Source organism: Haemorhous mexicanus, chromosome 27 (genome assembly GCF_027477595.1).
Source record: "Haemorhous mexicanus isolate bHaeMex1 chromosome 27, bHaeMex1.pri, whole genome shotgun sequence".
In the NCBI taxonomy this organism is placed as follows: Eukaryota; Metazoa; Chordata; class Aves; order Passeriformes; family Fringillidae; genus Haemorhous; species Haemorhous mexicanus.
In genome coordinates, this window is record NC_082367.1 from 1894528 (window position 1) to 1964139 (window position 69612).

The following is a 69612-nucleotide window of genomic DNA, read 5'->3' on the forward strand; positions in this document are numbered from 1 at the left end:
GAAATTATAAAGTACATATGAACATATGGTAACATATATTCCAGGCTGCCTATGTGGCCAATTCTCTGTATGTTACCATATGGTGCCAAGTATTTAGCAAAAATATAACTTGACTGTTTCTCTTTCCATATGGGGATTCTTTTGCCTTAATTAATAACATTGAGCAAAAACTCTTTCTAAGGTTTCCAAGATTTCTGCAAGGGACTATCTTATGACAGACACGTGCTCCTGAAGGCTTTCCTCCTGATTTGTCTGCACCCTTCTGTCTCTGTCCCCTCCTCCTGCTCCAGGGGCAGCTGTGGGGACATCTGCCCGTGGGGTTGGGAGGGGGGTGCTGCACCCTGCCTTGGCTCCCAGCCCAGGAGCTCCTGCCCCTGATGCCTCAGGTTTAGCTTTTCTATTTTTCAGATTTGCTTTAGTGAGTGGGTCTGGGTTCACATTATGGGATGGTGAGCTCTGTGCACAGAGCAGGGAGACAGAACAATTCCTGCTCCAGCTGGGACCAAGGACAAATGATCCAAATCTCAGCCCAGGAGCACAAACCCCGTGGGCTGGAGAGAGAAAAACAAGCAGGGTGGGAGTGCCTGGGCTAAAGCTGGGCTGGGACAATGAACTGCAAGGTGCAAATGGAGCAGAGCTGATCCCAGGGAGAGACCCCGTGCCCGGCCGTGCATTTTGGGGCCATTTTGGTTCATCCTGGGTGCAGCCCTGGCTGGGCTCTGGTGCTGCCCAAGGTGCATCCATGGAGGAGATCCTTGGAATAAATCCCTGCTTTATTCTTTAGCTCTGTCTGGTCTCTGTTTTAGGGCAGCCTTTACAAGGCATCATCCCCTCAGGGCCTGGCTGCAGCTGGGGGATAACTCAGTGCCTGTGGGCAGCATCCCTCAGGCTCATCCCAGAGCTAATGGAACAAAGGGGACGTGCAGAGGGAGCTGGTGCAGCACAGAGAGCATTGGTGGCCACACAGGGGCTGCTGTCTCCAAAGGGGCAGAAAGCTGCACACTCTGCAGTTAAACCTCTCCAGTGTTATCTCCCAGAACAGTGAAATATGTCAGGCAGCAACTGGCAGAACCAGAGGACGCAGCCTCAAGCTTCACCAAGGGAAATACAGGTTGGATATTAGGGAAAACTGTGATAAAGTTCTGGAATGGCTGCCCGGGGAGGTGGTGGAGTCCCCATCCCTGGGGGTGTTTAACAAAGCCTGGATGTGGCACTGGGTGCCAGGGCTGAGTTGGGGTGTTGGGGCTGGGTTGGACTGGATGAGCTTGAAGGTCTCTTCCAACCCAGGGATTCTGTGATTCTGGGAATTCTGGGAATTCTGTGATTCTGTGTGATGCTCTCACAACAAGCCCACAGCCCTTGGGATGAGCCAGCTGTGTCCCAGTGGGATGGGGTGTGAAGGGTCAGTGGCACGGCCTCAGCTGCCAGAGATCCTCCTGTCAATGGAGACAAATCTCTGTGGCTCCAGATGTGTCCCTTGTCCCTCAGGGATGTTCCTGCAGCGCAGGCAGAGCAGAGCTGGCACAGGGCAGGAGAGCAGGGACAGCAGGGACAGCTGGATCTCCTCCTCTCCCCATTCCCTGGCTCCTGTTGGAGATGCTGAGCTCCCTGTCTTCCTCCTGGGGTGGGACAGGACACAGGCAATGACACAAGTTCCAAGCCCTGGCTTCAGAGATCTCTGGTCTCCGTCCATCCCCACCATCCTACCCCCATCTTTCCTGCACTGGAGCCCAGGTCTCTGCCCAGCTCTGCCACTTCCAGCTGGTGTCCATCCCCTGAGCAGCTCCCAGCACATCCTGGCAGCGTGGGACACCAGCAGAGCTGGCAGAGTGGCAGCCACCAGCACCTCTGTGGCCATGGGGCACTGCCAGCACCTTGTGTGCAGCTGTTCCTGGCTCAGGACCTCACAGCTGCTCCCCCATTTCCTGCCAAAGCCCAGAGCAGGGCTCAGGGGGGGACATGTGCAGAGCAGGACTCAGGGTGGGACATGTGCAGAGCAGCCATCCCTGCAGGCACATGAAACCAGCCCTGCTGGGACTGTGCCTGCCTGCTGGCCTGGCTGCTTGCAGGGCGGCTGCTCATGCCTGGGAGGGCATTCCCAAAGGGAAGGGCAGCAGGGCTTCCCCAGCAGCCAGGAGCCCTAAATTGGGCATTCCCAAAGGAAAGGACAGCAGGGCATCCCCAGCATCCAGGAGCCCTAAACTGGGCATTCCCAAAGGGAAGGACAGCAGGGCTTCCCCAGCATCCAGGAGCCCTAAACTGGGCATTCCCAAAGGGCAGGGCAGCAGGGCTTCCCCAGCAGCCAGGAGCCCTAAATTGGGCATTCCCAAAGGAAAGGACAGCAGGGCTTCCCCAGCAGCCAGGAGCCCTAAACTGGGCATTCCCAAAGGGAAGGACAGCAGGGCTTCCCCAGCAGCCAGGAGCCCTAAATTGGGCATTCCCAAAGGGAAGGACAGCAGGGCTTCCCCAGCAGCCAGGAGCCCTCAATTTGCATGACAGGCTGGCTGTATCCTGGGTATCTGTATGCCATGGCTGACTGTGGGATGCAAATCATAGCATCACAGAATGGTTTGGGTTGGAAGGGCCCTGAAGACACCAGGCAGGGACACTTCCACTGTGGAGACCCTGGGGGGGCATTCCCTGGTTTTGGGAGACACAAGAAGCTTCCCTCAAAAGGCTGTTAAACCCCATTTGCTCCTTCCCCTGTTCCTATGTCTGTTCCTATGTTCCTGAGCCACTCCTTCCCTATTCCTGATTAGCTCTGACCTTTGTACTGCCCCAGACCAGGGTCAGCCCCCAGGCCCCTGCAGAGAAAAAGCCAGAGCCTCTGCATGTGGGTGCTGGGACCTGAACATCTCACTGCATGGCTGAATAAAACATCTGTGGATATTATGCAAAGATCCCTTTTTGCTTCCTTACCCTGAACTATACTAGCAGTTATTCAGACTGCAGCATTCCACTGAACCAGATTGCTCCAAGCCCCACTGCAGCCCCTCTTTGGACGGGTGTCCCTGATCCAGGCTGCATTCCCAGCACAGCTCAGCCCAGCCCAGCCTCTGACCTCTCCTGCCCAACCTCTGGCACAAATCAGATCCCACCCTGGCAGCAGGCTGCCAGCCGGGCTTGCACGAGGGCTGTGGGCTGCTGGTGAGGTGGTGGCATTCAGAGATGGCTCTGGGAGAAGGTCAGAGCGTGCAGAGCAGGCACAGGCTGTCAGCACTCGGCTCTGCTGAGCCTCCGCACGGGGACAGCCACGGATGCAGAAATGGGGCTGTGCCCAGGAGCTGCCTGGGGGTGCCTGGCACAGGGGGGCTGCAGTGCAGGGAGGAGAACCAGGAGAACCAGGAGAGCCAGGAGACCAACCTGGAGTGCTGTGTCCAGTTCTGGGCCATCGGTTTGGGAAGGACCTTGGGACATTTGAGGGCATCCAGAGGGGTCAATGAGGCTGGAGAGGGGCTGGGAACACAAACCCTGTGAGGAACCCCTGAGGGAGCTGGGGGTGCTCAGCCTGGAGAAAAGGAGACTCAGGGCTGCCCCCATCACTCTCACAGCTCCTGAAAGGTGCCTGTGCTCAGCTGGGGCTGGGCTCTGTCTCCAGGAACTGACAGAACCAGAGCACACAGCCTCGAGCTGCCCCAAGGGAAACACAGGCTGGATAGCAGGAAAAGTTTTTACAGAAAGGGTGATAAAGTTCTGGAATGTTCTACCCAGAATTCCCAGAATCACTGGGTTGGAAGAGACCTTCAAGATCATCGAGTCCAACCCAGCCCCAACACCCCAACTCATCCCTGGCACCCAGTGCCACATCCAGGCTTTGTTAAACACCCCCCGGGATGGGGACTCCACCACCTCCCTGGGCAGAACATTCCAGAACTTTATCACCCTTTCTGTAAAAACTTTTCCTGCTATCCAGCCTGTATTTCCCTTGGGGCAGCTCGAGGCTGTGTGCTCTGGTTCTGTCAGTGCCTGCAGACAGAGCCCAGCCCCAGCTGAGCACAGGCACCTTTCAGGAGCTGTGCAGTGTGATGAGGGCACCCCTGAGTCTCCTTTTCTCTGCTGATTCTATGGTTCTCTGACCTCCACAGCCCAACCACCCCCATGCTCTGGGTACAAGCTCAGTTTCACCAAAATCCCATCTCCCCCTTGGTCATTCCCCCATGTTCCCCAGCATCCTTGGGGGCACCATCCCCCCTTTCTCAGCTTCCCTGGGGGCACCATCCCCCCTCTCAGCCAGACACACAAGCACTGAGAGCAGCAGCAGCCCCACCTTGTAATATTTAAAACAATTTTATTCATGAAAATATGCTGTACAATGCACTATACACAGTTCTTTACATTGCCACATACACAAACTCTAATAGCACAACCAAGAAAGTTACCATTGCCTACAATAAATGTGTGTGAGAGATGAGACCCTCCCCCCCAGTCTGTACAGTTATAAATACGAGGGAAACGGACCCAAAACCGCCAGGGGAAGCAAACTGGGGGTCCTGGGTGTCCCCCCAGAGCGGCCCCAGGCAGGGCAGGGCGGGAGCAGGGAGGGAGCTCCTGGTCCCAGAGGGGGAACGGGCGGATGGAGAGGGGAGGATGGAGCTCAGTGAGGTGGGACCTGAGGTGGCCTCGCAGGTTCCACAGAGGGAACCCAGAGCCTCAGGCAGTGACACAAAGCCCTGGTGTCCCCTTCCCCACACTGACAGTCACGGGGTGGGGGGCACAGCCACGCCAGCCACTCCCAGGACATGCCAGCCCCAACACGCCCAGTCCCTCACCACCACCCACCTGGACACCACGGCCCCACCTGCCCTGGCCCTTTGGTCCCCTGGCAGGGCCAGCTGTGCCACCCAGCCCTGCAGCCACCCTGTCCCCGGGCTCCCAGCCACCCTGGGGGTGCCCGTGCCCGCCCCCGCCGCCCCCCGCCCCGCAGGACGACTGAACACACGACGTTACCAACACGACTGCACCGCACACACGACAACCCCACGGTCACGAACCACGACACAGCTTGGCCAGGGGCCGTGCCCACGCAGCGGGGCAGGGGCACGGGGCGGCACGGCGGGCACGGGGGCACTTCCCTCCTGTGCTGGGGACAGGGGACACTTCTCTCCTGTGCTGAGGACACTTCCCTCCTGTGCTGGGCACACAAGGGACACTTCCCTCCTGCTCCTGGGCAGCTCCCCCATCACATTGATGGCCAGCCAGTGTCTGTGACACCAGAGGGGGCTCGGGGTCCCCAGCGTGGGAGAATCCCTCTCCAACTGCCCAAGTGCTGCCCGGCATGCTGGTGTGCTGCTGGATCTGTGCCTGGAGGAGCCAGGACTCCTTCCCTTTCTCCCATTCCTGGGGGCAGAGGCCCCTGTTTGCTCCAGGGCAGCCAGAGCTGCCCTCTCTCCTGCCTCTGGGTCCCTCACACCACGTGCTGGACTGGGGGGTCGGGGGTTAAAGAGCCATTTGCAATCGGTTTCCAAGGATTTGAAAGATGCCTGCGAGGAGAGGTGGTGTATAAAAGGAATGCAGTAATGATCCTGACCAAAGAATAATCCTTTTTAAAAAAGCATTCAAGAAAGATTATATATAATAGAATATATTAAATTCTGTACATGATCAAATAATGTAAACATAATTAATTAACTTGTAAGGATGTCTTTAGAGACTGTGCCTGCCTTGTGCCCCGGGTGAAGGTGGGCAGTGGCACACAGGGCTCCTCTGTCACAGCCATGTGGGTCAGGAGAGGACCAGGAGGTGCCACCCATGGGTCCCCCTGCCCTGACTCAGGGCAGCCACGCTGTCCCTGTGGCTGGCTGGGATCCAGCTCCGTGGCAGAGGAGCTGGAGCTGGGGCAGGAAGGGAAGAGCTGAGCTGGGAAAATGTGCTGGCTCTGTGCACTGACCCCACTGTAAGCCAGAGGCTGGGGGTCACAGAGAGCCTGTGGTGCCCAGGAGGAAGAATGGCTGAGCAGAGACCCCACAGGACACAGCATCAGCTCCCAGCACCTCCTCCCAGCCCCTGCATCATCTCCAGACCAGTTGCTCCTGCTGGCCACCAGCCTGAACCCCTCCAAACCCTGCTACTCCTGGCAGCTGTGTGGAATGGCTGGGACATCCCTGGCCCTCTTCTGTCCCATTGAGTGGGTTCAGTCTGGGGTCCTGACAAACAGCAGGACCACGTGTGAATCATGGTCCCCACCCCCATGGAGCCCCAGCCCCTGGCTGGGGTGCACTCCTCTTGCTGACAGCTCCTGGATCAGCTCTCCTGGCACCCCAGGGGTGGGCAGTGAGACACTGGGACAGGCATGGTGGCACTGACCCCCCAGGAGCCCCACAGCCCTGGCTGGGGCCCCTGTGGCACCTCCCTGAGCAATGTGGGTCACCCAAGCTTGGAGCATGATGGACCCCACGCTGCATCCAGAGGCCTGGCCACCAGATCCCTCCCCTCGTCACACACACAGCCCCTCCTGGAGGATGGCCCACATCACAGCCCCCAAACTTTCACCCCAACATCCAACAACCCCCATGGCCAAGCCAAGATGAGCCATGTGATGGGACATATTGCCCATGGCCTCTCTCTCCTCTCCCTAAGCTCGACCCTTTCTTCCTTCCAATGCAAAAACTCAATGGCAAAAGAGTGCATGAAATCAAATAAATACGCCCCCCTCCCCTCCCCTGCGAGCTGCCCCTGAGCCTCCAGCCCAGGGGTCCCTCACTGCCAGCAGGACCCCCCTGGAGCGTGCCCAGCCTGCTCCGGGCAGGGCCTGCAGCTTCCCCTGCACCCCCAGGCCCCAGGGGCTGCTGAGATGCTGCTCCCAGGGCTGCTGGCTGCACACCATCACCACCCCCTGCTCACTGCTCGGTAAGGAAACCTGCCTGGAGCCACCAGGACACCCAGCGGAGCTGGCCTGGGGGTGTGGGCTCAGCAGAGCTCCCATCTCCACCAGGACTGAGGGGCCATGAGCCCCACCTTGCCCTGGGGCAGCGTCCCCACTCCTGACACTTCTGCCCAGAGGACTCACTTCCCAAGGTGGCTCAGAGAAGTGTTCTTCCCCAGGGGGGATGCCCGTGCTGGGGGTGTCCCACACCACCAGCTGTCACCACTCCGTCCTCCAGCCCAAGGGCAAATCAAACTGGCACCATTACCACAGGGCACTGGGACCATCTGGAAAGGCTTTCCCTTCCCACTACCCCCCTGGATCTGCCTGGCTCCAGCTGCCTCTCCCACCCACCTGCCCTGCGTCCTCCAGAGGATGCTGGCAGGACCTGCAGACCGGGCACACCTGGGGCTGGGTGTCCTCCCCCATCTCAACATTTGACCCTCCGGATTGTGTTTCATGTTCGACCTTAAGCTCAGACTGATGGCTCTCGCCTATCTTAACAAACAAAGGCAGAAGAGAAAGGAAAAAAAAAAAGTTAGTCTCAATGTTCCCCTCGTGGCTTCCCGGTGGCGAGCCCGTGCCGGGGCAGGGCTCACCCGGGCACCCAGCTCTGGTTCGTGGGCTGTGGCCCCCCGGGCAGCGCGGGCACGTTGAGCCCGTTCTGCGGCGGGAGCGCCGAGTCGAAGTTGAAGTCCATCTCGTCACTGTCCATAAAGTCATTGAGGATGATCGACTCCACGTCGCACTCCAGGCTCCCGTTGAACATGTCCAGGTCCAGGTCTGCTGGGAACCTGTCTTGGCCCAACACGGGGGTGTGGACGGCCCCCGGGTAGGGGCCCTGCAGCGAATCCAGCAAGCTCATGTGTGCCCCTTGGTTATTAGCGTAGGGATGCAGGTGCCCGTGGTGCGGCACGGCCGTCATGCTGCACGAGTCACTGGGCAGGCTCATAAGGCTGACAGGATTGGCTAAGGCACTGGTGTTGACCGCAGGGTGGTGGCCGGCTGGTGACGGGTGGTACAACGCGTTGCTCTTCATGAGAGAGCCCGGGTGGGGCGGGTAGGAGGACAAGGCCTGCTCCCCGCCCCCGCACAGCAGCGGGTTGTGTCTGTGGCCACGGGCCGGCACCATGGGGCTGGCCTGCGGCAGGGGCAGCTCCCCCGGGACCATGCTCTCCTTGTGCGCGTAGGAGATGGAGGAGAGCAGGTCCTGCAGCGAGGCGTTCCTGTAGGAGCTGACGGGCGAGAAGGTGGCCTGCTTGTTCTCCTGGATGGTCTGCATGGGCAGGCGGCGCATGAGGCTCATGGCCGGCTGGCTGTAGATGGTCCCACAGTAGGTGTTGGAGGCGGCCCCCATGCTGGAGCACTTGGAGTTGAAGGTGAAACTGGAGCTCCGCTGGCGCAGGGCGGCCGGGGGGAGCTGCTGGGAGGGGCTCATGCTGTAGCCGTCCTGCAGGTCCTCCAGCATGCTCTCCCCCAGGCTCTCGTTCAGGCTGATGGTGCCGGTCAGGTCGGTCAGCCGGGGCAGCTCCACGGAGCAGCGGGCGCTGAGGGAAGGAGACATGGTGCTGGAAGGGCTGGGGTACATCAGCGGGGACGAGGGGGTTCCATCGTCCTCCTCCAGCTCGTCCGGCTCATGGTTGGCCATGATGGGTGAGAGGCGCCCGCTCAGTGTGCTGGCCGTGGAGCTGGCCCGCGTCCGGAAGTCCGCCCAGGCGTCGTACTCGTCGCTGGCGTGGGACGCGGGGCTCTCCGACCACTTGGCTTGCTGGGAGGACGGGCTGTCCTCGCCACGCTCCTGCGTCACCTGCAGCTGCTTCTTCTTGCTGGCCTTGCCCTTGATGCGCAGGAACTTGCTGTTGTTGTCCATGGACACGGCGCGCCGCCGCGGCGTCTTGCCCGTCTTGCCGCCCTCGGGGTTCAGCATCCACCAGGAGCTCTTGCCGGTGCCCTCGTTCTGCACGCGGATGAAGCGCGTGTGCAGGGACAGGTTGTGCCGGATGGAGTTCTGCGGGGACAGCAAGGACAGGGGCAGGGTCAGCAGCAGGGACAGCACCCCTGCAGGAAAGGGAGGCCCACGGGGCTGGGGGGTACGTGGGGCACCGTGGGACACCGGGGCTCCATCCCCCAGAGTGGAAGGTTTGGGGCTGGGAGAGCTCGGCTGGCGGGTCCCTCCCACATCCCGCAGGTCACAGCCCTTTGCTGCACCTCCCAGCTCTGTCTGGGGCACGATTCCTGTCATGGCAGGTCCAAGGGACCCACAGCAGCCAGGGCAGCTCCCAGGGGACCTCCTTCCCTGTCAGGAACCTGCAGAGGGACAAGGTGAAGAGGGAACAAATGCAGTGACGGGGTCAGGACCATGCACAGGCCCAGGGCTTCTCTGTCCACCCCTCCCAGCCCAAGGCCACCACGTAGCCAGCACATCCCACAGGATGCTCCCAGCACAGCCAGCACCTCTGTGGAGATCCCAGCCCACTCCCCACCAGCTCCACAGGCAGAGGGGATCCCTCTGGAGGGGACTCCAAGCCCCTTCCCCCAGCTGGCACCACTCAGGATGTGCTCCCCTCCACCCTCAGCACCAACACATGCCTTGTGCAAGGCACATCAGCACCACCATATCCCTAAACAACCTGTTGGCACCATGAGAGACTTGTCCCCAAATGCCTGTCAGGCCAGCAGGGCAAGGGGGGGGATTCCTCCCCTTGACTCTTGTGAGACCGCATCTGCAGAGCTGCCTCCAGCCCTGCAATCCCCAGCACTGCAAGGACATGGACCTGTTAAAGCTGGTCCACAGGAGCCCACGGAGCTGCTCTGAGGCTGGAGCCTCTCTGGAGCCAGGCTGGGAGAGCTGGGGGTGCTGCCCTGGAGAGGAGAAGGCTCCAGGGAGAGCTCAGAGCCCCTGCAGGGCCTGAAGGGGCTCCAGGAGAGCTGCAGAGGGACTGGGGACAAGGATGGAGGGACAGGAGCCAGGGAATGGCTCCCAGTGCCAGAGGGCAGGGCTGGATGGGATCTTGGGAATTGGGAATTGTTCCCTGGCAGGGTGGGGAGGGGCTGGGCTGGAATTGCCAGAGCAGCAGGGGCTGCCCCTGGATCCCTGGCAGTGCCCAAGGCCCCAGGACATTGGGGCTGGGAGCACCTGGCACAGTGGGAGGTGTCCCTGCCATGGCAGGGGTGGGGTGGGATGGGATGAGCTTTGAGGTCCCTCCCAACCCAAACCATCCTGGGATTCTCTGACACCTGCCTCTCCCTACTGACACGCAGCTCAAGGGATGCCACCCCAGCTCCCTGTGCCTCAGTTTCCCCAGAGGACAAAGGCAAGATGCAGAGCCCAGGAAGAGTGTGCAGCACAGAGACCCTTCCACAGCTCTGCCCAAAGGCTCGGGGCTGGCCAGGGGCTGCCTTAGAAGGGAGGCACCTCCCCAGCCCCTTCCCAGCTGCAGGAGGGGCAGAAGGACGAGGAGGGGGAGGAACCCACGGCAGAGGGGAGAAAGTTTGGTGCTGTTGTGGTGTACAGTGGAATACTAATGAAGAGGCAAGTGAGCTCCAGCCTCATCTATCATATTATGTAATGGCTTACTTCTCTGCACTTCATTTATTTGGAGATTGCTCCCAGGCTGGCTCCTCGCCAGCAGCCACCAAATCCAAGTCTACAGAAATCAATCTCGCACTGACTGATTAAGCCGTGTTTAGAACTAATTGCTCCTTCGTGTGTGGGGAGAATAAATTACGGGCTTTAATTTCACATCTTTAAAATGCAACTGCAGGTATGGGCCAGCCATTAACCCCTTCCTGCATGGCTGGGGAGGGGGCCCAGGGGGTGGTTGGGACACAGCTGCCCAACCAATGCTCACCACCTTCAAGCTGAGCAAGTCGAGCCCTGGCCAGCCTTCCTGGCAGGGAGAGTCCCCCTGACCCTTCCAGCACCTCTCCTTAAGCCACAGGATGATCCAAACTCCCATCCAGGACCCAGCCACCATTCAGCATGTGGTTGTCACTGCCTGGCAGTGCCAGGGCCACCAGCCAGCTCAGCCCCACGGCACTGCCCTGCACCCACACACAGTGGGGAGCTGGGGATGCCAAAGCTGGGCCTGCAGGAGTGATGCCCAGTCACTGCTGGGCCCCTGGCAGGAGTGGGGACCCTGCCATGACCACGGTCCCTCCCTGCCAGCACTGCCAGGCCTGCCAGCACAGGAGGCAGGAGATGCTGCAGCCTGTGCAGCAGGGCCGGAGCTGCCATGCAGAGCACAGGGACAGGGGATGGGCTTTGGGCATGTCACAGCTGCATGGGGGTGACATTCAGCATCCTCTGCTACGGCCCCCTCCCATCCCAGAGGGAGCACAGGGCGCCCCGCACCCCCGAGGCAGGGCACAGGGCTGGCAGGGTCAGGCTGCCCGAGGGAGAGGAGGCGAGGAGAGGCAGTGCTTCTCCCGCAGCCGAGCTTCATTAAGAGCCAGAAGCCAGCAGCAATTAAGTGCAAGGTGCAGCACACCCGGCTCTCTCCTCATTAGCACCCCGACACGCTCGGCTGCCCGCGGCTCGGGGCGCACGGAGCGGGGCTGGGGCAGCCGGGAGCTGATTAGCAGCAGGACCTGCCTCACCCGCGGCCACCCGGCAGCCCCCGGGCACCCAGCGTCCCGCAGCCCCTGGCAGTGTCCCCCTGGTACACAGGGGACAGCAGCTGCCTTGGCAGGGGGTGCCCTGGGGTCAGGAGTGGCTGGTGCCAGCTCCAGGGCCCCCACGGCGCCTTTGGCTCCACTCCCTGCCCTGCACCTCTTCTTGCAGCACCACTGCAGTGCTGCCGGTGCCCTGTGCCCGCGCTGTGCCCCCCTGCCCGTCCCCCCTGTCCCTCTGTCACCCGTGCCGGTCCCCCCTGTCCCCCCTGCCTGTCCCGATGGCTCAGCCCCTCACCGCTAACCCGGCCCTACAGCCCCCGATGCCCAAACCCCAAACAGCACAGGGCAAGGGCATCGGTCCGGGCTCACAGCCAGCCCTGCCGGGGGTGACAGCCAGCTGGTGCTGGGGGTGACACCCAGCCCGTGACAAGGGTGACACCCGCACCACAGGCCCAGCCCGCCCCCGCAGCTCTGCCGAGGGGACCGGCATGCTGTGGGGAACAAGGGCGGGCTGGAGGTGGCACTAGGGCTGCAGGTGCACCGGACCCCCTGCCCAGCCTGGCTGGCACCAGGGCAGGACGAGGCTGAGCCCGTGCCAGCCCATGCCAGCTGTCGGAGGCTTTGCCAAGCTGGAAGACCCCGGTGCCGTGGCGGTGCCCGTCTGCCAGGGCTGGCCCTGCTGCGGGGCCGGAGGGGGGGCTGTGGGCACCCACAGAGCCCCTCACCCCCCCAGGAGCCCTCCTCCGGCGAGCCTCATTGTCAGGGGAGCCGGCAGTGTGAAATCGGTCTGATTAGCAATTAGTGCCATTGTAACGGGATTAGCCGGACCCATTGTTCGGGAGAGTGCCTTGACTGTCAATGGGCAGCTGGCAGCGATGGGAGGATGACAACGATGGTGCGGGGGAGCCGGAAGCCATCCCCGGACTCCCGAAATGAGCATCGACCCCCGAGATGAACCCCGGGCCCCGAAATGAGCCACCCACACGGGTACCGAGCCCAGTTCGGGCAGCGCTGCCCATCCCCACCCCAGCCTGGGGTGCCCACGAGTGTCGGGGTGCAGGGCGTGGGGCTGAGCTCCCTCTGCGTGCCCCGAGGAGAGCAGGGTGGGGGGAAACGAGTGCCAAGAGCAAGAGCAGGCCCTGGCCAGCGAGGGGAGAGCAAACCAGGTGCTCTGGGGCCCTCCCCATCCCTGGCACATCCCCTGCACCCCTCTGCTGTGCCCACCGCTGCCCCTGAGCTGTCCCCCCTCCCCTCTGCCCAGCACCACACGGTTTCCAAGCAAACCCAACCCCAGCTGCGCCCCACACACCCACACCTGCTCTCAGAGGTCAGTCTGTCTGTCTGTCCAGGCTGCTGGGCCACCCAGCCCAGGAGCCTGTTGGTTGTTACCTGGTGCAGGTTCAGCACCGTTGGCAGGAGGAAGCAGGGACAGGGACAGGGATGGAGATGGGGACAGGGACAGGGACAGGGATAGGGATAGGGACAAGGACTGGGATAGGGACAGGGATGCTAACAAGAGCTCTGCCAGCAGCACAAGGGCGGCTCCAAGGGTTAATTGATCCTTATTCACTCCTTGCACAACAAAATTGCCACTGCTGAAGGAAATATTGCAGGCTGCCCACAGCTGCCAACAGCCTCAACAGGGCTTCATCCCTGGGGGGTGATGTACAGGGAGGGTGGTGGCATGGGACACTCAATGGTGGCACTGCCAAAGGCATCACATCCACTCAAAAAATGGCTCAGCCACCTCCTGGCACCACCCCTTGGGCATGGGCAGCCCTGCTCCCTGCATTGGTGTCACCATTAGCTGAGCTCAGCCCCCAGCCCTGGCACGGCCACCCCGAGCAGTGCCCAGGCCTGTCTGGCGAGCAGAGGGCAGCTGGCACACGTGGCAGTGCTGCCCACAGCTGGGCCTGGCAGGCACCCCTGTGACAGGGACAGATGGCCCACGAGGACAGGAGGGGACCCCCGTGCTGTGCCACAGGCAGGCCGCTGCAGGACACCCCACCAGCTCCTGTGCCTGCCGGGGCATCAGGGCACCCCACATCAGGGCACCCCATACCAGAGCACCCCACATCAGGGTACCCCATATCAGGGCACCCCACATCAGGGCACCCCACATCAGGGCACCCCATATCAGGGCACCCCACATCAGGGCACCCCATACCAGAGCACCCCACATCAGGGCACCCCACATCAGGGCACCCCATACCAGAGCACCCCACATCAGGGTACCCCATATCAGGGCACCCCACATCAGGGCACCCCATACCAGAGCACCCCACATCAGGGCACCCCATATCAGGGCACCCCACATCAGCCCACCCCATATCAGGGCACCCCACATCAGCCCACCCCATATCAGCCCACCCCATATCAGCCCAATCCACAGCATCCTGACCCACATGAGCCCCACACCAGCCCCACACTGTTCCCATCCACACCAGCCCCACACCATCCTGGCCCACACCAGCTCTCCCTGGGTGGGTGAACCCAGCAAGGGGAAGCCCGCGGAGCCAGGTAGGGGGTGGCAGGGGCAGGGACAGGTCAGGGATGGGGACAGGGACAGGGACAGCGACAGGAGAAGGGGCAGGGCAGGGGGAGGCAGGGGCAGGGGGAAGCAGGAGGAGGCAGGGGGAGGCAGGGATAGGGGACAGGGACAGGGGACAGGGGCAGGAGCAGAGCCAGGAGCAGGAGCAGGGGGAGGCAGAGCAGGGGGAGGGGGAGGGCAAGAGGAGGGGCAGGGAGAAGCAGGGGCAGGGGGAGCAGCCGCCCCCCGCCGCGGGGGTCTCGCCAGCGGCGGCGCGTTCGGGTCAGCGCTCCGGCTGAGCAGAGCGGGGCTGACGCGCTGCTAATTGAACCAAATGCCCATTAGAGCTGCGAGGGGCAGGTGGCTGACACGCGAGGAGCCCGGGGCGGCACGGCCGGAGCATCCCCGCCTCCCCCCGCCGTGCTCCCAGCGCCGCCGACAGCTCATTAGGGACCGCTAATCACCCCCGAGGTGTGCGCTCAGCCCAGGACAGCTGGGCATGGCGTGCTGCAGCCTGAACAACCCCCGGCCCCTCTGTGTGCCACCCCCGTGCCACCCCTGTGCCCCCCCCGTCAGGGAGCGGGCAGGGGTCCAGCCTTGCCCCCTGGGGCACACACAGCCCCCCACGGTGCCGTGTGGCTCCAGACAAGCTCCACACTCGGGAATGGGGGAGCAGGGCTGGGGTCCCCCATCGTGGGGCAAGGCTGTGCCACCCCCTGCCCACGTCCTTCTTAAAATTATTCTTAATTTTCATCTTAATTCAGAGTAAACTTAATTATATGGGTATGCTCAAGAACACAAACTCAAACTAATGGAAAACTGAGAATTTGAAGGGGATTAGCCAAGTCGCAGAAAAAGTAACCTGTGCGTGAGAACGGCCTCTTTGGAATGGTACTCACTTTAGCATGGTTTAGTTCCATTCCCAACCAGCACTGAGTTACAATTTTTATTTCTAATAAATCTTAATAAAATTAAGAATCTTAATTTTTCTATTAAGAATCTTAATAAAATTAAGAAAATTACTCTGGAGATGGCGTGTCCCACAGCAGCCTCCCCTGAAGGGACGGTCCAGGGAGGAAAGCAGCACCGTGCCCCTGTGCCAGGGCTCACCAGCCCCATGCCCAGCCCCAAACCCAGGCAGTGCCCAGCTGTGGCTGCTTTCAGAACCAGGGTGGGTGCTGTGCAGCTGGATGGGTCCCTGGGGTGGTGTCCATCCCCTGCCTGGCCCCGTGCTGGTCCTGACCCATCTCCCCCACACATCCAGGTGGTTCTCAGTGGGTCTGACCCCACTGAAGCCCCCAGTGCACCCCCCAGTGCAGCCCCCCTGGCACGGAGCTGCCCCTCACCCCTCTGTGCACCTGAGGTTGTTCCGGAGCTGCCCCAGTGCCTCCCTTCCCCTGCTGACCACAGGCAGCTCCCAAACCCACCAGAGACACAACTGACACCCATCAACCAACCACCCCCAGCTCCCCACACCCCCCAGCAGCCCCCCGTGCCCAGCACCTGCCCCACAGCCCTTGCCAGGACCACCAGGGCACCCCAGGGCACTGCAGCCCCTGGCACAGAGCGGGGATCAGCACCCACGGGTGAGACCCCTGCACCCCCCGCCAGGAGGGCACACATGGGGACACTGCTCATGGCCAGGCTGGCAGCAGAGTGCCAGTGTGTGTGGCAGAGGTGGCACACACGGCCCAGCACGCCTCTCCCAGCCCTGGGACTGTTGCTGTTGCCGTGGCAGCTGCTCTATTTTCCCAGCTGCCATCACTCCGTGTCCCCTTCAGAGCCAGAGGTGTCCCCCCTGCCCTGGGGAGAGCCCAGGGAGCCCCAGAGCCCAGGAATGGCTTTTCCTGAGCCCAGGGGGACAGACACAGCACCAGCTGACCACCACTGACCGCTGTGGGCAGTGGGGTCACAGCAGCTTGGCCAGCAGGCCCCAGAGAGGTGGGTCAGGGGATGGCTCAGAGAGCCACAGAATCCCCCAAGCTGGGAGGGACCACCAAGATCAACAGGGCAGCTCCTGGCCCTGCACAGACACCCCAACAACGCCAAGAACACCAAGAACCACAACCTGTGCATCCCTCAGAGCCTCATCCAAACACTCCCAGAGCTCTGGGCACCTCAGCCTGGGGGGAAGAGGATGGATGGAGGGATGGATGGATGGATGGAGGGATGGATGGAGTCAGAACTAGGACTGGTACTGAGTGATTTCTGTGATGGGGAACACCTGCCTGGTCAACCCAGCTACCACAGCCTGCACAAACACCCCCTTTGCCCTGGGCCTCTCCTGAAGGAGCCAGAGCAGCCCCAAAGCCTCCATGGCAGTGCTGGGGCTCTGAGGGACACCCTCTCCTCCAGCCACAGCAGCTCCCAGGCTGGGTCAGCACAGGAGGGGCCACAAGAGCTGGTCCAGCACAGCTGGGACAGGTCCCATCACCCCACAGTGCCTGCCAAGCCCTGTCCTGCCCCACCACCCCGAGAGTCTGTGCTGCCCACCCTCAAAGGGGTGACCTGAGGGGCAGAAGAGGAGCCCAGGGGTGATGATGAGGAAGGCAGCGATCCCTGTGAAACCTGTGTGCAGAACCACACCCCTGCCAATCCCTCAGCACCCCCTCGTGCCCCACAGGCTCCCCAGAGGGCTCATTAGATCAGAGCAGGGCTGAAGATAACGAGCAGGCACACGGTCCCCTCTGGGGCCACGGGCAGGGCTGGGGAGCTGGGGACCCCCCTATGGGGCTGGGGGATGTTGGGGAGCTAGGGACCCCCCTATGGGACTAGGGGATGTTGGGGAGCTAGGGACCCCCCTATGGGGCTGGGGGATGTTGGGGAGCTGGGGACCCCCCTATGGGGCTGGGGGATGTTGGGGAGCTGGGGACCCCCCTATGGGACTAGGGGATGTTGGGGAGCTGGGGACTTCACTATGGGGCTGGGGGATGTTTGGGGAGCTGGGGACCTCACTATGGGGCTGGGGGAGGTTTGGGGAGCTAGGGACCCCCCAATGGGGCTGGGGGAGGTTTGGGGAGCTGGGGACCTCACTATGGGGCTGGGGGATGTTTGGGGAGCTGGGGACCTCACTATGGGGCTGGGGGATGTTTGGGGAGCTGGGGACCCCCCCTATGGGACTGGGGGATGTGTGGGGAGAGCCCAGCCTTCCCCCAGTTCCTGCAGGAGCCCCACAGAGCTGTAGGCACCCAGCACCCAGCTGCAGCTGCCCTGGCACCAGGTACCTGCCAGGGGCACAGCCCCACAGTGCTGGCTGGCCCCACACCCTCCCTGGCCATGGGGTCACTGCAGGTGCCACTGCAGGGCTGGCAGGGGACAGCCAGGACCCCTGCCCACCTCCTGCCTGTCCTGTATCCCTGCCTGGAGCGTGACAGAGGGATTGGGGCTGGGGCCAGCTGAGCTGGTGTGCTGCCCATCTCAGCTCTGTGACCCTGCCATGGGCCCCTGCTCACCCTTAGGGCTGGAAGCAGCTGAGCCACTTGCCCGGGCAGCTGGCCAGGGGACCTGGCAGTGCCACAGGGCACAGCACTGCCCTGGGGACCTGTGCCAGCTCCCACTGCCCACCCAGCTGTCAGGCAGCCCCAGGGGATGCAGTGGGGCAGGGGGTGCTGAGCGAGGGGGGAGCACAGGGCTGGACTGCCCAGGGCTGGGCTCCAGCCCCAGTAGCCCAGCTCGCCTGAGGTGCCAGCACAGCTCTGCAGGGCGCCCACATCCAGCTAAGGGACATCAGCCCCCCTGCCTTTGGGGACAAAACCCACCCAGAGCACTCCCTGCCTGCCCAGACCCCCCTGCAGCAGGTGAGGCCAGCTCAGACCCTTGGGGGACTCTCTGTTACCCCGTAATGCTCTAATGACACCCCAGAGCTGGCCACCAAAATAGCTGCAGTAAATCACCCCGAGCTGCCGTGTAATTTTTGCATGAAATTACAGGATTTTTTCCCCTGGGTTCAATTTCCTCCTCACCAAGTTCTCACCGCAGCCAAATCATTAAAGCAGCAGCACTCCCTTTTCCTCGGGTACCGCTTGATGTCCCTGCTGGCGCCGGGGCTGGCAGGGGACAGCGGTGCCCCAGTGCCCCCAGGCACTCCTGTCTGTGCTCAGAGAGCCCCGAGCTGCTCCCAGCCCGAGGCGAGGCACATCAGATCCTGCCGAGACCCCGGGGACAGCCAGCACCCAGCAGGGATGCCGGAGGTGCCCCGAGCAGGATGCTGAGCCCCCGCGGGGGGGTCCAGCCCCAGCAGGAAGAGGAGCTGGCTGTTCCCAGGAGGAAACCGCCCACTCCTCCTCCTCCTCCTCACCGCCTGCGGGAGGAAGGGGGGAGCAGCAGCGCTCAGCCCGCACCACCCCGAGACCCACAGCGATGCTCAGACACCCGTGGGAGGGTGTGGTGCCATGAAACATCGCCTCTGGGTCACCTGGCAGGGACACAGCCACATGTCACCCCCGTGTCACCGTCCTGCCCAGCTCTCTGAGCACCGCAGCCCCCCGAGCTGGGCAGCAGCAGGAGCCCCAGAGCCGGGGCGGGGAGTCCAGCCCCATCCTCATCCTCATCCTCATCCTCATCCTCATCCTCATCCTCATCCTCATCCTCATCCTCATCCTCATCCTCATCCTGCCCTGCCTGTGCCACCAGGGCTGGCAGGATTTCAAGCCTGGAGCTGCCTCTGAGCTGGGCTGTTCCCAGCGAGCCGGGGAGGGCTGGGCAGAGGCAAGTGTCCCCACCGTGTCCCCCATGTCCCCCTTGTCCCCCGTATCCCCCCCATGTTCCCCCATGTACCCCCTCGTGTTCCCCCGTGTCCCCCCTGTTCTCTCCACATCCCCCCCATATTCCCCCCATGTCCCCCCATGTCTCCCCGTGTCCCCCCGTGTTCCCTCACTGTTCCCCCCTGTTCCCCCCCCCGTTCTCCCATGTTCTCCCCGTGTTCCCCCATATCCCTCCTGTGTCCCTTCGTGTTCCCCCGTGTCCCCCTGTGTCCCCCCTGTTCTCCCGTGTCCCCCCCACTCTGTTCCCCCACTCTCCTCCGGGGGTTCCCCACCCGCCCCCATCCCCTCCCCAGGGGAGCAGCCCCCCAGGGGTGCCCCGAGCCCCTCTGTGCTGTGCCCTGCAGCCACGGGGCTTTCAAGGGGCCACGGAGCAAAGCCAGGCCCTCTCCAACACCTGTGTCCCACCAGGACCCCCACGGGGCTGCTGGAGCAGGGACAGGCTCCCCCAGCAGGGACAGCTCCCCCAGCAGGGACAGCTCCCCCGGCAGGGACAGCTCCCCAAGCAGGGACAGCTCCCCCGGCAGGGACAGCTCCCCCGGCAGGGACAGCTCCCCCGGCAGGGACAGCTCCCTCGGCAGGGACAGGCTCCCCCAGCAGGGACAGGCTCCCCGAGCAGGGACAGCTCCCCCAGCAGGGACAGGCTCCCCGAGCAGGGACAGCTCCCCCGGCAGGGACAGGCTCCCCGAGCAGGGACAGCTCCCCCGGCAGGGACAGGCTCCCCGAGCACCCGAGCAGGGACAGGCTCCCCCAGTAAGGACAGGCTCCCCCAGTAAGGACAGGCTCCCCCAGTAAGGACAGGCTCCCCGGGCAGGGACAGCTCCCCGAGCAGGGACAGCTCCCCTCCATGGACAGGCTCCCCAAGCCCCAGGGCAGCTCCTGGAGATGAGGAGCTGCTCTGGCCATGCATGGTAAGGGCCTTTGCTTCTCAAATAGAGTCAGACAATCCCAGAATGGTTTGGAAGGGACCTCAAAGCCCATCCCTTTCCCCCCCTGCCATGGCAGGGACACCTCCCGCTGTCCCAGGTCTGTCCCAGCCTGGCCTTGGGCACTGCCAGGGATCCAGGGCCAGCCGCAGCTGCTCTCTGCCAGGGCCTCCCCACCCTGCCAGGGAGGAATTTCCTCCTGCAAGAGATTTCACCCCACCACCAGCAAGGACAGATACCAAAGGCTTGGGAGAATTCAGGGCTCTCAGCCCTGAGGGGATGGGGACAAGAGGGGTGGCCAGGACAGCAGGGACATCCCCGCCACCAACTGCCCTTGGCTGGGAGATTCTTCATGGAACAGTTTTATTCCAAAAAAATTTTTAAATCCCAGCTGCTCCAGCAAACAAATGTTTGTACCCGTTTGCAGGTTTGTACCAGTTTGCAGAGGGTGGAGCAGGGGAGGGCTCAGTGGTGCCTCTAAGGGAGAAAATCCTCACCACGGGGACTCGCTGTGGCAAGAAGCACTATTTAAAAAACATCTCTGAAAATAAGGAGCAGTTTCCAGCCAATGGTGGGGTTGAGTCCATCTGGTTGAGCCCATGGCACTCTAGCAGGCTCTGGGCTGTCCCTGCTGTCCCCAAGCTGCTGTCCAGTGCCCTGCTGTCCCCAGGCAGCCCTCGAGCCAGAGCCCCCCTGCCAGCACGCACCAAAAGCCTCCAAAATCCTCCAGACCATCCCTGGCAGTGCCTAAGGCCAGGCTGGACAGGGCTGGGAGCACCTGGGACAGTGGAAGGTGTCCCTGCCATGGCTGGGGTGGCACTGGGAGGGCTTTGAGGTCCCTTCCAACCCAAACCATGATTCTGTGAACACCTCACATAACCCTGGGGTGCCCCGGGGGTCTCCCCAAGGGGGATGCTCTTAGGGGTGAGGGGTTCACAGCTGGGGTGGCTCCTGTGTAGGGTCCAGGGGGTGAAGAGGGATGGAGCTGTGCCCTGAGGAGCCCCCATGGCAGTAGCCCGGGGTGGGGGGGGAGTTCTCAGCCCCTGTTGGGTGCTGGGCAGGAGTCAAAGGCAAAGATGTGGTTGGGGACATGTAAAAACCATCCCAGGGGGCTGAAAGAACAGCCCCCAGCCCTGCAGCAGCCCGGGTGGGTCACAGCCCTGCCCGAGATGTCCCCAGGCTGCCGAGGGGTGTCACACGCTGCTCCAGTCACACCCCCATGGCACAATGAGCACCACCCTGCACAGGGGCACCTACACTCACAGCCCCTCCCGTGTCCCCCATCCCCAGCCCCCCTCCTGTGTCCCCTGCCACCCCTGCTGGCTCAGCTGACCCCTTTTTGTCCATTCCTCTGCACCTGCTAATGACAGCCCGGGTGGGTCTCAGCAGCCTGTGCTCAGTCCCAGCACAGAGAGCCAGGAGGAGAGGAGGGCAGGAGGAGGAGGAGGAGGAGGAGGAGGAGGTGAGCCTTCCCCCATGCTCAGCAGCTGCCCAAGCATGGGCTCAAAGCCCCCCTGTGCCCCAGAATGTCCTTGTGCCAGGGACAAAGCCCTCCCACACACCCCAGTGCCCCCCAGGCAGTGCCAGGACCCAGCAGCCTCCGGGCACCCACTGGGCACAGCTCTGCCCACGACGCCTGTGGCTGAGCCCTGGTGTCACCTCATGGATCTCTGGTGTCACCCCACAGATCCCTGCTGTCACCTGGGCTCCTGGTATCACCCACAGAGCCCTGATATCACCAACAAACTCACTCCTGCTCGCGGGCACAGCCCCACTGACGGGTGGGAAAAGGGGGACCCCCAGGACACCCCCATGCCCCGGGAGCTCAGTGGGATAGGGGGGCTGGATCCCCTGGGCGCTGCTCCCAAGGGTGTCTGTGCAGGAGAGGGGCTGGCTGCCAGCAGGGCTCCCCAAAACCAGCCCAAAGCATTTCCCAGCCCACGGGGCACAGCAGAGGATCCACGGGAAGCGCTGGCCAGCGGCGCTGCAGGCTCGGGTTTCATCCAAACACATTCCCTGGGCAGGGCTGAGCACACGGGAATTTCCTGGCTCTGCAGCCGCGGCTGGAGACAGCACTTGGAACTGCCCCTCCTGGGAGGCTCCCAGCCTGCCCTGCCCGGGGGTCTGAACCCCGATGCCGTGGGGTTTAGGGGGTGTCTGCTCCCCCCGAGATGTGCACTGGGAGCAGGGGTGGGACAGGGCAAAGCCGCTCAGGGGCATGGGAAGCTGCCCACCGGGCTGGGATGGGCTCGAGGCATGAAGGGCACCCTCAGCTGCAGGCAAACACCCCAGCTCCAGCCTGTCCTGGGGTGCTTTACCCACCTCCCCAGCGCCCTCCTGCCCAAACCAGTCACCCCGAGGTGACCAGCAGAGTCCAGAACACCCAGCTGCCCTGGAGCCTTGCCAGCATCCTTTGGCTGCTCTTCCCTTGGGAACACCGAGTGCCCACAAGCCCAGGCACAGTGCCCAGCCCTGTGTGCAGGCACAGGGCCCCCAAGCCTTGCTTTTCCTCCATCCCTGAGCTGCCCATGGCTCCCCACACCCAGCAGACCCACGAGGCACCTGCAGTGAGCAGAGTAGGGGCTGAGCTCTGTCACAGGCAGGGCTCCCAAGCCCTGAGGGAGGACGGCCAGGACAGCTGACCATGGCCAAAGGGACATCCCATCCTGTAGGAAGATGTACCCAATATTTAAACAGGGGGATTGAGGCACCAATTTCAGGGCAGGAGCTGGAGGGAGACCTTGTGTTTATTGTTTTAATTGGAGTTTATTTCTTTATCTCTCTCCCCCCTCTCTCATTCCATTATTTCATTTATTAAACTGTTCTTATCTCGACTATGGGTTTTTTACCTGCTCACAGCTCTCTCCCCATCCTACCGGGAGAGGGGTGAGCTGGTGACTGTGGGGTATTTGGTGCCATAGGGGTTAAGCCATGACAAATGGGGACACTTCCTGCCAGGCTGGTGCCTCATCCTTCCACCCCTGCTTGGAAAGAGCAGCTCTGAGACTTGCCAGCCTGTGCCCAGCACCCAAGGCCACCCCAGCAGCACGGCCCTTCCAGCAGGGCTGTCTGCTGAGAGGCTGGGCACAGCAGGAGGCAGCTGGGGACCCCCAGTACCTGCCTGGAGCTCCCGGCTGCTGGGTTACCCGGGAAACAGCGATGACATCGCAGGGGAGGCAGGGAAACTCTGCCCGAGGTGTGCGGGATGCCATCGTCGCCGTTGCCAGGGAAACAGCAGGCGACATCCTGCAGGTGAGGGGGGTTCTGGGCTGGGGGCCTGGCACTGCAGTCCAGAGGGGCTGGTGCCCTGTGCCACACTCCCTGGGGGCACTGAGGTTGGCTGTCCCATTGCCAGCCCCCTGGGGCACTGGTGAGGTGACAAAGAGGGGATATTCCCCTTGGGGACAGTGCCACCCCACCTGGGCTGCCCTGCTGGGCTGCTGGAGCAGAGACAGAGAAGCCACCGTGCCCCAGCTCTGGCTGGGCACTCTCTCCCTGCCCCCCACTCCTGGCTCCCCAAAAAACAACACCCAGGACACTTTCCCCTGCTCCCAGCCCGAGGCAAGGCACATCAAATCTTCCCAGGGACTCCGGGGACACCCAGCACCCAGCAGGGATGCAGGAGGTGCCCCAAGCTGGATGCTGCAGCTCCCCCCTGCAGCGCAGGGCAGGGGCTGGCAGCGAGCCCACAGCACGGAGGGGGAGCTCTGCACCCCTGTGCCACCTCCAGCTCCATCACAGCCTCTGCTGCTCCCTCCAGCGAGCTCTGCACCCCTGTGCCACCTCCAGCTCCATCACAGCCTCTGCTGCTCCCTCCCAGGGCTGGAAGCACCAGGGACGCCTCAAGATTTTTCCCAGCGTCCCAAACTCTGCCACCAGGGATGCTCCATTCCCCCAGGCAGGGTGTCCCCCCGCTCTGAGCGCTGTTTGGTCACATGGGGCGGCAGGAAAGGGACAGCCACGGCCACTGCAGGGGTCCCTGGCAGGATACAGGGATGCTCCCCCGGGGCAGGCAGCGGGATGAGGGAATGCTGCCAGAGCAGGCACAAACCAGCAGCACCGGGGGTTACAACGAGCCAGGGGGCTCTGGGGCAAGTCATGGTGCAGCCTCTGCCCCCCAAGCACGGCTCTGAGAAAGACTCAGCCAGCACAGGCAGCCCGAGGAGGAGGAGGAGGAGGAGGAGGAGGAGGAGGAAGGGGGAAGCAGGCAGCCACCCTGGGGAGGCAGCGGGATCCCTGTAGGCTGCTGCAAAGCAACAGGAACACAACAACCCCCTCCCTCCTGCCTTGGGGGAGTTTGCCACCCGAGGCGGAGCAGTTTTATCGGTAATGGCAAAAATTACATCAGCCAGAGCTGCCGAGGCAGCCGGTCCCGGTGCCGCCCGAGGAGGATCGGGATCCACCCCGCACTGCCACGGCCCCTCGAGCCCTGGGGCCACCGGCCCTCCTGCAGCCAGGAGGAAGAGGAGATGCTCTGGGCCAGGCCCTGCAGCACCCTCAGGAGTGTTCCTTATTGCTGATGGGTCTCTCTGGAGCAAGAGCCCGCAGTAACCCATCCCCTATAAACTGACAGGAGTGCCTCGGGCTGTGGGATCAGCCCAGGACCTCCCCCAGGTCCACACTGCCTGTGGGGTTTGTGTGGCAGTCAGAGGAATCAGACACTTGGAAATAAACCGACCAAAAAAAGGTGTCTGGGCGGGAGGGTGTCACAAAATGCCCAAAAACGGGCAGAAGGAGCCAGTGCTCAGAGCACCAGAACAAAGCAGCTCTGGACTGCACTGACAGCACCCTGAAACCGGACCAGGGGCTTGAACCCATCCACAGCCCCCTGGCTGTTAATTTTAGGGTGTTCCTGGGAGGTGGGGGTTGCAGCAGGGCTGGGGTGGATGCCAGGATGAGAAGGCACGGGGAGGAGGTGTGGAAGGAACGGGAAGTCACACCTCCCTGCAGGAAAGCAGCTCCTCACGACTCTTTCCCTCTGGAAGCCCCCCCCGAGGGGTCTGAGCACCCAGGGTCACACCTCAGCACCCCAGGCTGTGGGCATCTGCCTGTGGTGCCAGTCTGGGTACAACACCCGGCCTGAGGGTCTCCCGGCAGAGCTGGGGGTGACAGCACACCCCATCCCGATGTCCGGGGCACCTGGCAGCCCTTCAGAGGCCACCCCTGCCCGCGGGGCCCCCAGCCGCAGGCCCCGGCTTCGTGACACGGAGCTGTAATTGAATTAGCCTGAATTAGCCGCTGCTGCCCGGGCAGCGCCGCCTGCAAACCATCCTCGAATTCCTGGGCACGGCGCCCGCTCCGCGTCTGCATCCCCGCCCCGCGCCTCCTCCAACGCCGGCCCCGGGCCGCCAGGGTCCGACCGCCGGTACCGGGCTCGGTACCGTGGTACCCCGAGACGGCAGGGTCCGAGTGTCGGTACCGGGCTCGGTACCGGGCTGCTCCCAGTGCCGGTACCGGGCTCGGTACCGTGGTACCCCGAGACGGCAGGGTCCGAGTGTCGGTATCGGGCTCGGTACCGTGGTGCTCCCAGTGCCGGTATCGGGCTCGGTACCGTGGTGCTCCCAGTGCCGGTATCGGGCTCGGTACCGTGGTGCTCCCAGTGCCGGTATCGGGCTCGGTACCGCGGTACCCCGAGACGGCAGGGTCCGAGTGCCGGTACCGGGCTCGGTACGGCGGTGCCCAGAGCCGGCAGGGTCTCAGGTTCGGTACCGGGCTCGGGACCGCGGTGCCCAGAGCTGGCAGGGTCCCAGGCTCGGTACCGGGCTCGGTACGGCGGTGCCCAGAGCCGGCAGGGTCCCAGGTTCGGTACCGGGCTCGGTACCGCGGTATCCAGAATCGGCGGGGACCCAGTGCCGGTACCGGGCTCGGGACCGCGGTGCCCAGAGCTGGCAGGATCCCAGTGCCGGTACCGGGCTCGGTACCGCGGTGCCCAGAGCCGGCAGGGTCCCAGGTTCGGTACCGGGCTCGGTACCGCGGTACCCAGAGCCGGCAGGGTCCCGGGTTCGGTACCGGGCTCGGTACCGGGGTACCGCCGGGCCGGGGCAGCGCTGCCGGGAGCCCCCCGCGCTGTCCCCGGGGTCAGCCCGAGCCAGCCGGTGCCTGCGCCAGCTTCCTCCGCTACAGAATGTCCCGAGCGCGGCGGCCGCGGCCAGGGACACGATGTGCTCCCCGCTCCAGGGCTGTTTTTCCTGGCCGGGCTCCTGCTCCGCTGGCGGCCGAGCTCTGTCACTCAATGCAGCTTTTGTTCGCTCCCCGCTCGCCTCCCTTCACACCTCCATCCCAGCCCTGCAGCCCTCCCGGAGCCCTCTGCACCCCGCCGTGACCGTGCCCAGCCCCGACTGTCCCCGGCCCTGACTGTCCCCGGCCCTGACTGTCCCCAGCCCCGACTGTCCCCGGCCCTGATCGTCCCCAGCCCCGGCTGTCCCCGCCTGTGACCGTCCCCTGGCCTCTCCTGCGGCTCCACCGGCGCCTCGATGGGATTTTCCCCTCCCACGAGCTCGGTCACGGCTGCTGGCAGCGCCCCCCGAACCCCTCCTGAGCACAGATCCCAGTGCCAACCCCAGGAGGGAGGAGGTCACTGTCCCACTCATTACGCCCAATTGGTCACTGTCGCCTCATGCTGCCCCCAGGGTCACAGTGTCCCCCTCACCCTGCCCACATTGTAACTGTCCTCCTCACCTTGCCCAATTGGTCACTGTCCCCCCATGCTGCCCCCAGCCCCACCCTGCTCTGGGCACACACTGTGGTGATGCTCCATCCCTAACTCACCCACGGGTGTTATGGGGGTGCAGGGGGTGTCCCCCCCACCCCGGTGCCAGGCTCAGCACCGTGCCAGCACTGCTGCCCTGCCAGGACCTGCAGGGTGACACAGGCACAGGGTGACACCCATCCACAGCAGGGTCTCCACATGGGGGGGAGGGTGGGAGATGGAGCTGCCCACGTGGGAGAGCTGAGCACAACCTACAACCCTGACACCCACTGGAAAATGGGAATTTCCCACTAAACTGCCAGAGGCAGGGTTAGATGGGATATTGGGAAGGCATTCCTCCCTGTCAGGGTGGGCAGGCCCTGGCACAGGTGCCCAGAGCAGCTGTGGCTGCCCCTGGATCCCTGGCAGTGCCCAAGGCCAGGTTGGACAGGGCTTGGAGCAGCCTGGGACAGTGGAAGGTGTCCCTGCCATGGAAAGGGATGGGACAGGATGAGCCTTAAGGTCCCTTCCAACCCAAACCAGTTTGGGATTCTGTGATTTGAGGTCCAGTACAGAAGCTGATTTCAGCTTCCCAATCTTTAAACATTTCCTGTGGTAAAAGCAAAAGAGTCCCTATGACCCCAGACTGCCAGTATCCCATTTAACCCACTGGATTTGCCTCCTGCCTGCTTTTCTCCTGCTTCCCCTTTCAGCCACTTTACCCCCCGAGTCCCACAGCCCAGCAGGTCTGGCTGCTGAGCAGGACCTGCCCACTGAGCACTGGGGCAGGCAGCCCTGGGGCTGGAAGCCCCCAGATCAGCACTTCTGGGGAGACACCAACGATGCAAACCCTGCCCACCACACCACCACCATCCCCCCGAGCCCTGGCATCCTGGGAATCACCTGGCAATGCTCCCTCCATCCCTGCCCACAGCCTGAGAACAGCCAAACCTCCTCCATCCCTGAATCCCTTCACTCTCCAACCCCACATCCCCCTATCCCCATCCCTCCCCACAGCACAGGAACAGCCAAACCTCCTCCATCCCTGAATCCCTTCACTCTCCAACCCCACATCCCCCTATCCCCATCCCTCCCCACAGCACAGGAACAGCCAAACCTCCTCCATCCCTGAATCCCTTCACTCTCCAAGCCCCCATCCCTCAATCCTCCATCCCTCCCCACAGTCTGAGAACAGTCAAACCTCCTCCATCCCTCCATCCCTCCATCCCTCCATCCCCTCAGTCTCCATACCCCCATCCTTCCATCGCTCCCCACAGCCCAGGAACAGCTAAACCCTCTCCCACTCCCTGCACCCCACAGATTAAGCCTGGTACCATTGCTCCTGTATCCCCAAACCCCTCTATTTTTGCCCCCCCCTCATTTTTTTAGCGGCTGCTCTCTTCCCTGGCAGCGGGAGGGAGGGGGGTCTCCCCTGCATCCGTCTGGCAGCCCAGCCCCTGTCGCCACGGGGGCATTAGCACCAGAGCTGCAGGGAGCTCCCCGGGGAGAAGTAAGTGGATCAAAGGGTTTTAGCAGCAGACGGCTCCCAGACAAATCTGGATCGTCTTCAAGGCAGCCACTTGCGGCTACAAATGCACTTTCTGCCTGCAGCTCCCCAGCCAAAAGTTTCACACCGGCTTTAGTGCGTTTAACCCCTCGCTGCTCCCCACGCCGCGGCTCCCGGCAGGGGAGCAAATGCAGCCCTGCAGAAAGGGCTGCACTTGTGCAGAGACTCCCTGAAAAACGGGGTGTCCTGAGCCAGGCAGCAAAATCAGCTCAGTCCCCCATCCCTGGCACAGTGACAAGGGGGACACTGAGGCACAGGGTGGGGGTACCTGCCCGTGCCACCCCCGCCCCTGGCAGCAGATTGCAGGTGACAAACCCCCCTCTGTGCCACCCATAGCACCCCCAAAGCCGTGCTGGGAGGAGCTGGGGGCAGCAGGGCGGGCAGAGGCTCTGCTGGACTCTGCTGCCATGAATTATTCAGGGCACCAGAATTGCTGCAGCCCTCGGGTCACTGTCCCCACGCAGGAGCAGGATTTGGGCCATGGGGAGGGCTGGGGACAGGGAGGGGGTCCCAGGGACCACTGCTGGCCCTGTCCCCCCGGGGTTGTGTCACCATGGGGGTGCCTCAGTGAGGCGGGAGGGGACCCCAGGCATCTGTCCCCTTCGAGGAGCCACCTCAGCACCTTGGCTGGGGGGGGTCCTGCCCCAGACCCCTGCAGCTGGGGACCTTACTGGGACCTTGTTGGTTAAACTGGGAGCTTCAGGGAGCCAGACTTGGGGTCCCTGCAAGCAGCCCCTTCCCAGCCCTGCACCCCACACTGCACAGTCCACACCCCAAATGTGCCAGCCCTACACCCCAGCCTTCCCACAGCCCTGCACCCCACATCTCCCCAGCTCACTGCCCAATCCCCAGCCCTGGGCTCGTCCCCTGGGTCCCACACGGGCACAGAGAGGTGTCCCTGACCTCGGGGACGGGCACACAGGTGCCTACCCAGGGCCCATCCTGGTGGTAACCCCATGTCCCCCCACGATGGGTGCCCAGCTCAAAGCCCCCCCAGTCAGGGACAGCCCCCTCCTGCTCCTTGGCTGCTGCACTCAGGCGCGGGATGGAGGGAAAACAGGAGAGGCTCAGCCAAAAAATCTGCACGGGGGTGAGCGGATCCTGCCGGGATCCCAGAACTGCCTGGCCTGGAATGGGCAGCGGGAAAGCTCAGCCAGGAAGTGCTGGCACGTGGGAGGACACCTGAGAACACCCTGCTGGGAATCTGGGAATGCGGGAATGCGGGAATCGTCACCCCAGGGCAGCAAGGAACAGCACCGCACCCCCGGAGCCGTCTGGGATCCATCCCAGCTACCGCTGCTGGGGTGCCACGGGGCCGGGGGCTCAGGGCTTCCCCCTGTGACACCCCATAACCCAGAGAGCACGAGGGGCCAGGGGCAGAGCCAAGCACATCAGGACTTGTGGGCACAGAGTCCCAGCAAGAGTGTCCCAGTGTCCCAGTGCACTGGGCTGACTGGGAAACCCCGCTAGGGGCAGGTGGCAGTGCTCCCCCAGGGATAGGTGGCAGAGCCCCCCTAGGGGCAGGTGGCAGTGCCCCCCCAGGGATAGGTAGCAGTGTCCCCCAGGGATAGGTGGCAGTGCTCCCCAGGGATAGGTGGCAGTGTCCCCCAAGGGGCAGGTGGCAGTGCTCCCCCAGGGGCAGGTGGCAGTGCCCCCCAGGGGCAGGTGGCAGTGCCCCCCCAGGGGCAGGTGGCAGTGCCCCCCCAGGGATAGGTGGCAGTGTCCCCCAGGGATAGGTGGCAGTGCTCCCCAGGGATAGGTGGCAGTGTCCCCCAAGGGGCAGGTGGCAGAGCCCCCCCAAGGGGCAGGTGGCAGTGTCCCCCAGGGATAGGTGGCAGTGCCCCCCCAGGGATAGGTGGCAGTGTCCCCCAGGGATAGGTGGCAGTGCTCCCCAGGGATAGGTGGCAGTGTCCCCCAAGGGGCAGGTGGCAGAGCCCCCCCAGGGGCAGGTGGCAGTGTCCCCCAGGGATAGGTGGCAGTGTTCCCCAGGGATAGGTGGCAGTGCTCCCCCAGGGGCAGGTGGCAGTGTCCCCCAGGGATAGGTGGCAGTGTCCCCCAGGGGCAGGTGGCAGTGCCCCCCAGGGGCAGGTGGCAGTGTCCCCCAGGGATAGGTGGCAGTGCCCCCCCAGGGATGGGTGGCAGTGCCCCCCAGGGGCAGGTGGCAGTGTCCCCCAGGGATAGGTGGCAGTGCCCCCCAGGGGCAGGTGGCAGTGTCCCCCAGGGATAGGTGGCAGTGCCCCAGCCTCCACTCCAAGGTGTGGAGCTCTCCCAGGAGCAGATGTGTGGGGCAGAGGCAGTGGGTGAGGCTGTGGGGTTTGCAGCAAGCACAGGGTTCAGGGTATGGGGTGCAGGATGGCAGGAAGCGCACGTGGGAGGGAGTCCAGGCAGGTGGGGTGCAGGCTGCAGGGTTTGGGGGGCAGCAGGCAGGTTTGGGGGGCAGGGAGCAGAGATCGGGGAGCACAGTGCATGCTGAAGGGAGGAGAGTGCAGTTCTGGGTGCACAAGTGAAGGTTTGGGGAGCAAAGAGTGGGGTGCAAAGACTGGGGAGCAGGTGCAGGACTGGTTGCAGACTTTGGGGAGCACAAAGAGGGGTGCAGGATGCACGTTCTGAGGTGCAGAGTGTGCAGAGCAAGGCACAGTGCAGGATGCAGGATTAGGGGCACAGGTTTGGGGAGCACAAGGAGGGGTGCAGGATGCATGTTCTGGGGTGCAGAGTGAGGAGAGCAAGGCACAGAGTGCAGGATGCAGGATTAGGGCTGCAGGTTTGGGGAGCACAGTGAAGGGGTGCATGGCACGGGGAGCAGGTGCAGGATAGTGGGTGCAGATTTTGGGGAGCAGAGTGAGGGGTGCCAGGTGCAGTTTTTGGGGTGCAGGGTGGTGGCCTGGCACGGCACAGCCCCGCAGGGAAGCTCATGCCAACCATGCAGCCCCTGCATGCCCGGGGCAGAGATTCCTGCCGCTCCCAGCTATGCCCCCCACACCCCACACCCCACCCTCCTGCTCCCCCACTGCTGCAGGGCCGGGGGTGCCCAGGCCTGCCCTGCCATGCCCGGGCAGGCTGTGGTGCCCTGCCAGCCCTGCTGCTGCGTGCCAAGCCTGGCACAGCTCCCCGCTGCTGCACCCACCCAGGCACATCTCCAGCTGTGGTGCCCTGTCCCCAGCCCCTGCCCCATCCCACCTGCCTGGCACCGTGTCCCCAGCCCCTGCCCCATCCCACCTGCCTGGCACCGTGTCCCCAGCCCCTGCCACCTGCCTGGCACCGTGTCCCCTGCCCCTGCCACCTGCCTGGCACCGTGTCCCCTGCCCCTGCCCCATCCCACCTGCCTGGCACCGTGTCCCCAGCCCCTGCCCCATCCCACCTGCCTGGCACCGTGTCCCCAGCCCCTGCCCCATCCCACCTGCCTGACATGATGTCCCCAGCCCCTGCCCCACGCCACCTGCCTGGTCCTGCTCCCCAGGGCTGCCCGTGGGGCTCTGCCCAGCGCTGCTGCAGGAACCTGAGGCACAACAGGCACAACCACAAGGACACGGTGGGTCCCAGGGTTTGGGTGGGCACTGGGTGGTCCCCCCACACGGGCAGAGGGTTTGGCATCCCCAGGGAAAGGGCAGCCCAGGGAGGAGCTCAGCATGCTCTGCCTGGTGCCCGCAGTGCTGGGGACGCGCTGCCACACGTCAGCCGGGAGCTGCCGTCCTGCTTCTCCTATTTTCCTTAAAAACATGAGATCCAGAGGGAAGAGGAGCTACCCCCAGCCCCACAGTCAGCTTCTGCCTTTTACCTGTGAACTCCAGTGCCCCACACACCTTCACCACCCTGCACCAGCCCAACAGAACCCAAAATCAATCCCTGAGATGGAACAGAGCTGATTTAACAACCATCACTGCCACCACTGCCTTACACCTCAGCAAGGGTGTGAGCAGAAACCCTGGAAAAGAGACTCCTCGTCTTGGCTTTTTTGTTTTCCCTCTAGCTCACAGGTAATAGCCAGAAATGGGCAAACCCTCTTTTAATGGACTCTTAATAATGCTGTAATTTCCCTTTGCACGGAAAGTTTTCCAAACAGTCAAAGATTCAAAACAAAGCAATGATTGTTCCTATTAGCATTAAATTCTACTCTGGGAGAGAGAATAAATCAAGCAAGGGGATTCAATTCAAAACAGAACTATAAAAAATCCAATAATGATTTTTTAATATTAATAAGAAAAATATATTGTTATGCACCCTTAGCATTTAAACTTCTAATCCAATCAGCGCAAAGTGCAGAGATAAATCACAGCCACGGAGGAGAGGGGAACAACCATCAAGCAGGCAGCAATAAAATGCTGTCTTACATCCCTGGGACAGGCATAGGTTTGACAGTCTGGAAAAAAAAGTCAAAATTTATAAGTCTGTCTCACCACAGAGCTTGTGAATCCCTGCCCTGCATCCTGCACACCCATTGCACCTGGGGCAGGGAGGCAAGGAGGATGCAGGGAGGAGATGATGGCTGCCCAAACCTGGTGAACGGGCATTGCCCATCTTCATCCTGCTGGCACCCACTCCCAGCAGCCAGCAGAGCTCCACGTGGCTGTGCCGTGGGACGGGAGGGCTCCCAGGGCCCTGCAGCCACCGCAGGAAGGAGGAACCACTGCCAAAGGAGGGCACGGCAGGGGCCTGGGCAGGGTCCTAGGCAGGGTCCTAGGCAGGGTCCTAAGGTCCCAGGCAGGGTCCTAGGCAGGGTCCTAAGCAGGGTCCTAAGCAGGGTCCTAAGGTCCCAGGCAGGGTCCTAGGCAGGGTCCCAGGCAGGGTCCTAGGCAGGGTCCTAAGGTCCCAGGCAGGGTCCTAAGCAGGGTCCTAGGCAGGGTCCCAGGCAGGGTCCCAGGCAGGGTCCTAGGCAGGGTCCCAGGCAGGGTCCTAAGCATGGTCCTAGGCAGGGTCCCAGGCAGGGTCCTAAGCAGGGTCCTAAGCAGGGTTCTAGGCAGGGTCCTAGGCAGGGTCCCAGGCAGGCTCGCAGTCCCGGTGTCCCTGGCTCTCCCACCTCCCTGGACGTTTCCAGCCCTGCACTGTCGAACACATCCAGCAGCCCGGGCAGGCTCCAGGGATGCTCCAAACCTCACGGTGCCATGGAGTGGTGCCCGCTCCCCCGGCATCCACAGGTGCCAGTCTGGAGGCAGGGGTGTCCCCACGCCCGCACTGCCCATCCCTGTGCGGGGCAGCCCTTCCCATCCCCCGGCACTGCCCAAACCCGCGGCCGTGTGCGCTCCCACATCCCCGCAGGGCCGGGAGATGCCCGGGGCTTTGACAGGCTCACAGTCCGGGAATGCCCCGGCCAGGATCCCGCCGTGCCAGGCTGTGCCATCCCCACAGAGCCCTTCAGGGATAATGGCAGCACCATCCACCCCGCACAGCCGGGCTCCGGCCCTGATTTATCGGCTCGGCGGGGCCAGCAGCGAGCGGGGGTGGGCGGCGAAATGCCATGGAACACTGAGAGCCTCAGCTGCCCCTGGATTCCCCCAAAGCTGTCCCTGGCTCCCCCAGAGCTGCCCCTGGCTCCCCCAGAGCTGCCCATGGATCGCCCAGAGCTGCCCATGAATCCCCCAGAGCTGCCCCTGGATCCCCTAAAGCTGCCCTGGCTCCCCCAGAGCTGCCCCTGGCTCCCCCAGAATTTCCCCTGGCTCCCCTAAAGCTGCCCCTGGCTCCCCCAAAGCTGCCCCTGGCTCCCCCAGAGCTGCCCCTGGATCCCCCAGAGTTTCCCCTGGCTCCCCTAAAGCTGCCCCTGGCTCCCCCAAAGCTGCCCCTGGCTCCCCCAGAGCTGCCCCTGGATCCCCCAGAATTTCCCCTGGCTCCCCTAAAGCTGCCCCTGGCTCCCCCAAAGCTGCCCCTGGATCCCCCAGAGCTGCCCCTGGATCCCCTAAAGCTGCCCCTGGCTCCCCCAGAGCTGCCCCTGGATCCCCCAGAGTTTCCCCTGGCTCCCCCAGAGCTGCCCCTGGATCCCCCAAAGCTGCCCCTGGCTCCCCCAGAGCTGCCCCTGGCTCCCCCAGAGTTTCCCCTGGCTCCCCCAGATTTTCCCTTGGATCCCCCAAAGCTGGCCCTGGATCCCCCAGAGTTTCCCCTGGATCCCCCAGAGCTGCCCCTGGATCCCCCAACCCCAAATCTCGGTGCTCCTGCGCCGTGCGAGGGGAGGGCAATGCCGAGCCGGCAGCACCTGCAGCTGGCGGCCCCAGCCATGCGACAGCCGAGGACAAAAGCCATCTCAGGCACGCAGGGAGTTCCCGGCCGTCTGGCAAAGCGCTGACGCCACCAGGCAGGGCGAGAGGGCGTTTGGGGACAGGGGCCGGACACGCCGGGAGCACCCCGGAGCCGCGTCCCCGCCGGCTGCCGAGCGGCTGGGAGAGGCTGGGCAGGGGGAAAGGATTAATCACAGCCAGTACAAGTCCAAACCTGACACATTTTTGGGGCGTTTCTGCTCTGCTTTCCCTTCAGATGGTTTGGGCAGAGGGTTGGGGAGCAGGTGCCAGGCTCATCTGCAGGCTCCCCAGCCTGGCACTGCGTGGCACCCTGTCCTGGGGTGGGAAAGCTGCCCCAAATGCCCTCCTGGCACTGCACAATGTGCTTTAAGGAAAAAACCAGGCTGAGGTGGGCACACCAATGAACAGCACTGAGAGCACTGGGCTCATGGGCTGCCCCAGCCAGAGGGGGGCCCGCAGGCTCAGCCCTCCTGTGGGGTACCCAGCGAGGCTGAGGAGGGGGGAACCCATGTCCCAGCACCCCCCACTGCCCTGTCACTCCTGTGAGCCTGGCTGCTGGAGGAGATGCCAGCAATGCCTGGGGCAGCACAGTCACCAGTGCTTGGGGACCTGGAATGTGGGCAGTGCCACCACTGAGAGCAGTGCAAGGCTTTCCCTTGGGGCCCGAGCAGGACCTGGCACCCTGGCACGCAGCACCCATCCCCTGCACATTCCCTGGGGGCCCCAGCAGCACCAGGGCAGGGCACGGAGCTGGCACAGCCCCAGGAATGCCCGTCTCCTCCACAGCCTAGGGCTGGCCTGGCTGCAGCCTCCTCCTAGTCCCACAGGAGATGAGCCAGACTCCCTGGGAAACACCGAGGAGGGCGAGGCTGTGGGCAGTGCCAGCTGCCCGGCTGAGGGGCTGTGGGCACCAGAATGTGCTTCCCAGGGGTCACTCACAGCCTGACCAGAGCTACCCCCACGGGGCGGGCGAGCAAAGGGGTTTTGGGGAGAGGGAGGGGTGAACTTTTGAACCCACAGGCAGGAGATCAGTGCATTACCTTAACGCGAGTTAAAAATAACCGTCTCGTCTCTCGAAATGAGCCTGTCTGCAATTACAGCTTGGCATGTCTGCTCCGGAGCGTCCCCGCGCTGGCACCGTGCCAGGCGCCTGCCAACAACCCCTGCCTTCCTCCTCCTCCGTGCCACTGCCTCCTTCATTTTTGGGGGAGTGTTTTGTGGGGTTTGGAATCGGTGGGACTTCTTTTTTCCCCCCATCAAAGTAAATCAAAGGCGGCTGCTCAGTGCCCCAACCTGGGCTACCCCCACCCACCCACACACAGCTTTCAAAGCTCACCCCAAAGACACCCTGTGTCCCCAAGATATGCTGTCCCCAAGGTCCCCGAGGACAGGGGGACACTGCCACCAGCCCACGCTGCCGGGAGGGAGGTGCAGCGGTCACCAGGTGTTGGAGGGTCCCTCCCGTGCTGCTCTGGCACACCTGACAGACACATCCTGCTGCAGGGCGTGGGCTGAGCGCGTGGGGGGAGCCTGGCACAGCCCGGGCACAGGCACAGGGACACGGGAGGGAATGTGTGAGGGAACACACGAGGGGACACATGAGGGGACATGGGGAATACACATGGGAACACACATGGGAACACGTGAGGGGACACACGAGGGGACACACATGGGAACATGCAAGGGAACGTGTCAGGGAACACACGAGGGAAGACACAAGGAAACACACGAGGAACACACATAAGAACACAAGAGGAACACACCAGGGAACACACGAGGGAACACATGAGGGAAGACAGGGAACACAAGAGGAACGCACGAGGAAACACGCCAGGGAACACACGAGGAACACACATAAGAACACAGGAGGAACACACCAGGGAACACACGAGGGAACACGCGAGGGGACACACAAGGGGACACGTGCCCAGGGAGGCTGCAGGTGCCCGGCAGCATCACTGCCTGCACCTCTGGGATCTGCCCAGCCCCACAGGAGGTGTCTGGCAGCACCAGGGGATCCAGGTGGAGCCATCCCAGTGCCACCACCCTGGGAAACCTCCTCAGCCCTGCAGGCCCCAGGGAGCAGGGGCTGGGCTGCAGCGCTGCTGCATCACTGGCTCGGTGTGTACAAAGTGCCACCAACCCCCGTGGAAAAGCCCAAGGGCCACCACGCTCCAGCCCTGCTGGGCATGGAGGGATGCACAGAGTGGCACGGGGGTCCTGGGGAGGAGAGGAATGAGTCCCTTGCTGACAAAGTGACAAAGCCACACAGACCCCAGTACCAGCCCCATTTTGCTGCTGACGCCCACCCACAGGACAGCAGCAGTCCCAGGGGTGGACATCTCCTAGTGGAAGTTGTCCCTGCTCATGGTAAGGGGTTGGAACAAGGTGATCTTCAAGCCCAAACCAGTCTGATGATGATTCTATGACACCTCCCAGCAGGCAGCAGCCTGGGATGCCCTGGGATGCTGGAGCATCCCTGCTGGGACAGAAGGAATCAGCCTGGCTTGGGGGTCCCCGGGCTCCCCGCCCAGCGCTGGGTGCCTCCTCCTCCTCCTCCTCCTCCTCCTACCCGCAGCGGGTGAAAGCGAGCTTTGTGCCGGGGCTTTCAGTTCCCCCGGCTGGCACCCGGCCAAGGCACCACATAATAATGAACAGATGCTGTCCAAAATGAGCCTCAGCGGCAGACAGGCGAGCCTCCGCGTGTCCTTCCGTAACCCAAAGTGCCTTTCACCTCGGCACTAACCAGGCACCTTCCCTGGGAGCCGGCAAGTGTCAGGATAATTAAAAGTAACCTGAGCTGGGAGCAGGGAGCCCACCGCGGTGGGTGCAGGGACAGGGGGCAGCTGCCTCCCCACAGGGAGGTGACACGGGGATTGTCAGAGTGAGGGGAGACCCTGAGCCAGCTCCAGAGCATCCCCATGGACAAGGACACAGCGGCTGTGAGGCCTGGGATGAACCCCAGGGATAAACCCCAGGGATGGAGGGGGCAGCCTGGGGATGGGGGTCCAACCATGCCCAGAGCCTGTTGATGCACGGGGAGGGGACATTCATCCCCTTCCTGTCAATTCCCTGCAAGGACCCAGAGGTGACAGGTGTCCAACCCCACTCCTGAAGGGCCTCCCACTGCCAGCAGCATTCCAGTGAGGGTCCCACTGGGATGGGAAGCCTGGCCAAGGAGCCCCCAAAACACACCTGGCCTGACCCACAGCCTCCCTAAAAAATATTTGCAAAGCTTTTAAATTACAAAATCCATTTTCTAGCCCAGGCTGCCGGTCCTCCTCCCACCCCAGCAGCAGGAAACAGAGGGAGGGATGCACACAGGGATCCAGGGGGAAGGACGGTGAGAATGCCAGGCTGCAAGCGCTCTTCTAGTCCACAGGATCTTAACTGTAGTTTATATTCCAGTGGTTATTAAAAATAAAGGGGGAAGTGAGGGGGGGAAGCTAAGAGCAGAGCAAGCTGTTCATTTGGAGCCTTTCCCTGGGGTTTAATAAAGCCCCACTCGCTTCTGTAGTATCATTTTTATGCCATCATAAAGCCGGACCATTTAGCAGGTTTGTGTTACTTCAGCAGTTAGCGCTGCGTGAGGAGCGATTCCAGAAGAAGGGAGAGAGGGAAAAGGAAAAAAAAAAAAATCAGAAGATGAAAACCTCCAAAAGGAGAAAGCAAAATGAGGTGGGAAGGAGGAAAGGGGATTCCTCACAGACACACCAGCAGCAGCACTGCAGCACATCAGGGGGATGTGAGTGGGCTCCACCATCCCTGGGCAAAGCTGGGGACAGGTGGGGAGACCCCAGCCCAGCATCCAGAGGGACCCTGCCTGTGATGGGAAAGGGTGGGGGGAGTCCTCTCACACCAGGGGATGCTGGGGGTGCTGCACCTGTGGGGACAGGAGAGCCAGGGTGGCTTATCCAGGAGCGCTGTGGAGCTGGAGCAGAGGGGTTCCCCGAGGTGAAGGGGCCAGCAGCTCCCCCAGCCCTGAATGCTCCTGGGGCTGTCCCAGCCCCTCTGCTCCCAGCCCAGGGCAGCCCAAGGGGCTTATCCAGGAGCGCTGTGGAGCTGGAGCAGAGGGGTTCCCCGAGGTGAAGGGGCCGGCAGCTCCTGGGGCTGACCGGGCTCTCCAGCCCAGGGCAGCCTATCGGGGAGCATCGGGCTCTCCGTGCTGCTGGAAAAATCTCCTTATATGGCGAGGATGGGATCCATGACCGAGCTGAGCCCAGCCAGAGTGCCCAAGGGGAGCCCTGAGCTGCCAGCCCGCACTCAGCCCCGGGCTGTGCCCACCCCGAGCTGGGCACTACCCACACTGCTAACCCAGCACAAACGGAGCCAGCCGGGGTGCACCCCCAGAGCCGGGTCACCCCACCCTCCCTGTGACTGCCCCCTCCAGTGCTGTGCCACCCCCAGGGGCAGCACCCACACCCTCGTGGCTCTCGGGCTGCCCTCCTGAGGGCAGAGCCATCCCCATCGCTCCCAGGCGCTGGGTTGGAGCCTCTCCAGCCACACTGGGCAAGGCTCCAGAGGCACTGTCCCCATCCAAGAGGGGAAGGGCAGGGGGTGGCACCAGTGAGAGAGCCACAGCACCAGGAGCTGCTGCCTGGAAGGATCCTCGGGGTGCCCAGCAGGACTTTCCCCCTTGCCCACAGCTCGGGGGTTCACAGAGCAGCAGGGAGGGGACACAGCCTGGCACCCCAAACCCCCAAATCCTCGAGCAGCAATGAGAACCCTGACCACACCACCGCTCACACGCCATTTCCACACCTTTTTCTGCCCAATTAATTCCTGTTCTGCCCTGCAGGAGGACGGTGGCACTCGGCAGGGGGGTGTCTCTGCATGGCAGCCCCGGCCCCCATGCCAGGCACGGCCGCCACGCCACTGACCCGGCAATATAAACGAGGAGGAGGAGGAGGGAAGGCTGGGAAATTAAGGTTTTCAGTGCTGTCAGAGCCGCATCAAACAGGCATCCACCAGCTGATGGCTTGATTGTTATATTTTGGATGTCAAACCGGAGCAAGCAGAACCCTTTAAAATGCATCAGCGCCGCTGCCTTCCTGACGGAGGGTGTTGGTTTCCCATTAACAAGAGGAAAGCGTGAGCTGGAGCAGAAAACTTCAAGCGCTTTGGAATTGATAAAATAACAACTCCCTAATTAAGCAGAACTGTCAGTCAGCGGGCGCCCGCTGCCCTGCATTGGGAAGCAGCAGCAGCAGCAGCTCCTGGTGCACAAGCCCAACAAGCCAGCTCAGCCCTGGGGGAGGCACTTCCCGAGGATCAGCAGCCAGAGCATCCCCACTGTGCTCTCCAGCAGACCCAGACAGGTCCTGGTGCTGGTCCTGAGGCTGGGCACTGCTGAGGTGTTTGGGTTCTGTCCCTCAGTTTGCCTCACCATGAGTGATGTGGCTGCCCCTGGATCCCTGGAAGTGTCCAAGACCAGGAACAGGGCTTGGAGCACCCTGGGATAGTGGAAGGTGTCCCTGCAAGGGCAGGGGGTGGAAGGAGATGAGCTTTGGGGTCCCTTCCAACCCAAACCATTCCAAGATTCTATGATTTTATGAAACCATGTAATGCAACGCGCAGCCTGGTGGAGAAGGAGAGGCCTGACCCCAAAAATGCAACTCCTGCCAACAGCCTTCCCTTTCTAGAGACAACCACCAGCCTGGGGCACACATTCCTGATGGACACAGCAGACACCACAGCCAGCTGCACCTTCAGCATCCCCACTGCCGGCTGCATGCAGGGAGGGGTCTCCCTGCAAGGTCCCCCCAGTGCTGGCACAAGGCACTGAGGGTTTGGAGAAGTCAAGAGTGAGATTTGAAGTGTTCAAGGCCAGCTTGAACACAGCTCTAGGCACCCTGGTCTAGTGGAAGGTGTCCCTGCCCATGGCAGGGGGTGGGGTGAGATGGTCTTTAAGGTCCCTTCTGACCCAAAGCATTCCATGATCCTACAGAGTCCTGCCAGAGCAGCAGCACAGCCGATGCCTGTGGGCACGCTGGGCCCCCAGACCCCACCATCCTGCTCTGTCCAGCACCAAGAGGCTGTGAAGGAACCAACCAAAGAAGGAGTGAGACCTCCCTCCGACTCTGGCAATGAAAAGCTGAAGCCCTGCCATGCTTCTCCCAGGCCTGGGGCCACAGGGAAAACTGCCCAGTGGGGGCATCCAGGGGAGGGGACAGAGGGGGACAGGGCAGGGCACAGCCAGGAGGGACCACGGGCTGTGGGGTAGGTGTTTAACCCCTGGCATGCTGGTGTCTGATGAAACCACCACGCAAAGGGGGTCTCTGGTTCTCACTCTGGCTCCTGCCAGCCCTCGCAGTGCCAGCCCCAGCTGGGCACTGGGCACTTGCAGCACCAGGAGAGGCTCCAGGGCAGCTCTGGGTGGGCAGGGCACTTCAGGGGACACTCCTCAGCCCAGCTGGTAGGTTCAAATCCCAGTGCAAAGCAGGGGGCAAGGGAGGCTGCCAGGAGGGAAGCAGCCAGGCAGCAGAGGCACCTGCCCACCGCCCAGGCAGAGCCACAGCAGAGGAGCTCCAAGCCCGAGATGGGCCAGGAAAGGGGAGAGCACCCCACGATGGGGTGCACACAGGGGAGCCCAGCTGAGCAAGCAGCCCCTGAAAATGACCCCGGTACCCAAGAGCAGCTGGACTCTGAGCCTGTCCTCCCCCCTTGCACATCACGCAATGAGAAACCCCCAGTGACACGTGTGACAGCCTGGGAATCCCTTCACTCCTCATCCCAGCCCTCCCAGCCCCCTGGCACATCTCCAGACCCCACCAGTGCATGTCCCCTGCTGTCCCCATGGCGTGTAAGCATTGGCAGACCCTTCAGACCCTTTTTTCCCCAGGGCTGAGCAGGTCTCACCCCAGGTGGAGGTTGGAGAGGCCCCACACAGGCACCACCTCCACAGCCCTGACGCCCCTCCCGCAGCGGGGGGACACCAGCTGCCCCCAGCCCACCATCAGGAGTGGGTGCCAGCCTCCACACAACAGCAGCTCCTGCATACAGGTGCCACATAGTCCAGCCTTCCTGCCCCAAAAGAGCCCAGTTTGCACCCAAGAACGACCCCCCGAGGTGGGCTGGATCTGGCTGCCCCCAGCAGAGCCAGGACACGCGTGCCAGGGCCACAGGCTGGTGCGGGAGCCCCCGGAGCCTGGTAACACACTAATCACCCTGGAGGTGACAGGGCTTAGGGGAGGACTTAAGAGGAACTGGCTCCTTTTTACTGACACCATCTGGACACAGCCGATCTCTTCCCCCTTTCAGTGCAGAGCGCAGCAGAGGGGCAGGGGCTGGGGTGACCCCAGACCCAGCACCCTCTGTGCCCTCACCGGTGCCATGGATCCCCAGCTCGCAGCGACAGAGCGGGGAATGCTGCCTGCGCCAGGGAATCCTAACGAGCCCACAGTGCCAGGCGAGCACAGAGCCGGGGAACGCCAGCTCGGAATGCCGCGGGGACCGTGTGCTGCCTGCCTGGCCCCTCGGGAGGGGGACGCGGCCGCGGAGAAGGCGGGGGCTGAGCCAGCGGGGACGCCCTGGGTGAAAGCCAGGCTGGGGACAGCTGTTTGGGGACAGCCCGCCCTCCGGCTGCCCCGCCGGCCACGCCACCGCCACGCGGGGACACGGCAGCGCCAGGAGAGCTGCGGCCGTGGGGTTATCACCCACTGCACCCCCGTCCTGGGGGTTGGCACCCTGCACCCCAGGGCTGGCTCAGCCGGGAGAGCCGCCCGCGACCCCGTTGCCTGTCGCCGTCCCTAGCCCTGACCTGCCGGGGGGACGGCGGCACCGCTCCGACCCCCAGCCCGGGTGAGGCCGGCGGTGACACAGGGACAAGCTCACCCCGGCTCCAAAACACGACACCACGAAGCTCCAGCTCTCCCCAAAACTTGACCGAGCCCTTATCTCCCCAACTGCGAGGACGGCGGGGATCCCCCCAATCTCCCCGCCAGGACCCAGCTCCGGCTGCCCCGGGAGAAACCTCCAAGCTCCGGCACACCTTCGGGAGAGAGGGCAAAGTTGCGTTGGGGTTGGGGTCAGGGGGTCAGGTACCTTCCAGCCGGCGGAGCTGTTGCTGTCTCCTTTATCCTTAAAGTAGGGGACGTATCGCACCATCCAGTCGTAGATCTGGGAGAGGGTGAGGCGCTTCTCCGGCGAGCTCTCGATGGCTTTGGTGATGAGGTCGGCGTAGGAGAGGTTGCCCCAGGCGTTGCGCCGGGAGGTCTTGGCCTTGCGGAGCTGCCCCACATCCGCGCCGGGGGGCGGCGGGGGAGCGGCGGCGACTCTGCGCTCCACCGGGGCCGCCGCGTTCTCGGCTCCGTCCCCGCCGGCCGCCAGCGCCGGGGTTCCCCCCGCGCCCCCATCTTCCTCCTCCGCCGCCAAGTCGGGGTGGGGGAGAGGCCAAGTGCAGGAGCGGGGACGGCTCTGCGGCTCGAAATCCGGGTCGATCTCCACCTGATGCGCCTGGAGCTTTTCTTCCATGGTCGCCTCCCCGCTGCCACCCCACAGCTCCCCCCGGAGTTACGGGCGGTTTCCACCCAAAAAAAACCCCAAACACTCAACAAAAAACCCAAAATCTCGAGAGGGAGAGGAGTGCGAAGGCGGGCTCCCTGCCCGGCTGGAGGGGAGAAGGGAAGGAGGAGCCGCTCGGTGCGCGGGTCCTGGCGGGGGGAGCCCCGAGTCCGGGGGAGCCCCGGCTCCGGCGGCTCTAGGAGGCGGCTGTGCCCGGCGCCGCGCCGGGAGCGCCGAGCCGGGGGACACGCTGCATGGTCCTCGGCCGCCTCTCCAGTCCGGGGCGAAGCGGGGGGGTGTTTTTTGGTTCGGTTTTGGTTTTGGTTTGGTTTTTACCAGCCGCGGAGCTCCGGAGCGGTTCCCGGCTCAGTAGCCAGCGGGGCGGCTGCGGACGGGCAGGGCGCGGGGGCGGCCGCATCCATCGGGCTGGCGGCGCGGTCAGGCAGCAACAGATGAACCGGAGCGAGCGGCGGCGGGCGGCATCCTCGGCCGGGGACCGGCGGGCTCCGGGGCCGGGCGGCGGGGCACCTAAGCGGGGAGAAGCGGGACGGAGATAGTGGGCAGCCCTCGGCGCGGCGGGCGCAGTCTCCCGCGGGCGGCCCGGCGCTAGGTCCGGCGGCGCGGCGGAGCCATGCTGGCGGGCGGCACGCACCTGACAGCGCCGGCGAGGGCGGCGGCGGGCGGCTCCCGCCCCTACGCCCCCCCGCTCCGCTTCAGCGGCCGCGCACCTGCCCGCCGCCGCCGCCGCCGCCGCGCTGCCGCCACGGCGCGGGCGGGCCACATGCTGGGGCGGCCGCGGCTCGCTCGCTCGTTCTCTCCTTCCCTCGCTCGCTCGCTCCCTCCTTCCCTCCCTCCGCCGTGCCCGTTCCCGAATGCGGGCGCCGCCGTGACACAGGGGGAGGGCCCGGAGGGGCGGGGGAAGGGCGGGGGAGGGGAGTGCCCCCGCGCCTGGCGGGGCAGCGGCGGGGCGGGACGGAGCGGAGCGGAGAGCCCCGGCACCGTGCTCCGGCACCGCGCTGCCCCCGCCCGGCCCGGGCCGCGGCCCCCGCCCGGCCCCGCCGCGGCCCCACGTGCGCCCCGGGCGCCCCCCATTGTTGCCCCGGGCAGCCGCCGCCGCCTCATTGGCTGGAGGGGCTCGGCGGCCACGCCCCCCGCCCGCTGATTGGATGGGCGCCGGCGGGACGCTCCGCGCGCGGGGGGGATGAATGGGGGGAGCGGCCCCGCCCCGCGGGTGACGTAACGGGTGCCGGCTGCATCCGAGCGTCACCCCGGGCAACGCGGCCGCGCGGCGGGACACGCCCCTTTACTACGGGCCGCGCCCCCGCCCGCCTCGGCTACGCCCCCTCAGCGCCGTCGGGGAGACCCCCGTGGGCCCCGCCCACCAGCGCGCAGCCACGCCCCTCTAGCGGAACACGCCCCCTTCGCGCGAGACACGCCCCCTGCCCACGTTGGGGGAGATCCCGATCCTGATCCCGATCCTGATCCCGATCCCAGTCCCAGTCCCTATCCCTATCCCTATCCCTGTCCCTATCCCTATCCTTATCCCTATCCCTGTCCCTATCCCTATCCCTATCCCTATCCCTATCCCTATCCCTATCCCTATCCCAGTTCCTATCCCTATCCCTATCCCAGTTCCTATCCCTAGCCCTGTCCCTATCCCTGTCCCTGTCCCTGTCCCTATCCCTATCCCTATCCCTATCCCTATCCCTATCCCTATCCCTATCCCTGTCCCTGTCCCTATCCCTATCCCTATCCCTATCCCTATCCCTATCCCTATCCCTATCCCAGTTCCTATCCCTATCCCTATCCCTATCCCTATCCCTGTCCTTATCCCTATCCCTGTCCCTATCCCTATCCCTATCCCTATCCCTATCCCTATCCCTGTCCCTGTCCCTATCCCTATCCCTATCCCTATCCCTATCCCTATCCCTATCCCTATCCCAGTTCCTATCCCTAGCCCTGTCCCTATCCCTGTCCCTGTCCCTGTCCCTATCCCTACCCCTATCCCTATCCCTATCCCTATCCCTATCCCTATCCCTATCCCTATCCCTATCCCTATCCCTATCCCTATCCCAGTTCCTATCCCTATCCCTATCCCTATCCCTATCCCTATCCCTATCCCAGTTCCTATCCCTATCCCTATCCCTATCCCTATCCCTATCCCTATCCCTATCCCTGTCCCTGTCCCTGTCCCTGTCCCTATCCCTATCCCTACCCCTACCCCTATCCCTATCCCTATCCCTATCCCTGTCCCTGTCCCTGTCCCTGTCCCTGTCCCTGTCCCTGTCCCTATCCCTATCCCTATCCTTATCCCTATCCCTATCCCTATCCCTATCCCTATCCCGATCCCAGTCTCCTCGGGCCTGTCCTGCCCGCCGCCCGCGGCCCATCAGCCCGGTGCCTTCCCGGTGCTGTCCCCACCGGCATGCGGTGACCGAGGGGCCGGACCCGCCTGGCCCGGCACGACAGGACAGCGCTATTTCCTCCAGCCGCACACAGCCCGGCACCCACGCGGGTGCAGACCCCTCGTCGTGCACCCACCCAGCACCCACTGGGGATACCCGCGTGACCCCCGGCCCCTGCATCCACCCCCACTGCCTGCGCCCCAACATCCCCCTCCTCACCATCCCCTGGGGACACACCCCGGGCACTGCACGCACTGGGGACAGAGCTGTCTGCACTGTGTCCCCCACCTTTGTCCCTTCCCCACCACCTCCGGGACCCTCCTGCCTCACACTGCCTGCTCTGCCCTGTCCCTGCCCACCAGCCATGCCTGGGTAACGCTGTCACTGTGTTCCCTGCATCCTCCTGCTCTTTGTCACCCCCGGTGCCACCAGTTGTTCCTGTGACAGCTCTTTCGCGGCACAGCCACGTGCAACCCTGTTCCTGCAGCCCCATTCCTGGCCCAAAGGGACGGCCTGAGGTTACCCAAGCAACTAAAGGAGCTGATGGTTCCAGCCTGGAAGTGCTCGGCCTGACAGCTCTAATAATATAATAAAGTATAATATAATCTAATAGATACAATATAATGTAATAAATATAATACAATATACAGGCGGGACTTGACAAGTGCTCTGTTTCACAACCCACAGTGACAGTGACGGCTGCACAGGCTCCAGCTGGCCCTGGAGGCACATCCCAGCAGCTGGGGCCTTGGGGGGGCTGTGTCCCCTGACCCCCTGCCAGGCAGCTGGGGACCTGCTGGCCAAGCCCCACAGCTCCTGGTGTCACTGCTGCGGGGAGGTTCAGCCAGGCTGGCACCAGAGCAGCCCTCAGGAGAGACCTGACCCCAAAATCCCCTGACCCCGAGTGGTGCCCTGTGCCTCCCTCCTCCCCAGAGCATTTCTCCCGGGATCCATCCCAAATCTCCCTCGCTGTGGTTTACACCCATGACCTCCTTCCTGTGCCCCAGGGTGCCGTTCCCTCCTCTCCCCGCAGCCTTTTGCCCACTTGGAGCCAGTGATGTTTTTTCCCTCAGTCTTGCCTTTCTTAGTCAAAACCCTCCCACATTTCTCACTCTCTCCCAGCCTTGTTTTCGCAGCCCAGCTCCTCAGGGCTGAGCCGAGCAGAGGGTCCCAGCCTGCAGAACCCTTCCCGGGGGTGCCTCTCCCTCCTGGTGCTGCTCCGTTCCCCCCACTGCACTTTTCCTGCAGCAGGTGCCTCTCCCTGCCCTCACCCTCAGCCACCTCAGCCCTTGGGTGAGCTCCTGCCCACCCTGCCAGCTCACCCTGGAGCTTTAGCAGCTCCCAATGCTGCAGAAACACGCTGCTCTCACTCACCTGCTGCCTCAGTTTCCCCACCTGTGCAGCAGGGCCAGCCCCTCCAGGCAGGCATGGTGGCTGGTGGGGAAGGTGACAGGTTGGACAGCTTTGTGGCTCCTTTCAACCAAAGCTGCTCCCATCCCATCCCATCCCATTCCTGGCTTGCCCAAGGCTCATCCCTGACCTCCTCACCCATCCCCATGGATGCAGAGCAGCACATTCCTGCGTGCAGGTGGCCCCATTCCTGCGTGCAGGGCACACCCAGCTCTGGGATGCCCAGAGGGGGATGGTGAATCCTCTGCCCCTGGCAGAAACACGGGGCTGGCTCAGCCCCCCCCTTCCCAAGCACCTGGATAATTATCTTCACCCTCCTGGCAGCAGGCAGGAGCACCTCCATCAGCCAGCTGCCCCTTGGAGCTGCAGCCCCGCTGCTCAGCCATCCCCCCGTGGGCACACGCAGAGCTGGGGGGCACCAGGCTGTCCCCTCAGTCCCCCACACCCCAGGGTCCCCCTGGTCCCAGATACCAGGTGCCCACTGGGGAAGTTGGGGCTCTGTGGTGTGACACCTGGAATTTCAGGGATTTTTCTGAGTTAATACCCTCCTACACCTGCTGCTCCAGCCCTGCTTTTCCAGAGGCTGGGATGAGCACAGAGGGCCAGGGGAAAGAGCAGAGCAGAGGAGTCCAACCCCAGCACTCCCTGCAGCAGCAGTGCAGGAGGTGATGGGCAGTTGATGCTGCAGGGTCTGGGTGCACAAATCCTTGGGAATGGTCACAGTCCCAGGCCCGACAGAGTTCAGACTGAGCCCCACCCTCCCCCAGCACCTCTGGGCTGAGCCAAGGCTTGGTGTTCTCACCTCCTGCTGGTGTCACCTCCCATCCCACCCCACAAGGCCAGCAGGATCTCCATCTCATTCCTACAACACCCCATGTGTCCCTCTCTCCTTGCCAGCCCCTAGACTGGCACCTGGGGGCTGGCCTGAAGCCCCCATCCCCTTCACCCTCCCAGCAGCTCTGGGGTCCAGGACAGAACCCCAAGAAGCAGCAGAGCAGTTTCTGGGTGCCTGTTGGGAGGGGAGGAAGCACCAAGACTGCCCCAGCAGTGTGCAAGGTGCCTGCTGTGCTTTGGGAGGCAGAGCCACACGTGCAGCATGTCCTGAGAAATGAAAATTCCCCCAAATGCTGATTTTGTCACGATAGGACACAAAATAAAATGAAGCAAACACGCAGCTCTCCAAGGTAAAAAAAGAGCACTTTTAATTTCTGACTCCAACATTTATAGATTTCCAAGAGTGACAGCAGATTGAGGGGGTGACAGTGCCACCTCTCCAATGACACTGGACAAACCAACAGTCCATCAAATTTCTTCTCTTCCATAAAAGAATGCAAAACAATGAGTTATCCATATAAAATGTGTGAGAAAGTTCGTTACAAAAATGTAAACATCAGAAGGTTTAGAAAAACTTAAAAAAACCAGGGTGACACCAATTTGGGCCATGGAAAGGCCACGTGGGACGCTCCCTCCCTGGGATGTGGTGGCACAAGGAGATCTCAGGCAGCACCTATTAAAAAGTACTTTCATGGAACATAAAGTGGAAGTTAAGTGAAGGAAATGATAAAGTCAAAATGAAATATTTTTACTTTCCTGAAATGAACTTCATGTTTTGACATGAGCGGAATAAACATTTTGACACTGCTGAAACAAGAAAGTCAAAGTGATTCTGTGAGGCTTCTTCCCGGGAAAATGGCAGCGAGATCGACAAGTTCCCAGGGAAAGATGTGATTCCAACAAACCCCTGATTTCTGATGGAAAACCATTCCAGGGAGTCCTTCAGCCCTGTGCAGAGAACAGGCTTCCAGGTGAGACCAGCACCTGCCTGGCTCTCCTGAACAGTACCAGGGAAGGCAATCTGCCTTTATTTTCATTGTTATAAAATTATTTTATTTTTTATATTATTATATTATTAAAGGGAGGAATGGGCTGGGATGGATGCCCCTCAGGGCTGGATTCTCCACCAACACATGAGGACTGATGCTGAACCCTCAGTCCATGCATGAGACACAGGTGTCCAACAGCAGCAGGGTTTGTCCCCTCTTCATGTCCCCCTCTTCAAGGTCACATCGTGTCAAACCAAGGGCATCACACTGGATTAAATTTTCATACTTTTATTTGGTGAAATTTCAAGAGGTTGTTTGGTTGGATTTTTTTAGTTGAAAACCCAAATCATTGCATTTTGAAGGGCTGGGGTTTTGCTGAAAACAGACAGACACTTTAAGAATAGTCTCATGTTTCTGATGGTTTCATTTTTCATGTGATACCATTTGGGTGGGAAATTGCTGACCAACCTTTGATAGAAAATTTCTAATCAACCTTTGGTGCTCGCTCCAGGTATTGGATTTTGCTCCAGAACAGCATTTAGGGGGAAATCTGTTCTTTAATAAGAGCAATGCCTAATAATAGTTTTCAATGCTAATTCTTGGCAGCAATTCCACATGATTAAACATACCTTTGCTGCATAGAAAATGGTGCATGTCATGCAACAAGTTCACTCACCCTCTAATCCCCCCTTCTGGCACAGCCACCCTGGCCAGGCACGAGGGCAGGGAAATCTTCAGCCCAACTCGCCATTCCCTGTCTGCACTCCAGCAGACTGCAGCAGCTCCTCTGGGCTCAGTGTTCCAGATTGCAGGGCAAGATGTGTTCAGGCACCTGCATGGCAGCTGTCTCCTGTTCAGGCGCAGTTTCCCTTATCTCTTCCACACCCACTCCTCCCCCCAGGAGACCCCTGCTGATAACAGGCCATGGAATGTCCCTGCATGGCTGATAAGAACTGCAGCATCCCATTGGGAGATGTGAGCCCAGGGGGAGGAGCCAAGCATTCCTACCCGGATAGAATCTGGAGATTCTGGAACACCAGCACGGCTTCTCCACTGGATTCCCAGAGGAGCAGCAGCTGCCTCTGCCCCTGGACCTTCAGAGGCAGACTGCACCTTTCTCCAGGATCCCTGCTCCAGCAGAACCACCCCTGGCACTGCAGGAGGGCTGAGCCACAATTCCAGTGGCACTGCTGCCAGCACCCTGACCCACAGGGTGTCAGGCTGTGCTCTGGCTCTGCCAGGGTTGGTTTAGTTCACTGCATTGTTCATTTTATCCTTTCATTTTCTTCCCTAGTAAAGAACTGTTATTTCCTGTTCCCATATTTTTTGCCTGAGAGCCCCTTAATTTAAAATTTATAGCAATTCAGAGGGGTGGGGAGGGTTTAGTTTCTCCATTTCAGGGGAGGCTCCTGCCTTCCTTAGCAGGCACCTGGCTTCCCACACTGAGACACTCAGCATCACCCTGGCAGCTCACAGGCACTTGTCACAGTCCTGTCCCCCCATGCAGAGCCTCCCAGTAGCCAAGGGAGGACCTCCTGGGCAAGAGACCTCAGGTGATGTGGTTGATTCCTCTCACAGGTGTCCCACAGTTGAGGGCATGAGGCTCAGGTCACCAGCAGTGCCATGCCAACCCCTTTGGGAAGCATTTATCAGCAGCTGAGCTCCTTCAGGAACCCCCTCCATTTCCCAGGTCTGTATGGAAGTGTTTCCCCATGTTCCTGGTGCTGCTGACCAGGAGGCAAAGCCACCAGCATCCCCCACCTCCCCCAGTGCCTCTCACAGACCAAGGACAGGCGAGGGAGGTGACTGGTGAGAGAGCAGGAGTGCCTGGGGGAGGTGGTGCTGGGGACATTGGTGACAAAGGGCCCTCAGCCCCAGCACCCCTCCAGGCACTGCACCAGAGTCTCCAGCATCCCTGGAGGATGGCATTCAGGTCAGCCCTGAGTTTGGGGGATGGATCCCTCAGTCACAGCTGCTGCAGTAGCTTCAGCCTCCCTTTGCATGTAGAGGCAGAGCCTCCTCTCCAGCCTGCATGCTAATGAAGCATCCTGGAATCCCTGCGTGGTCGCTTCCTAGTTAGGCTCATCTGCCTGAGTGAGCTGAAAACTGTTAAACACATTGAGTGTGTCAGACCAGATATTATCAGAAATAAGACTACCTTTGGCACCCACAGCTCCCAGACACACAGCAAAGAGATATTTAAATCTTTTCCAGCTGTCTCCCAGGTTTCCAGAGAGGCTCAGCTCTGGCAGGTCTTTTAACCCCTTCCCTTCCCTTCCCTTCCCTTCCCTTCCCTTCCCTTCCCTTCCCTTCCCTTCCCTTCCCTTCCCTTCCCTTCCCTTCCCTTCCCTTCCCTTCCCTTCCCTTCCCTTCCCTTCCCTTCCCTTCCCTTCCCTTCCCTTCCCTTCCCTTCCCTTCCCTTCCCTTCCCTTCCCTTCCCTTCCCTTCCCTTCCCTTCCCTTCCCTTCCCTTCCCTTCCCTTCCCTTCCCTTCCCTTCCCTTCCCTTCCCTTCCCTTCCCTTCCCTTCCCTTCCCTTCCCTTCCCTTCCCTTCCCTTCCCAAACCTTCCCTTCCCTTCCCAAACCTTCCCTTCCCAAACCTTCCCTTCCCAAACCTTCCCTTCCCAAACCTTCCCAAACCTTCCCAAACCTTCCCTTCCCAAACCTTCCCTTCCCTATTTTGGTTTTCCCTCTGCTCTCCCAAGCCCCAGGAGTCCCCGCTGCCCTGGCCCCATTCCCTGCCATCCCCACCAGCCCCAGAGGTTCTTCCAGCACCTTCCACCTCCACACCTATCCCAGTGGGGCACAGCACTGGCAGCCCCAGGTGCCCACACTCAGCCCTCTCCCCTCCAATTTGGGATTCCCCCCACTTAACTCTGCCCGTCTCGCTTCAATTATTCCCCTGTGAAAAACGCCAATCACTTGTTTTTAAAATTTTAAAAGTTTAATAGTAATAAAATGGTTATAAAAATAGTAATATAATTAGAGTAATAATAATTTGGACAATTTGGATTAGGACAATATGAGACAATAAAAACAAAGAGTTACAGACAGTCCAGGTACCTTTTTCTCTGCAAAATAAGCCCGAAAAAGGACACATGTTAACAGAGGATTAACCCTTAAAAGCAATAACCTGTTGCATATTCATACACCTCATCCATGAAGCATAAATTCCATTCAAACACAGGATTCTGTCTGGGCAGTGTCAGCTTCTTCCTCTAAATCCTGACGGCATCTTCAGGGCTGAGCAAGGCAGGAAGAAGTTCGTTTCTTCTGATACTGGAGCAAGAAATTTTCTTTCTCTGTAAGAATCAGGTGTCCTGTGGCTGCTATCTCAGTGTGAGTCCTTTCTTTAAAAAAAGTATCTCACATACACAGTTTCTATTTTAACATTATGTTATAACCTAAAACTATATTTAACACACTACTTAAGAAAATTAATACAGCATCACTTTCTAACATAACACATACAATATTCATTTGAATATTTGAGAAAAGCCCATGATAAAATAGGCATTTTTCACCCCCGGAGCCTGCGGGCTGCCGGCTCTGCCCCTCCCAGCCGGCCTGGCAGAGCCCCGGCGGCTCCTCCCCGGCGTGGCTGCCTGCCCGGAGCTCAGCCCGAGCGCTTCCCGAGGCTGCCTCGGAGCAGCAGCCAGGAGTGCAGCCCCGCTTGCACGGCCAGCGTGTTTGAGAGGGGCCATCTGGCCGGGCTCGGCGTCCAAGCCCAATTTGCTGGATGGTTTTGAAGGTCACTGAGCAGGGACTGAAGGCGCTTCAATATTTTCTCATATAAATCACAGAATCCCAGAATGATGAGGTTGGAAGAGACCTCTACGATCATCGAGTCCAACCCGTGCCCTAACACCTCAACTAGACCATAGCACCCAGTGCCATGGCCACTGTTTTTTAAACACATCCAGAGATGGTGGTTCTACCACCTCCCTGGGAAGAGCATTCCAGTACTTTATTATTCTTTTGGTGAAAATTTTCTTCCTATTATCCAACCTCTACCTTCCCTGACACAGCTGGAGACTGTGTCCTCTGGTTCTGTCAGAGACCAACCCCACCCGGCTACAGCCTCCCTTCAGGGAGTTTAGAGAGCAATAAGGGCACCTCTGAGCCTCCTCTTCTCCAGGCTAAACACCCCCAGCTCCTTCAAACATTCCTCACAGGGTTTGTGTTCCCAGCCCCTCTGCAGCCTTGTTGCCTCCTCTGGATGTGCTCCAGCACCTCAACATCCTTCCCAAACTGAGGGGCCAGAGCTGGGCACAGCACTCCAGGTGTGCCCTCCCCAGTGCCAGGTACAGGGGAAGATAAATAACGGCAGTTCCAAGGGAGGGAGCAGGAGCACATGCTGGGAGGAAGGATCTGGAGGTTACTCTCACCCTCCCCGCCCAAGAGGGAGGAGAGCAGGACCCAGGAGCACAGGCAGAGGCACAGACACAAGTGTAACACACCTGGACACTTGTGACACCCATGGGTTCGTGTGTGCCCACACTCCTGTACCTGTCCATGCACACACACACACAGGATGCTCCATGAAGCACTCACACACACCTGCCCTGAGGACAGGGCTCTCCCAGCTCCCTGGGACAGGCTCCATCCCCCAGCCAGGATGTCCTGCTTGTCACCCCCAGGCACCCCAGCTCTGACAAGAGCTGGATTCCTTCTGGAAGCAGAATCAGGTCCCTCTGGAAGCAGAGCCCTCCTGTCCCTGGGCTCCAAGAGAGCACTTTGTGCCCCACAGCAGCCAGGAGCAGGACAGCAACATCCCAAATCCTGCAAGACCCCCAAAACCCCCTCATTCCAAACCTTGCCATGCCTTTCCACAGCAATCTAGCCTTGTCCTCCTCTGCACAAGCTGAGATCCAGCACCCAGCTCCCAGGTGCAGTGCTCAGAACCTTCTCCCAGCCACGCTGACCACTGCATGGGGACAGCCAGCCCTGTGGCCACTCAGACAGGACCAAGGCTCCCTGTTGCTTCCCTGGAGAGCCCTGGAGGAGAGCACTGGGCTGCCTCTGCTCCTCAGAGCCAGGTGCCACATGGTGCCAGCCACAGCCCGGCCATGTCCCTGTGCCCCTTGGAGAGAAAGGCTCCAGGCAGGGATGGAGCATCTGCAGAAGGCAGCACTGCCACTTTCCGTGGTGGGGGAACGGGGTGGCCCTCAGTGTGTGGGGTGAGGGCTGGGGGAAGATGTGGGGACAACGTGAGCACGGTCAGTGTCCGGCCATTTTCGGGCATTTCCTGGTGACACATTGCTGCAAGGGACAGGTCACTGCCACCAGAGGCTCAAACCTGGCTCCTGCAGCGACCCAGGGAGTCTCACCCCACCACAGCACCAGAGCCAGGTGGGTCTGGCAGCCCTGAGGTGACAGAGAGCCGACAGCATCCCTGCACCAGCACTGCACAGGACCCAGGAAAGCAGAGGGGAGGCTGGGCAGGGCCCTGCACCCCTGGCATCCTGCTCTGGGTTCATGCCCAATGCCCTGGGCAGCCCTGCTGGGACAGCAGGAGCTCCTGGCAGGACAGGGTGTGGATGGGGGAGTCTTTCCAAAGGCAAGGATGCAGTCAGCAAGGCCATGGCCCCAGGAAAGCCCACAGAGGGGACAGGCCTGAGCTGGGGACACAGACGGCTGGGGGCACAGAGGGCTGGGGGCACAGAGGGCTTGGGATCTCCCAGGGCCTCAGGACCCCTCTGTGAAGTGAAGGGCTGAGTTCCATGGCAGGGACACCATGGCAGGGTCACACTCCATGGCAGGGACAGGTTCCATGGCAGGGACACCCTGCATAGCAGGGTCACCATGGGAGGGACACCATGGCAGGGACACACTCCATGGCACGGTCAGGTTCCATGGCAGAGACACTCTCCATGGCAGGGTCACCATGGCAGGGTCACCATGGCAGGGACACCATGGCAGAGTCACCATGGCAGGGTCAGGTTCCATGGCAGGGACACTCTCCATGGCAGGGACACCATAGCAGGGACACTCTCCATGGCAAGGACAGCCCTGTGGCCCTTCCCCTCCCCTGGTGTGTGCAGCCCAGGCCTGCCTGCCGTTCAGAGAGGGGATTCTCCCCACTGGGGCTGCCTCCAGCTCAGAGAACAGAGCTGAGCCCTGTGCCCCGTGCCCAGCCTGGTGCCAGCCCTGTGCCCCGTGCCCACCTGAGCACTCTGTGCCCCCATGCTGAGCCACTCCTTCCCCTCCTTTTCCCCGTTGCATGGGCAGCCCGTGGGTGCTTTGGGAGCTTCTCCTCCACATCTGCCAGCACTGTGGAACCCCCCCCCCCAGAGCTTCAGCAGCAGCAGCAGTGCTGCTGGGGGGGTTGGTTGCTTCCACACCACACACCTGGGCTTGAGGCTCAGCCAGGGAGCATCCCTCACCTGCCAAAGCCCCAGCCTGGGGTCAGGGACACCCCTCCAGGGGTGGGAGGGAGGTGAGGTACCCAGGGAGGGAGGGGGATGCCCAGGGAGGATGATGAGGTGCCCAGGGAGAGAGGAGAGGTGCCCAGAGAGGGAGGGGGATGCCCAGGGAGGATGATGAAGTGCCCAGGGAGGGAGGGGGATGCCCAAGGAGGGAGAAGAGGTGCCCAGAGAGGGAGGTCAGGTACCCAGGGAGGGAGGGAAGGTGCCCAGGGAGGGTTATGAGGTGCCCAGAGAGGGAGGGGGATGCCCAGGGAGGATGATGAGGTGCCCAGGGCTGGCACTGCCGGCCGCCCGGAGCACGGGGAGCCGCAGCGAGCCGCGGGCCGAGGCTGAGCTCAGCGCAGCCGGGTGCCAGAGCCTGCCGGGAAGCCTTGGGCGGCTGCTCCCACCTCCGGAGCCTCGCCCCGCTGGGCAGGACACGCTCCCGCTCCATCCCCCAGCACAGGCACCGGCACAGGGGCTGCGACCCCCGCGGGGCTGGGCAAGGGACGGGGAGGCCAAAAACTGTGGCTCAGTGCTGTGGAAAATTACAAATCCTTTTTTTTTTTTTTTTTTTTTTTTGTAATAAGGGTGAGGTGGGTTTGTTTTTTTCCCTTGTTTGTGCAGGTATTTGTCAGAGGATATTTTTAAATGAGCTGAAGTGGAGCAGCGCGGGATGCGAAGTGCCTGTGCTCCAGCATTCCTGCGGCTCGCTCCGGCCAGCGGGGACCTGCTGACCCGGCCGGAGAGGGCGGCCAGCCAGGACGTGCCGTTCCCGGCCTCTGCCCACGGGGAGGAGGAAACTCGGCGCTGTCCAAGAGTGCCGGAGGAGAGCTCGGCTCCCCGGAGCATCCTCCCCGGGACATCCCCAAAGGCCGGCCCAGGGCGCCGCCCCGGCCGACTCGTGGCTCAGAGCCGGAGCCCTGCTCAGCATCAGCTGCTCTCCTCTCACAGCTTTACAAACAGCTCGGCCCCGGCCCTCGGTCCTCTTAAAAATAGGTTAGAAACTGTTGTGAAATAGTTGATGGATCGTTAAGCATGTACTGTTAGTTTGGTTGTTATATTTTAAAAGGGGTTAAAAGGGGAGTTATAAGAAATAAGGCACTCAAGGTACCATAACACACCTCAGTAAAGTGCACCATGAGCCAGCCTGGACAGAACTGTCATGGGCCAGTCAAGGCCTAAAGCCTTCATGCAAATGAAGGATCCAAACAGAAACCAACCCAGAGGGACAAAGAACAGGATGAAAAGGGGCATCTGACCCAGGGAAGCTGTGCTGCTCCCCTGGCCCATCGGGGCCATCGCTGCTCCATCCTCGATGGGAACGCTCCTGCCTGGCCCTGGCCCTGCTTTGGGCCTTTCTTTTATTGTAATAAATGCTGAAATCACTTTAGTACCGGGAGTCTGGTCCCGTTTTTAACATGTACTGTTGGTTTGGTTATGGTAAATGGGGTTAAAAGGGGAGTTATTAGAAATAAGGCACCCAAGGTACCATAACACACCTCAGTAAAGTGCACCATGAGCCAGCCTGGACAGAACTGTCATGGGCCAATCAAGGCCTAAAACCTTCATGCAAATGAAGGATCCAAACAGAAACCAACCCAAAGGGACAAAGAACAGGATTAAAAAGGGGCATCTGACCCAGGGAAGCTGTGCTGCTCCCCTGGAACATTGGGGCCATCGCTGCTCCATCCTCAATGGGAACGCTCCTGCCCGGCCTGGGCCCTGCTTTAGGCCTTTCTTTAACTTTAATAAATGCTGAAATCACTGTAGCACCGGGAGCCAGCTCTCGTTTATAACAGCTCCCCCCCTGCCCAGAGGGACACGGTGGATGTGCTCACCTGCCCCTGGACAGCCTTGTGGGGAGGGGACAGTCAGGTCACTTCCTGCTCTTTGCTTTTTGCTTCTAGCTATCTGGAAGTTTCTGCCACGCCCAGCCCTTCGTGCCTGCCTCAGTTTCCCCTAGCCTGGTGTAGCTTACAAGAGAGTGCAGGGTAAGGTGGGTTGGGCCCCTGTGCAGGACCCTGGAGCTCCTCCTCACCCCACCCTGCAGCAGCCCATGCACCAGTCCTGTGCAACCCCCTATCACCAAGGCACATGGAGATGTGCCCTGAGCATCTCACAGCCCAGGGAAGGGTCAGGAGGATGCAGGATTCCTGACCCAGCCTCTGGGAAGTGCTGCCTCCAGCCAGACTGGGATGGAATCCTCCTTGTTGGATTTGAGCCCGTGTTCCTCTCTGCACCCGCCCTTCTCCCACGCACAGGGCTGGTGGCCAGCTCTTCCTGGGGTGATGGGCTCCAGCCAAGGGCCAGGAAATGTGGGTGCCATGGCCACCACCTCCTGCCCTGCCTGGGGCTCTTTCCAGGGGTGTAACGCTGGGGAAACCCTTCCTGGTTTGGGAGGGCCATGGAGTCACTGCCCTGCTGAGGTGGTCAGGATCACCTGGAGTGACAGCACACAGGGGAGTGGCTTCCAGCTGACAGTAGGCTTAGATGGGATACTGGGAGGAAGTTCTTTATTGTGAGGGTGGGGAGGCCCTGGCACAGGCTGCCCAGAGAAGCTGTGGCTGTCCTATCCCTGGAAGTGTCCAAGGCCAGGTTGGACAGGGCTTGGAGTAACCTGATTTATTGGAAGGTGTCCCTGCCATGGCAGGGGGTTGGAGATCCCTTTCAACCCAAGCCAGTCTGCGATTCTGTGATTCCATTAACTCTCTAAGCACCAGGGAGTGTGGGATGAACTGTTTCAGTGCAGAGAAAATCCGAATTTAAACACGGCAGCACCACTGCCCCAGGATAAAGAGGGAGGAACTGGGCTGCTGTGGACAAACTGGCTCAGCAGTTGGGATGGGAAGCTGGCAGGGAAGGCACATGCCAGAACCCTGCCCCAGCATCCCCCTCAGCCTTTCCTGCCCTCTCCAGCACCTGGGCCAGCTGCACTGAGCCCCTGCTGGGCAGGTCATCTTGCCCTGGACTCCCTCTGGAAGCAGAACCTTCCTGTCCCTGGGCTCCAGGAGAGCACTTTGTGCCCCACAGCAGCCAGGAGCAGGACAGGAACATCCCAGACCCCTCATTCCCAACCTTGCCATGCCTTTCCACAGCAGGGCAACAGCCCCACTCCCACTCTGGAGAGCAAACGGGCTGAACCACTCCTGCACATCCTGTGCCTCCACCCCAACACCCACATGCTCCCTCATTTGTGTCAGAGACTTGGGAATCCACAGGAAAATCCCTCTCTGTGAACAGGGAGCTGTGAGCTGTGTCCTCACTCAGGGGAAGCAGTCAGGGCTCAGGCACGGGCAGCTCCCAGATGGTGGCACGTGCCAAGAGGTCACTCATCCTGTCAGGGGACAGCCACAGAATCATCAAGGCTGGAAAAGACCTCCAAGACCATCGAGTCCCACCATGCCCACTGAACCATGTAACAAAGTGCCACGTCTGCTGGGTTTTTGAGCTCTTCCAGGGATGGTGACTCCACCCTGGTCATGCTGTGCTAGTTCCTGGCCACTCTTTCAGTGGAGAAACTTCTCCTGATATCCAGCCTGACTGTCCTCTGGCATAACCTGAGAACTGCCATGTTTCTCTCACAAAAGGCAAAGCAAAACCCATTAATTTCCCTAATTCTCACAACAGGATGGCTCTGACAGAACCAGTGCAGCCCTGTTTGGGGTTACTGGCCCCGCCAAGGAGGAACCCCACACCACAGGCACTGTCCCCTTCCCTTGCACTGCATTTCACACCTCTGTGATGTCCCTACAGCAGGACCTGCCCCACTCCCAGGGGATCCCAGGGAACCAATTGGATCCAAATGGTGAACACTGGGAGCAAGATGTCCTGCAGGTCCTCTGCTGCAAGGTCTGAGGGTTCCAGAGACTCTGAGGGCTCAGAAGGAGAGCAGTGAGAATCTCCACAGCTATCCACAGCCCTTTGGCGGGTGTAGAGCACCAGAGGAAGCACCAAGGGGTTGTACCTGCTGCAGGTGGCATCCCAACCCCCAGCCAGGGACAGTGACAGCCCTGCACGGTGCTCCACCCTGCAGAGCTCTGCACAGACCCCCCGGGCCCCCTGTCTGCACCAGAGGTGCCATCAGACTGCCAGGGGTTTGCTGCCAGGCTCAGCAGAGTTGCAGGAGCCCAGTTTGTGCTGCTTCAGGGGGACACTGGCACTGGGGCTCCCATAGCAGCCATGGCACAGCGAGGAGGGGGCAAGGGGGCATCCCCTAGAGCTGCTGCTGAAATCTCAGCATTAATTAGCTCTAAACTAGCCCTAAATTGATGACAAAGGCTGTTCAGTGACCCCCCTGGCCCATCCCTTTCAGCTGCTGCAGGCAGGTCCTGGCAGTACCTGCAGGACCATGGAGCAAACTCTGCCCAAAGCTCTTTCACTGACTTTGAGTTCCCGGCCACCACAGTGGGCACGGCCCCTTGGGTGCAATGCCAGACACCTCTGAGGAGGCACAAAAGGGTTGGGAAGCCCTTCCAGTAGCTCTTTCAGCAGTGTCCCCCATGAACACCCCCAGGCTGTGCTGGGAGCTGCCTGTTCGTGCTGGGACGTGCTGGCCCCGCGCCCGGGGATGGGAGGGTGGTGCTGCACTTTCCCTGCCACAGAGCAGCTGCAGCCAAGCTGATTTCCCCACACTGACATCTCCACCCTGCGTGGTGCTGCCTCCTCACACTTCCCCAGGGTGTTTTTTCAGGGGGTGGCAGGTGCTGTGGTTTTGGTGCTGTCCCAGAGAGGACAGATGATCTCCCTGGGCTGTCAGAGAACACCCTGAGATGGAAAGGACCCACAGAGATCATGGACTGCAACCCCTGGCCCTGCCCAGACCCCCCAACACCCCACCCTGGCCATCCCTGCAGCGCTACCCAAGTTTCTCCCCCACCCTTCATCTCCCCCATCCCTCACTCTCACAGAATCATGGAATGGGCTGAGCTGGAAGGGACCCACAGGGATGATCAATCCCAAACCCAAACCCTGCCCAGAGCCCCACCAACCCCACCCTGGGCATCCCTGGAGTTCTGGCAGCCTCGGGGCCGTGCCCATTCCCTGGGCAGCCTGGGCAGTGCCAGCACCCTCTGGGGGAAGAGCCTTGCCCTGATCTCCAGCCTGAGCTGCCCTGGCCCAGCCCCAGCCGTGCCCTGGCTGCTGTCCCTGTCCCAGAGCAGAGATGGGAGCTGCCCCTCCAATGCCCCTCAGGAGGAACTCTTAAGAAAGCTGTCACCTCCTCTGGAAGTGGCATTGATACCTTTGGTTGCTGCTCTGTCCATCCAGGCTCCAGGACAGTGCTTTTAGCTCTCTCCTGCCAGGATTTCCATCAGCTGCCCTCAGGATCTCCCTTTTGGCTCTCTCTGGCCACATCCTCACCTGCACACGGTGAGAGGCCACTCCTGGAGACCCAGAGCACGGGGCTGGAGGTGCTGAGCAGAGTTCAAACCTCCCTCCACTCACAGATACAGCTGGATCTGGGCCTCATCTGGGCCTGGGGCTTCCAGCAGAGCAGAGCAGAGGGAATCCAGAGGAGGCCACGTGGGCTGGAGCGTGTTCCGCTGTGTGGAGAGGCTGAGGCAATGAGGTTTGCCCAGACTGGGGACCTCCACAGCCATCTACAAGGAGATCACCAAGAAGGCAGGCCCAGGACCTCCACAGCTGTCCACAGCAGGAGGATGAAGGCAGCAGAGGTGAACCAGAACAACTTTGGACTGGACATGGTGGGAATATTTCACCGTGGGAAAGGTCAAACCTGGCAGCAAGTTGCCCAGAGAGGCTGTGCAGCCTCTGTCCTTGGAGGCCTTCAGGACCTGACTGATCACAGGAAAAAATCCCTGAGCAGCCTGGTCTGATCCTGCTTGGAGCAGAAGGTTGAACGAGAGATCTTCAGAGTCCTCCACCCTCAATTTTCCTGTTGTACTGTGCTGCTGCAGGTGGGGTGGTATTCTCCCTCTGTATAGTTTTCCCCTTATTATATCTTCTGTCTGAATTCCTTAAAAAGCCATTTCACTGTTGAGGGAATGTCTTGGGAATGGCTTTGCGCTTTCACTTCAGGAGCATTCGAGATTGTTTCCATTTTCTGGTGGCTTGGGGGATTTTTCACACCCATGATTGATAGCGTGCCACATGCAGCAGCTACACGAGCACTTAAGTTGCAAAGCAAAGCAACTCCAACCCACAGAAATGCCACAAGTGACACAGTCCACAAAACCATAACTGTGCCTTCTTATCCATATTCAGGCTGCAGGGTATTTAATTACGAGATCCCAGATTATCAGCACGCACTCCTGCCTGGTTCAGTGGAGGAGGAGTGATGTGTCTGGAATGACAAAGCTGTTCAACACTTTCTTTTCCTTGTGCTTCCCAGTGAATCACAGGATCCTGCACGTCCAAACCTTGATAGGATCTGAGCTGGAGCTGGGCCAGGGAGGAGATCAGGGCAAGGCTCTTCCCCCAGAGGCTGCTGGCACTGCCCAGGCTGCCCAGGGAATGGGCACGGCCCCGAGGCTGCCAGAGCTCCAGGGATGCCCAGGCTGAGGTTGGTGGGGCTCTGGGCAGGGTTTGGGTTTGGGATTGATCATCCCTGTGGGTCCCTTCCAGCTCAGCCCATTCCATGATTCTGTGAGAGTGAGGGATGGGGGAGATGAAGGGTGGGGGAGAAATTTGGGCAGCGCTGCAGGGATGGCCAGGGTGGGGGTGCTGGGGGGTCTGGGCAGGGCCAGGGGCTGGGCTGGGTGATCCTTGGGGTCCTTCCAGCTCAGGATGTTCCATTCCTTCTGTCCAGTTCTATTCCACCCCTGTGCTGAGCCAGGCAGAAGGATCCTGTGTCTCTCTTGGCCTGAGCAAGGCAGGAACCCCCAGCTCTGTGCTGACATGGGAAACCATCAAACATGCAGAGTTATTTCTGCCTCCCTCCATGCAGCCTCTGCTCACCCCACCTCTGCTCCACCTGCCCATCTTCCTTAGAAAATGAGTCTTTAACCCCAGGACAGGTCCTGGGAAGCTCCAGGCAGAGGGTGCCAGGGCTGTAGGGAAGTGCTGGGTGTGGATGAGTGGGCAGAGGGATGCAGGGTCAGCCCTGCAGGGCAGGGAGGTGCCCAGCACCTGCCCAGCCTGGCACTGCCATCTCTTGGCCTCTGGGCTCACAGAGGGGACCCAGGGCAGCTGCAGATGAGGGTGTGGGCCAGACCCTGCTGTTCCCAGAGCAGAGCAGAGCCTGTCCCGGGGCAGAGCTGGCAGTGGTGCCAGAGCTGTGCAGCTGCCTGGCACCCGCTGGCCATCCTGGGAGCGTGGGACACACGTCCTGCCCGGCTGGCACGGCGCCTGGCAGGCCAGCTCAGGGCAGGAGCCAGCTGTCTGCTCCCAGCCAGGAGCGGGCAGGGAGCTGGCTGCACTCCACTCGCCAGAGAGCAATTGAAAAATCGCTGGAAGGCTTCCACTGAAGGGGAAAAAAAAAAAAAAGGTGTCAGTGAAAACTTGTTTAGCCAAACGGGCTTCCCTGGCATGAGGCTGGGGCTGGGCACCTCCCCATTTTGCCAGGGTCCTCGGCCCGTGCCAGGAGGGCAGGCACAGGCAGGGAGCAGAGGGAGCTGGCACTGGCAGAGCTGTGGCATCCAGGCAGCTCCCTACAGCAGGGACAGGGCCACAGGGCCACAGGACAGCCTGCTCTGCCACTTAGTGATTTTTATTTATTTATTATGAAGTGCAAGTGTTTCCTAGTGCTCAGCATCACCCTGGGAGCAAAGGTGGAGGAAGGGGAAGGCCCTTCCCAAGAGCTTCTCCCTCTCTGTGCACACTCTGCCTGTCCTGCCTGTCCTGTTGCCCAAGGAACAGCAGAAGGCAGCAGACTTGCTGCCTGTGTGCCCACCCTGCCCTGCCCCCTGTGCCCACCTGCCTGCTCTGCCTACCTGCCCTGTCCTGCCCACCTGCCTGCCCTGCTCTGTGTGCCCATTCTGCTCTGTGTGCCCACCGTCCTGCCCATCCTGTCCTGTGTGCCTACCTTGATCTGTGTGCCCACCCTGCCCTGCCTTGTGTGCCCACCCTGTTCTGTGTGCCCACCCTGTCCTGCCCATCCTGTCCTGTGTGCCTACCCTGCTCTGTGTGCCCACCTTGCCCTGCCAGTCCTGTCCTGTGTGCCCACCCTGCCCTGTGTGCCCACCCTGCCCTGTGTGCCCACCCTGCCCTGCCTTGTGTGCCCACCCTGTTCTGTGTGCCCACCCTGTCCTGCCCGTCCTGTCCTGTGTGCCCACCCTGCTCTGTGTGCCCACCCTGCCCTGCCCACCTGCCCAGTTCACTGAGGAGCTCCCAGCACCACCAGGAAGCAGAGCACTCACTGCTGGGCCCCCAGAATCACATCCCCCCCAAACCTGGTTGGTTGACAGGTCCTTTCTCCGGTCCTTTCTGGGGGTCACCCAACATGAGGGGGGCTCCAGCTCCTGTTCTGTGGGGCTCAGAGCCAGCCCAGCCCTTCAGGCTGCTCAGGATTGAGAATCTTCTCTTGATGGTCACTGGGTTGTACCAAGAGCAGCTGGGCTGGGTCCCTCCATGAGGAGCCACTGGGGTTTCCTGTGGGCATGGGGGGGTCTCCTACCCATCCCCTCATGTGGGACAACATGTCCTGGGGATGCTCCCACACATGGTGCTCAGGTGTCTTCTGAGGCCTGGAAAAACAACCAGTGGGGTTTTGGTGGCCTGATTTTGTAGCCCAATTTTGTAGCCAAATTTTATATAGAAGCTTTATAGCCCAATTCTGTAGCCAGATTTCATAGCCCAATTTTGTAGCCCAATTTTACATAGCAATTTTATAGCCCAGTTCTGTACTCAGATTTTGTAGCCCAATTTTGTAGCCCAATTTTCCACGGCAATTCTATAGCTCAATTTTGTACCCAGATTTTGTAGCCCAATTTTACATAGCAATTCTATAGCTCAGTTTTGTACCCAGATTTTGTAACCCAATTTTATACAGCAATTTTATAGCCCAGTTCTGTACTCAGATTTTGTAGCCCAATTTTGTAGCCCAATTTTATACAGCAATTCTATAGCTAAATTTTGTACCCAGATTTTGTAGCCCAATTTTGTAGCCAAATTTTATATAGAAGCTTTATAGCCCAATTCTGTAGCCAGATTTCATAGCCCAATTTTGTAGCCCAATTTTACATAGCAATTTTATAGCCCAGTTCTGTACTCAGATTTTGTAGCCCAATTTTGTAGCCCAATTTTCCACGGCAATTCTATAGCTCAATTTTGTACCCAGATTTTGTAGCCCAATTTTACGTAGCAATTCTATAGCTCAGTTTTGTACCCAGATTTTGTAACCCAATTTTATACAGCAATTTTATAGCCCAGTTCTGTACTCAGATTTCGTAGCCCAATTTTGTAGCCCAATTTTATACAGCAATTCTATAGCTAAATTTTGTACCCAGATTTTGTAGCCCAATTTTACATAGCAATTTTATAGACCATATTTGTACCCAAATTTTGTAGCCCAATTTTACATAGCAATTCTCTGCCCCAATTCTGAACCCAGATGTCGTAGCCCAGTTCTGTAGCCCAGTCCATCACTCCTGCCCTGGGATTTGTCCTGGTAGCTCCCTGCTTCATCCCCCACCCCAGACCTGCAGGGCTTTCACCTCCCTGCTAACAAAGGCCCCGTCCTTGACCAGTGAAGGCTCCAGCTGCTTGCCAGAGCCCTCGCCCCCTGCACCCTGCCCCAGGGAGGTTTCCCTCTCTGCTCCATCAGCAAGGACAAGCTCCCTGCAGGCAGGGGCTTGGGGCACTGCTGGCCAGGGCCAGGCTGGCTGGGCAGAGCTGGATCAGCCGAGCAGATGGGCTCAGATGGCAGCAGCCAGGAGGGCACGGAAATCCTTGTCACATTTGCAGGACAGGATTCCTGTCGGCGTGGCTCCGTCTGGCTGGGCATGTTCTGTAGGCAGGGGAATGCTCAGCTGCTAATCCATGTAATCCTGCTCTAGGCTGGATTCATTTTAAAAAATAAATAAATGGCTGAGAGCGGTTTTTGGACCATCTGACTCAAGGGCTGGGCTCTGATGGTGAGAGGCAGAACCACAGGAGTCTTATTTACATTGATTTTCATGGAATGGGCTGCTTGGATCAAGGAGTTAAAGGACTGCAAGGAGAGGGTAACCTGCAAATCAGGTGAGGGCATCCCAGCTGGCACAAGGATGTAAGAGCTGATTGCCACTTGCCTGGGCTTTAACCTCTGTTTGCTGCACCATTTTCATATTCCCATCCACAGCCCAGGCTTGCATACAAATGAAACAGGCTGCTGGGCCCAGTCTTGGAAATTTTGGTCAAAGAACGGAGCAACACTGGAATGAAACACCCAAATCATATCCTGCACAGCAGCCTCCTGTTTGCCCCGTGGTGCAGCACTGGGCATTCAGCAAATCTGGGGGCTGGAGCATCTCCCCAGCACAGCAGGATCCTCTGGAGCATGTGGAAAGCAGCCATCTGTAGGTGTCAGGGAAAGATTTCTCACCCTGGCAGCGATGGACAAGCACTGGGGTGACCCAGGCAGCCACCTCTGAGGTGTCAGCTCCCTTCTCCTGGGGCAGGACCTGCTCTTGGCAGGACCTCTGGGGTGTGGAGCATGGTCTGGCTGGTGTCAGCCTCTTCCCCACCCCAGGATGACCTCGGGAAGGGCAGCGCCCAGCCGGGCTGATCTGTGTTAAAGAAAATAATGTATCATCTCCAAAGCAACTCTGCTTTGCTCCCAGGAGAGAGGCGGCCGTGGTCGTCAGGAGGAGCCAGGGCCTGAAGGGACTTGTCCCCATCAGACACCTCCAGCTGAAAGCCAAGTTTCTGTGATGATCTCAGGGCCAGATTCACAGCAGCAGCAGAGACACACACCCCAGCCTGCTGAAACTGGCAGGAGGCAGGAGCCAAGAGCTCCTTGCAGAAATTCACCTGTGGCTGTGGCAGCCAGAGATTATCTGGGTGCTGTGCCTTGTATCCACGTGCCCACGTGCTCTGCCCCCATCTCCAGGTGCCCAGGTGTTCTACCCCTGTCTCCAGGTGCCCAGGTGCTCTGTCCCTGTCTGTAGGTGCCCAGGTGTTCTGCCCCTGTCTCCAGGTGCCCAGGTGCTCTGCCCCTGTCTGCAGGTGCTCTTCCTGTGTCTGCAAGTGCCCACATGCTCTGCCCCTGTCTGTAGGTGTCCAGGTGCTCTGCCCCCCTCTCCATGTGCCCAGGTACTCTACCCCTGTCTCCAGGTGCCCAGGTGCTCTGCCCATCTCTGCAGGTGCCCAGGTGCTCTGCCCTGTTCTCCAGGTGCCCAGGTGCTCTGCCCCTGTCTCCAAGTCCCCAGGTGCTCTGCCCTGTTCTCCAAATCCCCAGGTGCTCTGCTTATCTCTGCAGATGCCCAGGTGCTCTGCCTGTGTCTCCAGGTGCCCAGGTGCTCTGCCCCTGTCTCCAGGTGCTCTGTCCCTTTCCCCAGGTGCCCGGGTGCTCTGCCAGTGCCCAGTCCACCCATCCCCAGTGTGGGAAATGCCTGACCCAGATTCAGGCCTCATTAGCAAGTCAAGTTGCTCATGAAAAGCAGGTTCTTGATGCTGCCTCTGACCATGAGTAACTCCCGGTGGTTGCACAAGCCCTGCCTGTGCCATCTCGCTCCCCTTTCCACCCTGACGAAACCCAAAGCCCGGGCATCACCCCTGGCTGCTGCTGGCAGCTCCCTGTGGCATGTGGGTCATGCCAGACTGAAGACACCTGCAGGACTGGGGACACTAGTTCTGCCAGGTCAGGAAAACCTGTTTTCCTGCTGAAATACCCTTGCTTTGTAAAGAAAGAAGGGCTGTCTCTGAGCACTGCTCAGCAGGGCCCACAGATGAGCCCTGAAGGTTGGTTATGGGGAAGGAGAGGAGAGCCTGGAGGAGGACAGGGCAGTGCCAGGGTGCCCATTGGTGTGTGGCACATGGGAGAGGTGTGATGGGTGTAGGAGGATGGAGAACCTGCCCCATTGGGAGTTTCCCCTGAGTCCTGGCCAAATACAATCTCCCAGGAATTGGCCTCATTGGTGCCAGAGGTGAGAACATCTCTGCTTGCTTTGGACACCTCTGACTGGCCTGCAAAGCAAAGAGCTGGCAGGAACAAGGTGTCCTGCTCAGATGGGCAGTGGGGAGAGGCAGCCCCAAGGGCAGGCTGGGGGGCACATCATGCCAGCCCCCTGTGTGTGTGTGTGTGTGCAGGGACACTGCCAGCCTGCAGCACCACACTTCTCCTCACAGAGAAAAGCAAGGCACAATCCTTCCCAAGAATATTTCTGGGTTTCACATTCTCTGAACCTCAGAGAAAGGAAAAACAATTCTTATCATTTGCTGTGCCTGTGTTTGTGCCAAAGCAGAATGCAATGTGGAGATTGTTTACCCACAGTGATGGTGCTTTGGTTCCTTGGCCTGTCAGGGCCAAGTGTGCAGCCCCACATTTCTCTTCACAGAGGAAAGCAAGGCACAATTCTTCCCAAGAATATTCTTATCTCACTTGCTGTGCCTGTGTTTGTGCCAAAGCAGAATGCAATGTGGAGATTGTTTACCCACAGTGATGGTGCTTTGGTTCCTTGGCCTGTCAGGGCCAGGTGTGTGTGTTGGGAATGTTGGGTGACAGTCACCAGATTCTGGGCAGTGTGTGCAGAGTTGAGTGCTTGGCAGATTTGGTTTAGATGTAATGTAACATAGTATAATAATAATATAGTATAATAAAGTAATTAATTAGCCTTCTGATATCAATGGAGTCAGATACATCCTTCTCTCCCCTCGTCGGGGTTCCCTGTAAATTCAAGACCAGCCCCAGGCTGCTGAGCTGATGCCTCTGGCTTGTTAGACTGGCACAGACTGACAGGTCCTCGTCCCTCATTAATGAAGAAGTCACTGGATTGCCACCAGGATCAGCAAATTGCATTAATTACCCACAGAAAACCAGTGCACAGAGCCAGCAACACAGAGGCCCAGGACTCCCAGCCCCGGGGTGGCTCTGGCTGCCCCGAGCCCCTCGGAGCACTGAACTGTGGAATCACTGGTGGATTGGGTTAGAAAGAACCTTAAAGCCCATCCTGCTCCAGCAGCCCACATATCTCCCTGCACTGCCATGGCCTGGCCCTTCTGAAGGCCAAGGAAGATGCTGGACATGGCCAGGGGGCCCTGGGTCACCCCTGAGGGTGTAAGGGATGAGCAGAGTGACAGCAGGGAGGGAGTGTGGTAGCCCTGTGCTTGCTGGAGCGTGTGGGAACTACCACCAGCATCCTTCTGAGGCCACTCAGGTCCTTCCCAAACAGTGGCATGTGGGGATGGCTTGCAAGACACTCAAGGGAAAGGATTTTTGCTGGTCCATCTTGCAGATGGAGCTTGGCAGAAGTGTCTTGTGGCGGGTGAGTGGCCAAGCACATCCTCCATCACCTTGTCCTTGCTGGACAGAGGCCCCATCACCCCTGGGAGGGATCAGAGCCCACAGCTGGGGGAGCACAGAGCACTGCTCCTGCCTCATGCAGAGCCACCTCACCACACACACAGAAAACACTCAAACACTGCCCGAAAACTGAGCCACGGGCACTCAGCAGCTGCATCCCCAACACCAGAGTGAGCCCTGGAAAATGCACAGGTCTGATGTGGGAATGCTGGAGCTGATCCTCACAGCAAGGTCTCACTCTAGGGACCCCAAAACCTACAGGAACCTGCTCCCCCCCACTCCCCACGAGGAGCAGAGGGAGGCAGCCCCCTCTCATTGCCTGCTGCCCAGTGGGACACCTTGCAAGAGAAACCTATTTCCTCTCACAGCAGCACCTGTCAGCTGCAAACCTTTCACTGCCTGCTGATTTAACTTCTCTTCTGCTCCGAATTAGGGAATAAAAAGCCAAAGTTTTAATGTAATAGGAGCCAGCACAGTGGCCTTGCAAGTTGTTAAAATTTAAAAAGGCAACAGTAAATCTGCTGAGCTAAGAAGAGCTCTCAATGAAAAAGGGTAGATTTGTTTTCTCTTTATTATCTTGCAGGTGATTTTCAGGACTCGCTGGTATTTTATTTCTTGTTAATTGTTCTCCTTTCTGAACTGAGGGCTCTGTCACCCCCCAGACCCCAAGCAGGCAGGAACACCTGGCAGCAAGGTGAGAGTTAACACCACACCTGCCCTCCCAGGGGAGGCTCACCCTGCTGCTGGCTCAGGTGCTGTTTCTCACCTTCCTCCTTGCCCAGATCACACCAAAACGTTCAAGGTCGTGTTTTCCTTCCCAGGGAGATCTCAGCACAGATCTTGGAGCTGTTCTTGGGCTGAACCCCAACCTCTGCTGCTGCTGGGCTGTGGGGGCTGCTCAGCTCCCCGCTCCTCCCTTGGGGGGCTCCTGGAGCTGGGGAGACATGGGCACCTCCAGCCCTGCAGATCCTGGCTCTCCCTGCTGGGCCAAGCAGGGCTCAGCCTGAGACCAAGGTGGGGTCCTGCCATGGTCAGGGGACCCCCAGCTGGATGGTGCTGTCCTGTCCCAAATCCCCCAGTGCCACCCCCTCCTCTCCCAGCCCTGCACGAGCTGGCTCCCCGAGCCAGGGAGGGGACAGCTGGTGGGAAGGGACTGGGGCTCTGGGATCCCACCCAAAGCTGCTAAGCAGCAGGAGGTGGGGAAGCAAGCTGGGAAAAGGCAGGAGGAGGATGCTGAAGGCTCATCTCCTTCTCCTCCTGGGAATATCCTGTTCATCCATTCATTTCCCTCTCCCTGAGAGCTGACAGCCAAAGCTGGAGCAGAATGTTCAGTAGCAAAGAGCACAGAGCAGCAGAGCCCAGAGAGCAGCTCCAGGTGTGCCCACCTCAACCCTGGGAGCCCCAGAGAGCTGCAGTGCAGAGGCTACGAGGGAGGAAACAGGCTGGAAGGGTGGTTGGGATGGACAAAGTGGGTGTGTGGGGATTCACCACCT

General features: G+C 60.9%; 1 protein-coding gene across 1 annotated transcript; it reads right to left on the minus strand.

The window, feature by feature from the left end:
- Positions 1-4268: 4268 nt before the first annotated feature.
- Positions 4269-43340, minus strand: FOXO6 (forkhead box O6). The gene is made up of 3 exons (XM_059868582.1): positions 43326-43340; positions 42215-43201; positions 4269-8870 (listed from the first exon to the last, which is right to left on the minus strand). The coding sequence occupies exons 2-3, from the start codon at positions 42641-42643 to the stop codon at positions 7458-7460; spliced, it is 1842 nt and encodes a 613-aa protein (XP_059724565.1). The 5' UTR covers positions 42644-43201; positions 43326-43340; the 3' UTR covers positions 4269-7457.
- Between the last annotated feature and the right edge of the window lie 26272 nt (positions 43341-69612).

Excerpts from the sequence above, each read along its gene's own strand:
- FOXO6 (XM_059868582.1), bottom strand. The coding sequence starts at position 42,643 with ATGGAAGAAAAGCTCCAGGCGCATCAGGTGGAGATCGACCCGGATTTC. Across the intron at positions 8,871-42,214 it reads ACAGCTCCGCCGGCTGGAAG|AACTCCATCCGGCACAACCT; the intron begins GTACCTGACCCC and ends CTGTCCCCGCAG.